The sequence below is a fragment of the Neopsephotus bourkii genome, unplaced genomic scaffold (assembly GCF_033783945.1).
Source record: "Neopsephotus bourkii isolate Nb327-2 ecotype Australia unplaced genomic scaffold, CSIRO-AGI_Nbou_v1 NB_787, whole genome shotgun sequence".
Lineage (NCBI taxonomy): Eukaryota > Metazoa > Chordata > Aves > Psittaciformes > Psittacidae > Neopsephotus > Neopsephotus bourkii.
In genome coordinates, this window is record NW_026901283.1 from 1755436 (window position 1) to 1827524 (window position 72089).

At 37.8% G+C, this 72089-nt stretch overlaps 1 long non-coding RNA gene across 1 annotated transcript; it reads right to left on the minus strand.

Annotated features, from left to right (window-relative positions):
* Window positions 1-7823: 7823 nt before the first annotated feature.
* Window positions 7824-42630, minus strand: LOC133213202 (uncharacterized). The gene is made up of 3 exons (XR_009725721.1): window positions 42549-42630; window positions 36363-36472; window positions 7824-8350 (listed from the first exon to the last, which is right to left on the minus strand). It is a non-coding gene; the product is annotated as an uncharacterized LOC133213202 (long non-coding RNA).
* Between the last annotated feature and the right edge of the window lie 29459 nt (window positions 42631-72089).

Consider the following 72089-nt stretch of genomic DNA (forward strand, 5'->3'; position numbering starts at 1 on the left):
CAGTAAGCAACAGACTGTGTCTTGTTGGAAATAAAAGGAGCTAGCCAACATACACAATTTCTCCATCATTTATTTGTTAGCATAGTAGGAAATGTTGCCTGGAGAAATCATTGCAGGAGATGTCATAATAGTGAGGAAGAACAGTTTTTCAGGCAAGTTATGGTCTGTAAGTGGAGAGAATATTGAACATATGAATGCCAATGTTTTTGATTATGATGGCTTAGTATCAGAGAAACAGAGTCGTTTGCTTTCTCTCTCTCTCTCTCTCTCTCTGGAAGTGGTAAGTTTTCTGAAGTGTAGGAGTCCTTGCCTGTCATCAAGGTAAGTTGTCAGTAACTTGCAGATGAGTATATGTCAGTATTCACCAGGCTATGGGTGCTCTTCCTGTCTCATTAGGATAACTATAAATACAGAATATAGTTCCGAGTAAAAAAGGGTTTACGTATGCACAAAGATGTTGCACCTGGCATCACTTGTATTGTTTTTTCCCAGCTACAATTAAGTGCCCAGAACTGTGGTGGTTTGTCCTGTTTTTTTGGAAGCCAACTCATAGTGTCCTGCTGTAGCTCCTGTTCTTGTCTAGACACGATGAAGAAATTGTCGAAAACATAAAGCAGTATGAAAGCTTAGTTTTACCTTTTATTACTGTTGAGTGTGAGAAGAGAAAGTCCCAGTGGTGTGATTGCTACTGCAGAGGCTCAGGGAAGTCAAATTATTAAACAAAATCTTCTGTGCCCCTTATTTGATCAATTTCTAAAATAATTCCTAAAATTAAGATGTAAATACTTTTCTTTGTGATTTGGCTTCCAGTGCCTGTTACAGTATCCAACAGAAGAGTAACAATTAAAGCCTTTTAAGAGCCAAATAAAATTATTACTTGTAAATTATTAAAAGCCTCCAACAAATGGCAAATACTTACTGAAAACTCCTTCCTAAATAATGTTCAAACTAAATTAAATAGTAGTATAAGGAATGCATTAAAGTTCATGAGTGAGATATTGGGAGTGTGCTCCCTTAACCTTAAAGCTACAATAGCTGGAGCACTTGCTACCCCTCTGAAACCTTGCAGCTCGAAGTCCTGGCTCACTCTGGGAAAGAAACATGTGGTGCTGCTGAAGATTGGAAAAAGAGCTCAAGGTCAGGGGTCGACACAGTAAGGGAGTTTGCTCTTTAAGAGGTTATCTGTGGATCTGCAAAGCCAAAGTGTAATTGGGTTCTGTGATGTGATTTTAGTGTGTAATTGTATATGATCTAGGTAGTTTCAAAGACAAGGTTGGAAGATTTTTCTAGCCTGCTTGTGATAGCAATTTTGGGGAACCTGTATAGCCTGAGATGGACAATGCAGCTTCTTCAGAAATTGTCATCAGAAGTGATACAGCTGATATCTGATTCATTTTAATTATAATTTTGGCAAACTGGTAACATGGTTTGTTCTCCCTCTGTAATGCTTTAGATCAGCAGTTTTGTGGGCTTGTACATTTTTTGCAACCAGTAAACTATTTGCTTCTGAGGTGGTACTGCCTCAGAGAAGATTTTATTAAGATAGTACATCTTTATTAAGATAGTACAAGTCACTGTAATTGATCTGCCCAGATCTGCTTTTTCTTTGGTCTTTGAGCAAATAGTTGACTTGTGGGTTATCAAGTTTTTTGATTCTTGATTATTCAAAACAATGTGAAACAAACATTTCCTATTGTTTTAGTTGTTTAGGGTTTCCTTGATTAAGCTGTCACCGCTGTCAGTTATGTTCTTATAAGCCTGCTTGGATCTATTTCATGTTAAGAAAAAGCTCAGATAAATCCAGGAAAGCTTAATGTTTATCCAATGTGAAAATAATTACTCAAAAGTGTTATTCTTAATCCAGATAATTAGAGTGAGGAAGGAGAGATCAGTGTCATTGTGAATTATGCCCTGGCAATTGACTCTTGGTCCTTGTAAGTTTCAGGTGAAGATGTGAATGGATAAAGGTTAGATTAACCATAATCCAAAATAGCTGCAACCTTAATCTGTTATGATACAAGGATGATCACTTAAAAAGAGCTGGATTGTGGGATTGTTTCTGGTTGGATAAAATGCCGTTCGACTGGGACTAGTCTTAAAACACGCTTAGCACCATGTCACTGCAGCTGTAAGCACTTGTGCACGGTTTCAGCTCAGAGGCAGGCTGCTGGGCTCTCGCTGCACGGTGTAACACTACACTGTACTGCAATATCTGTACTTTACATTAACACACTTTACCCTGTGCTTCATGGAAAATAGATGGTAATTGTTACGTGGAATGATTTGCTCAATGATTACTTCTCTGTGCTGTTAAACATATTTCTTTGTGTTCCCTGTTTGAAATGTTCAGTGTGTCTACAGGAATTCATAATGTGTACTGGTACAGGTACATAATTACAAAAATTGACCAGTCAAAAATCTAAAATTGAAACAATATTTACTTTACCTTGTTTAGTTTATACTGTTATTTTTTATAGTTGTTAGTTAAAAAAAAAAAAGCATACCTGTATATGCCTATATAAGGTTAAAATTTGCAGCTCTGTTTTTCTCTGAGGCTGCACATTCTTCAGAAGCCAGTTGTGAGTGAACAAAACAAATCAAAACAATTTAGAATGCAGGAGGAATGGCATTAAAAAGGAGATATGCATGTATTTGCACATACTACAGGCAGGCGTGCAGAAGTACTTGATGCTTCAGACTTTTGCCTGTTTATAGATATGGACATATGGACATAATAGTGACAGCTCAGGTGACAGTGTGTGTGGTAACTCTTTGTGAATACAGACTCATGAATGCTCATGGTTGCTTATTGGGAATAACACTGCTGAAAGAGGAAGAGAAAAGGGTGAAAGACAGGTCATTTCTTGAAAAATGGTACAGGAAATGTTTGGTCTCAGCAGATAATTTAATTGCATGGTCCAGTCTGTGTCGTTGTTTCAGGCCAAAAGGAAAATAAGGTAAAGGCATTTTTTCCCTCCTATTCAATTTTTGTAATAAATTACATGCATTTATTCTGCAGGGATATATATGTGCAGATCTCATCTTACTGGAAAACTGGAAGCAGCCTTCCTTGATGCATGGCTAAGGTGAGGAAATAGTTAAGAAGTAATTAATGGAATGCAAAAGCTAATAAGACCAAAGTACTTTAATACACACTTGAGCTAGAATCTTCTCTGTGAATAATTAAAATTCTTTAAAGTTCATTTCTGTATTCTTAATAAAGTATACCTCAGTAAGACTCATTCCTGGGTCTGAACCTTTCTAAACTTAACTCATTACCTCCTTTTTTCAACTATTGTTCTAATTGCATTAGTTTAAAGGAGTTTTAAGTAATGTTGTTTATGTTTGTTGGTGTATTAAAAGTAAATTCTACAAGAGGCATATAATTCACAAGTCTTGTATCTAAGAAAAAAATTATTCATTTAGAGCATCACATGAAAGTGTTACGTTATTTCTAATGCCACTTTATATGCTGTGGACCTATATGTATATAACTGTTGTGTTCTCCTCCATCCCAGAGTCTCCGCCTTCAAAATAATGCTTAGTGGAGATGTATGTCACTAATAAAAAAATTCTAGACTTATGTAAGAAAATATTTTAGGGCAGGGATTTCAGTCTTCAAGCTTTAGAATATGTCAACCTTTAATTAAAGTAGATGAGGAAGAAACCTCCCTACTTGATGACTCATTACAAGGGCGTATAACATAGAGTTTTCCCACTCTTTTCAGCTAAGGATTTTTGTGATTGATATTAAAGGGACCACCGGTCTCATGTAACATAGTGATTGTTACATTAGAGAAAGAAAAAAAGAAAGCAGGGGAAATTCCCTTAGTAGAGGCAATAAGGGCCATAAGAACCAAATGGTAGAATTACACTCCGAATGAAAACGTTAACAAGCAAAAAAAATGGTTAATAACCTAAAATGTATCTTCAGGGTTTAAGCTGCAAAGACATCACTTGGAGAGAATGGGGATTTGCAGTTTTCCTTCATGGAAAAGACGATTTAGGATGAAAATATAACTATAGACCTTATAGCTGGTCCCTTTGCATCTTACAAGAGTAGACTGGTAGACCAGTTGCCTGTCTCAACCATAGAATATCATGAAAATATCTTTATTGATACATGAGGAAAGTAAACAATAATAGTAGCCCGTGTTAGAAAAATGCAAGACTACTAAAACCTTTGAGTATTTCAGAAATTCAAAAGGTCACTGAAATAAAAAAAATAGTAGCACATTAAGTGTGTTGGATAAAAAGAGAAAATCCTGGGAGTGTATTTGTAGTGTCAAAGACCAAGTCAACTTTGCACCAATATCTATAACTTTGGTTTCTTTAAATAGCTTTAAGTTGCTTATATCTTTGTGATTAAAAAATGGTGAAAAGAGGAGATACTGTAACTTGACCTATCAAAAGAGAAATAATGGAGAAGTAATGAAATAATTTAAACATCAAGCTGCAAATAATCACAGAAGATTGAGGGTTTTACTCATAGGAAACTGAACTAAATGGCAAAAATGTTATATTTATCACTTTAAAGAAGCTTCAGTGTTGAATGATGACCAGACTCTGTCAGTCTTTTTGAGTAGTGATGATCCCAGGAACCTCAGGGAATAGGAAAGGAGTTTCTGATGAATCAGACTAAGTATTGCTACAGGGTGGACAGACTGCTTCCATGTTCAGCATCTCCAGTGTCTGGAAACCATACGTCAATGGAAAAAGCCTTGGCTGATTTCTCTAATTTTCCAGGATTAGTGGGTTTTTAAGCTAAAAATATGATCTTCTGTAACTTCCATTAGTGTACCAGAAAATGTAGTTCAAGAATAAAACAATTCTTGTAATGACTTTAAATCTTACCTACTTACTTGCATGTTCAACATACATCAAACAGCTACATTAGTGTTTTTGATTTTTATTAAGTATCATAGAATAATACAGAAATAAATGCCAGAATTTCATTTGTTCTGAGACATCACTGTAATTTACTGCCCATGGACAATTAAAAAAGAAGTAGGTACATAAGGACAACCATGAAACCAGTCCAGATTAGTCACAGCTAATCTATTCTTGTAACCCAACAGAGATTTCCAGTTTCAGAGAAAGGAATTTTACTTGTCTTTAAGACTAATTCAAAGTGAATTGAGCATTCATAGAATTTGCATTTAATATAATGCTAGTTTCTTAACTTGTATTAAACTGAGGTTTTTTAACCAAAAATTATGGAAAGGCATAAAATTTATTTTGAGCCAATATATGTTTTTGTAAGAGTTTTCTATTACCTAGTTCTGTCCCACTAGACAGTAACAATCTTGTTTCCTTGGAGTTTTGGTATAGAAATACAAAAGCGACTGCTGAATCACACCAGAAGTACATTTTGTCCATTAGCTGATTTCTGACAGCACCTGGCAAATTAGGGAAAGAGTACAACAACATGACAAATATAGAATATTTTCCATCTTCTTATGATCTCAGTTTGATAGATTTGTTTTTACAAACTTTACCTTATTGTTCTATTTTAGTGACCTTAATAGTCCTCTCTGCAATAAATTTGCCAGTTGTATTTTAATAATACACTAGTGGCATACTGTAGCAATGAGTTAGTTTAAACAACAAAGTTCATTATGAATTATCTGGAAAAAAAAAAAAAAGAATTTCTGGTAAAGTCCTTATTGGAAATGGACTGCCTAACAGTTTAATTTGATATTCCCTAGTTCTTCTGTTGTGAGACACAGTGGAAATTTTTACTTGAGAACATAAACAGTGAACAAATGCACTGCCACTTTTCATCATGTTGAAGAGTCCCAGCCTAATTAATTTCTCTGTCTACAGAGTGGCTCATGTATCTTTGTTCATTCTTGGTCATTCTGGGTACACTTTGTATCTTGAAAGCTCTGCTATGTTTTCATGGAAGTCAGAACAGCATCCAGTATTCAAGAAGCAGCTGTTACACCAGTGACTTACAGTAGCATAAGAATTTTTTTTTGTCCTCTATTATTTACATATCAATTCTGAACATTTAATTTTCTTTTTACTTTTTTCCTTTTGCTACACTTTGAGCTGGCACTAATTGCCTACAGTGTGCCCGCAGCTGCTTTCCTGAAACTTGACTTTAATACCCATCACTGTGTAATTCTTGTCTGCATTTTACTTCATAGTCGTTGACAATGATTTTTTTTCCCAGTCTCATTACTATGAGATCTTTGTACAGTCATATGTTTAACTTTTGTGGTGTCATTCATCTTTGCCATCTCAAAATGCATTCTTTTTTAAGGTCATTTATGAGGCAGTTGAGGCATGGGAATCCACTGACAATTGTCCTCTGTTGTGAAAGCTGGGTTTCTTTTAAAGTTGTTTTCCTATTTCAATTTTTTTTTTTTTTCCCAATGACATGACCTTATATCTTACTGTGCGGGATTACCTTAAAAACTGTTGGTGAGAACTTCGGCACCCCCTTATTTTTTTCCTAAATGGAGGTATTTCCAGCCAGTTTATCTGGCCAGAGATCCATTTCTACTGCTGCTCTAGCTGAGTCCACAGACACATTTCTCTAGAAAGGTTGGTCACTCTGCATGCAGCTTTACTTTGCAATAAAGTACTCATCTTGCTTAGATGAACTTTCATTGCTGCCTCATATCTTTGTGAAGACATGGGACAGCTTCTGAAGTTGGAGGATCAGACCTTACATTTGGTTTGAGTTGTAGGCAGCATGTCAACTTGGCTGCCTTTTTGTTTAGATGTTGCTTCAGCGAGGTTAATAAAATATGTGGGAATTTAATTCTTCAAAATTGGAAATCCTTGTCATTAAGAATGTTGAATAACACTGAGTTCTTCTTCAAGCTCTTTATCATTATTATTTCCTTTAAATGCAATTCAGTAGCCTTGGTTGAGAAACTGGGAGTAATATGGAAGTATTTATTTAACTGTTTTGGTTGCTATTTCTTCACTTCTGTGTTACTTAAACTCAGCCTCGCAAGATTGGTCAGTAAATACTTATTACTGGGATAGGTTTTTAAAAAATATGTCTATCAAAAGTTGTTATCCCAGAATGTTTTGTTTTTTTTTAATATTTCCTGCATTAGCTCTATGGAAACTGGAAATCCCTAGTCTAAACAAGAGGGTTAACAACATAAACATTAGTAGATAAGTACATATCTATATATATACGTATTTTTAAAATGGAGTATAAGCTTCTAAAAGTACTATTACTTAAGGTAAAAACTTCTCTGCTGTAACCAGTAAAATGACTGAAACTACATTTTATAGCTATTAACATATACATAAAATAGAAATTTCATGAAAGGAAACACAACCAGACATTGTCTGTAGTTTCAGTTAAAATTGTTCATATAGTTCTCTCCTGTTTCACTGTTCTGCATTAATACTGATGAGTTATAGCTTCTACCTTCCTCATGGTCCCTTCACACTGAGAGTTTTGCTGTTAAGCACAAGATGACAATGAACAAAGGAGTGTCAAGCAGATCTCTGTTAAAAACAGAAATGAAATTGTTATTTTGTAGAGTTAGTGAGTAAAAAAGTAAGTGAATGAATGCTTCTGATTCTGAAATAAATTCACCTAGAGGCACCTTGTAGTGAAACCAATAATTATGGTATTTAAAACAAATATCTTGATCGTGGTCTCTACTTTTGGATTTTTGCCCCAAAAATGGAAAATCTCCCATGTATAAGGTGTTTAAAGGAATTACTTTGAAGGTTCTTTTACTTCTCAGTCCCATTGTGGTTGCAGACTTGCAAGCCAAATAGGACACAGTCATTTATATAATATGAAGCTAATAATCTTCTGCCCCTACTCTATGTGAAATGTTTGAACTAATAAATGTTTGATGTCTGAAATAATAAATCCTATGATCTCTGCAGTGACCCTGTCAGGTGATTAATGTACATTTCAGACAAGCAAAGTCAAATAAGAAATTTTCTTTGGTTGGGACACCTGTCCCAGAACATGTACCCTACGGCATAGTATTTCTGGAGCTCATCCTATTCATTGTCATGCCCATAAAGAAAGCTCTTTTCCAAATTCCACAGGTCTTACGTATGGCAATAATAATCTAATACATAATGCAGAGAGAGTAGAAAGAAAATCTGTTTCTGGTTTTGCATGCTCTTCAAATGCAAGCCTTTCAAATACTGCAAGATACAAGGCTGTTCTCATTATTGCATTTCTCATGTACCTGCTTTAGCTTTGGTGTCTGGATGTTGTTTGCTCCAACAAAGATGGAGTTCCTCTCCTGAGAACAAGCTTTCTTGTAAGTTTTCTCATGCTTCCTTGTCCTGATTAAAGGATTATTGCTGTGAAAGTTGTTTCTTTTGGTGTTTTCCATCCCTGATTCCCATCCTAATAATAAAAACATGCAATAAAAAAATAAGGAATTGTAAAGCAAATTAGTTGGCTTGTTTCAAATCAGCGTTCAGGCTAGCTTTAGTTTGGAGTGTTGAGTGCTACTTTGGGTTATTTCCAGCAGTATCTGAAATGATTTACATATGGTAAGTATATTAGGAGTCTGATTCTCAGATAAAACTTGGGTACACCTTTTTTCCCTCAGCCTTTACAGAAAGGTTTTCAAACAGTGGAGATTACTCTTCCCTGAAACACGTCTGAGATGTGACCAGCACCATACACACACACTGTACTGCTTCCTTCTATGAATTTCTTCTTATTTCAAAGATCTAAAATATAAAAAATGCAGTTCTATTTTCTTTCTGTGGCTTTCTATGACTCCTTTCTTTTTTCCCTTTTTCTTTACACTGGGTCTTGGTTTGTTGCAGGTTACAGTGTTGCATAGGGTTCATAATCTGTAAACCCTTCTGAGCTATTTTATTGTGCAGTTGCCTTTGTGTGTGAAGGGAGGGACTCAGAGAAGTAGACAGTGCCCTGAAATCCTGTTCCTAGATCTCTGTGAAAAATACTGTGGGTCCACAGAGTAGTAATTTATATTACCAGTTAAACACCACACAGACGATAATACATCCCTAATTTTCTCTGCTCTGGAAATCTGAAGGATTTACTGCATGTGTGTATGCATAAGTAATGGCAACATTAGGCACTAGTAGGCAGAATTCTTATTTCAGGTGCAAGTGCTCTGAAACAGCTTGCACTGTATGGGTGAAATTCTGTAGTGCCAAACTTACTGGTAAAATATAAGAGGGAAGCATAACATAGGGGAAATTTGTTTTGTTCATCTACCCATAGGGCTGCAGTATAAGGTCTTGTTCTTGGTGTATGCCTAGTTTACCTGTTTATCCAAATCAGAAGTTGTCTAGGTACATGGGAAATTGACAAAAAAGCATTTCTGGTCTGTGGTTTGATACAGGTTGGAGCACATCTTGTGTGTCTGAAATAAAGTTAGGATTGTATTAATTAGTACCACTCCTTCTGATGTAGAACAGTTTCCAAAGGCAAAGAAACAAGGAAAGACAAGGAAAATGTATGTAATTGAGTTCCAGCAGGCCTGCAGTGAACTTCATTTAATTTTGTCATTTTTACATTTCTCAAACCTTTAGGGCTCCGGAATCAGAAAAGGGAAGCATTGTGACCATGTGAAGATTCCTGCTCAACTGTGCTTAGCAGAAGTGTAGAGGAGTATAGCAAAACCCAAGTACAGTATATGATCCTTTTCTTCTGCAGAGCTGGATATGGTTTAAGTGTGGCTTTGCTAAAACAGAAATAAAAAAAACCTAGAGATTTCTTGATTTGCTTCTTTAAATGCTGATACTTCATTCTTTCACACAAGAAGCCACTAAGTCATCATCATATAAGAAAATGGCATTTTTAGGATGCATGTCTTCTTGTATGACCAATTCCTAGAATTTATCAGATGAACCATCCTGCAGATCTGCCTATTTCATTCTTTTGAATAAAAAGAGGTGACCAATATGAAGGTCTATATTTTACCATCTAAGGTAGAAGGGATGGATACTGCCCATTGCAATTGAATAACTAAGGAAGATTTAAGGAGAAAGAACTACAGCTGCAGTGTCTCTTAACTACCTACTGTGTTTATCTGCCCAGTCAGAAGGTAGGTGAAGTGTGATATGTTGTTAGTTTTTTCTGTTTTCCCTTTAGGGAAGAGAAAGCAACTAGAGAAATAGTGTAAGAGAGTAGCCAAAAGCTGTAAAATAAGGTGTGTGTGTATATATATATATATAAAATAATGTGTGTGTATATATATAAGGGGTGTGTATATATAAGGGGTGTATGTATATATACTACATATATATAAAATAAGGTGTATATATATGTAGTAGGTTGAGACTGTTTTGTTGGAGTTTTTTTGTGGGTTTTTAAATTGTTTTATTTTTAGGAGTACAATTTGCTTAGCAAAAACAATATAATATGCTGGTTTTGGCAAGCCTCTCTTAATGTCACACTCTCATCCTTTGCCTTTCTTTTACATCCCCCCCTCTCTTTCTTCCTTTGCTAATGTATAAACCACCTGCGCAACTCCTGACTAAGTTTCTCTTAGAGGAGAATCCAGTGTTTGGTTAAGTCACGGGAGACGTGGGGATTTGTGCAGTCCTCTCTCTTACGCGCTGCGGAAGTGATGACAGAATAGTCCCGACAGTCACTAGAGAAACTGACATATCACACCCAATTATGTGGCCTCCCTGGCCCCTCGCACCATTCTTCCCTGAAATATAAGCTTTCTGTCTCACGCTCTTTTTTATTTCTTAAAGAAATTTGTTATTTAAAATAAAAGGAAAAGTAGTGTGTGTGGGGGAAGGAGTTAGTGTATCATTCCTAAAGAAAACTATTATAAAAATAGTCTTCAGGGACATTAAATATATCAGATTAAACATAAATTACGCATTTGGAAATTTTTTTTAAACCTCACACAGGAAAAAACACCAAATTTAAACTGATGGTAATAGAGGAATCAAGCCTTGTCATTTACTGTGACACTGCCCATCAGTTGTCTTGATCTATTGGGAGTTATTTGTCAGTAATTACAAAGTACATATATATACACTAATCTATATCTGCTCAGTATCCCACACAGCATTTAGTCAGCTGTAAAAAAAAGCAGATTATTTTTCATGTTAGTTCCATAGATGCTATCAAATACAACCATGTTTTTAGGTTTTTATTCCTTGAAGGGTCCAGCCCTTGAAAGTGAGATTGTGTGAGTGTCACAGCTTCCTTCCCCTTGTACTACAATGGCTGATACACAGAAGAAAAAAAGCAAAGCTGAGTCTCAACCATTTGACTGTATTTGTAAAAAGAGGAGTAATTAAAAATACATGTTGCTCTTGTAATGAGGTGCATTCGTCCTCCAATTGGTTTCCAGGTTATAGATATGGAGCACTGATTACCAATTTTATAAAACTACCTGAGCAGAAACTCTCCTGAACTTGCACAGAAAACTTTTGTATTACTAAATCAGCTGTAACTAAAGTTTTTCTCTAATAGCTAGTACTTAAGGTGCACAAAGGACTATGGGTTTCTTTTCTGTTCATTGCTAAGTTGGTTTCCCTTCTTTAAGTTTTGACAGCTATCCTAAGACAGCAGGAATACAACATTCACAGTGTAATTATTTGGCAATAACATACACATCTTTGCTGTGAACCGCATAATAAGAACTTGAGAAGTTTCCAAGCAACAAAGACTTTTCTGCTACTCTTTCCATTTTGAGACAGGGAATATCCAAAATATACAGAATAGTGAAAGAGGGGAAAGGCCAAGCCCAAGAACATGGAAAATGAGTGGTTACAGACATCACATGGGAAAACAAACTAAGAAGTAAGGAATGCATGGTACAGGAGTTACACTGTATGCACATTTTCTGGCTTTCAGTTTTTCAGCTATAGAAGTAAAAAATGATGGAACAGCAGTGAACTGTCTTCCCAGGAGATCTTGGGAGGTGCGCCCCCCCATCCCCTCTGCTAAGGCTCAACCAGGAGCTGACAGAAGGAACCAGCATTCTCTCCTGGCTCCCATAGCACTCCAAGGGAAGCTCACACTATCTCAGCACCCTGGTGTCCTGAGGAGCCACCTTACAACCCCAAACTCCTCCTTTTCTTCCTTTTCAATCTTTGTTGATTTGAAACAGAGAGAAACAGATTCGTGCTCCTCCAATAAGCGATGCAAAATCAGGTGGAGTGTGGTACCAACTTCTTTTTGACTTCAGCTCTTTGACAGAAGTTCTGGGTCCAGTGCCACAAACCTTTGCATCTTTCTCTAGTGACTGCCACCAGCACTTGTTTCTCCTCCCTCCACCCTTGATTGCCTTTCCGCATATCACAAACATTGTCATTTTAAAACATCTGACTTGAGAAGTTTTACAGTCCCTTTAACACTCAGACAGTTAAAATACAAAAGGTGCCATGTGCCTTGCAGAAAATGACAATGTATTTGTTGTCATCTGCTTGAGCAAGATATCTTCATCTAGTTGAAATTCCAGGAAAACCTCAGAAATTCTACATGGTCTGGAAGCCCTGCACACATAGCAATTGCTAATAGAGAGCAAATTTCAAACCTGTGAGCCATGTTGGATGTGGTATCAATCAGATTCATCATAGTTGTAGAGCCAGCTCCTCTCTTCTTCAGAGATGACTGTCAAGTATCATTAAATATCCTTCATGCCTGAACAGAGAGGGTGCAAATTTTTAGTGAAGGTGCTGTGAATCTAACATGTGAATCAGTCTTGACCTGAAGCTATTTGGCCTCCTGCTGATGGCAGTTGTGCCAGCTCCTCCCTTCTCCCTCTGCACTAGGTGCGCTGATTCACCCAGTCAGTCTACCTGGACCTAGCACAGAAGATGGACCATGAAGAATAACCTCCTATTGTAAAGAAAGTGACTGAAGCCATTCCCCAGTCCACTGTAGGTTCAAGCTGAGTCTATAATACAAGCCCATGAGAAATAATCAGGTGAGAATTTATTTTGTGTCTTTCTCTATGTAAAAGCAGGGGAGAAAATATTAATGTTTTCTAAATTAACCATTTATTATGTATGGCTATAAAGTATATGTTTATTTCCAAAACTTTGGTTAAATCAGTGGTTTTAGTCATGAGATGCTAACACTGATGCATGTTTGGAAGCTGAATACTGAATACTGAGGCACAATTAAATCCTTATTCATACCCATTAGTCTACTTCTGTATGAATAATGGTATTGACTCAGTCTTTTATTAGTACAGGACTACTTACCATATGGAAGGATCTATTTAGTGTGGAGATCCAGTAGATACCATACTATTTTTTTAGTACTGTAGGTTATTATCAACTGCTTTTTAACAGGAGTCCTTTTAAAATCCTTTACATTTGCGTGGTTGTCAAGTTCACAGAGGCACATTGTACTCTCTGGGATAGTTAGAAAGACAGAAATATTTTCTGAACATCTTTTAATGTTTAGACAAAAACTGTAAAATACTCCCTGTCCAATTTGCATTCTCTGGCCAATGTTATTTTGCCAGGTGAAATAGCAAATGTTTGTGACATTGTGAGCCTTAAATCTGGCGATTCACTGTGTACATCAGTGAAGCCTCAGTGAACTGGAGTGTGATGATCTGTGCTCAAAATGCAATGATATTTTCACTGTAGCCTGATAGCTAAGGAATAACTACTGGTAAGATTATCAGAGTATCACAGAGGGGACCTGTCCTGGGAAAAAAAACAAGAAAAAACCCTGAAGATTCAAAGTGTTGTGTTAGAACTAGATGAGAAAAAAAAAAAATTATAATTTTAAGTTAATTTCTGCAGCAGGGTAGAGTCAAACTAGGAGTGAGGGATTTCAGAAAGGAGTTGTAGTGTTGCAAGCATAGTTTTACATACTTCTTTGCTAAATAGATGATGAGGTGATGAAAATGTTAAATTGTATAGCCCATGTGTGGTGTACATTGAGTAGGGAGCAATGGGGTCTATGCATGTGCCTATGTGAAGGATAGCATTAGAAAGGCAATGTTTAGATACAGAGTGGGGATATGACTGTAGTGCATGCAAAAGGTTATCTAAGAATTTGAGGTGAAGCATGGTTTAAGTTACAGGGATTGTCCATTTGAGAGCTAATATATATTTCTTTTCTTATGGGAACAGGTTACCTTTCCAATGTGAAACCACATATTACAAATGCACTACATATTCTGCAGAATTACAATCTTAGTTTGTGTTCTTTTCAGAAGCCTCTTTAAAACTGGCTGCCTGAAGTCTAAAAATATATTCCTTGGAAGGAGAGAAAAACATGGAATATATTTAGAAATACATAAATATGACTTCAAAGAGTTTTCCCATTCATTAAAAGTTTGCTTGACCCAAAATGTCAGGACCCACCAGTGTGAAAAACAAGACAGGAATATCTCTTGTATCACCTTTCCACTGGTATAAGCCCCGACTTCGAGCCTGCTGGAGCAGGAGGTGTCTGGAGTTAATCCTGTAACTGCAACTGCTTCTTGCAACCCAGCCTCAGTGTATTTTGAGATTTAAATCCACAATTGAGGAGGATGAAGGAAACATTCATGATGATTTTTTTCCATAGCAGCTGTTTGAAACTGTTAACATGCTTGTACCTTTACAAGTAAATCCAGGGGGAAAGAGAGACTGAGAGGCAGTTCGAGTGCTGAGACGCACACAGTAAATGTAGCTAAATTCAGAGGTTTATTAGATAAATATGTCATTGATAATTGAAAGAAGAGGGAAAACTCTGTAAGGAGATTTGCACGCACGTTTTAGCTCTCTCTGGAATACATGGTGCACCTGCTGAACATAGGTAAAACAAACTTGTGTGCAAAAGACTGTTATCTACCCATCAATAAAAAAGCAAAGTTGTGCCTGCACATACTCTTATAAAGGAAAATCAGTATTTTCCCATTGAAGAACACACCTTTGATTAATCAGACATATTTAGCAATTCTAATTTAGAAAACTGTCTGAAAATATAGATCTGTGTTTGAAATCAAGTTAAAAACAATGGGTTAAAATCACATATTTAATTTATTAGAAACATTATGAATGCTGCACATAACCTTTGCAATTTTTCTGTTCGCTAGGATTGATGAGATATGTCTACGACACAACGCTGTTTGTGATCTAGCTTATCAGTGGGAAAAGTTTATTTTCATTTCTTATCTTCAGTGTCGTGAAGAGTAAATTTTGAAGGATGTGCCCAAAACTCTAAAGAGAAAACACCTAGACAGACTGCACATTGATTTTTTTTACTGATTGCTTTTATTTTTATCAAAAGTTTTATACATAAGGTTCTTATTGTCCATGTAGAAAAGGGGAGGTAGAATTAATTTCCTCTTTAACATATTGATAAACAACTCCAGATATAGTGGTAGGGGGAGTAGGAAACTACATTTACCTTTGTGTGACCTATATAGGAATGCTGGAAAAATTAATTCCAGAATATTATGGTGACATTCCTTTAAGTTGTGGGTATGATTTACATAGTAGGTCTTCTTGAGCCGACCAGCTTCTTTCATCTTGATACTGTAAATTGCTTTCATTCCCTTCCCCCCCATCTGTATGCTTGAGGTATTGTTGTGATAAATTATGGAGGTACAGAACTGAAAATGGTGTGTAGATTGTCTAAGAAATTGAGTGCAGTCAGCCTTCAAAGTGGTGGATGATGTGCTAAAACAGCTACCTTCCCTAGTCAGGTCTCACATGTCGTCAATGAGCAGCTGCTTTTAACTTTGCCTTTTGCCCAGAACACTGAGAGCAGCTGGATTTATTGAATTAATAACTGCTCAATTTGGGGTGTTTTGTTTTCCCATGACCATGAAATCTGGCTATAATGTTAGCAAAGTGTAAGACCGATCTCATTCACCAAACAAGGTGGTGTCTTTTTTGATATTATATAGTGTTTAATGTGTAATGCAGGAAATAAATGGAAAACTGTACCTGTGGGGGAATGAAATGTTTCTTGGTAAATAAAGTTAGGTAAAAGGAGAGAAGCAGATAAAAATGATGCACCCATTCTGAGTGTGATTTTGAAGACACTTGTACCAGCCCTCAAATTAATCCCTTTGATTGCGACGCTTAGTAGTGGCCTCATTATACCACCTGATGTGCTCTAAACAGTGTTAGAATGTTAGCAGTAGTGGTCAAACAAACAGTTACGGTATTTTGAACCAATTTTTTCTTCTCAAGGCTCTGGATTTCACAAAGCTGGAGGAGAAACGATGGCAGCGTGTTATGCACGTGGAGAAGGGTGAAGCAATGGCCTCTGTTCCCTTTGACAACACAGGCATGAAGGATGTGTCCTACCACAGAGCTTTGGGCCAATCCACTTAATAGACTTTTCTTTGGGTTTCTGTAGGTAAGGCTCACTCATTTTCTGGAAACAATACGTGAGGTAATGCCTTCAGGTTTTATCATTTATAGCACATATTAATCATTCTCATGTTACGGTTAGTTTGCCATGCTGAAAGTGTTGGAGTTACCTCATTGCTAATGCAAAAATAATGTAATACCCATGGGGGGACTTGTTCAGCTGTTCTTTTTGGATAGAAAAAGAAAAGAGAAAGGAGGAGTTATTCGGAATACATATCTGCATGTGAAATCTTCTGTGTGCTCTAGTTACCTTGAGTGGAGCCTGGTAAGCCAGTGTCTTCCTCAGCGTGTAAAAAGGGAAGTCCTAAAGCACTTTAGGCCTTGCTGACTTGGCTTCCTGCAAAAGATAAATCAAGAAATAGGATTGATCTCCAAGATACCATTTCTAACCACCATGAATACAATTCTAGCCATACTTACTAGCTAAGTATAAACTGTGTCCACTGAAGAGGTGTGTGGCTGCTGTATCCCTGGCAGAAACAGTTTACAGATACCTCCTAAAGACTTTGGGAAAAGGTGGAAGTGATTTGACCTGCTAGAGCTAAAGAGCTACATCCCATTTTCAAAAGCTTGCCAGTCCTCATCGTATCAATCCTCCTGAGGGCTTGCACTGATATGTGCCAGCCTGCTGCTGCATCTTCTAATTCTGAAGACCCTCTCTTGATGAAATCGAAGGTTTTAACAAAACTGCAATCTCCTTCTAGCATGGTGAAATTAGCCAGGTTTTAGATTTTACTTTACTCATGTTTCTTATGTGGGTTTTATGTCTCTGGGTTTTCAGAGTTCTGCAAATAGACCTAAAAATAATTATTTTGATTTATATTATTTGTTTAGATTTATGCCTTTATTATGTAAATTACTGCCCTAGTAATTTCTACTTGTAGAAGTAAAAAAGGTAATTGTTACCCAACCGATTCCCAGATTGCTGCAGAGGTAGTAAAAAAAGTCTCAAGAGTCTAGCTTCTATGTTTAGATATTTTCAGAAATGAGGCATAGCACAAATGTTATGATGTGCCAAGTATTTCCTTCAGCTGCTTTTAATTGTGATAGAATATCAGAATGATTCAGGGTTTTCCTCCAGGAAGTCAGAGAGTTCAAATTCCAAATGGGAAGAAAGGCAATTTGTTCACAAAGCAGCTATCCAGTCTGCAAAACAATTACCAAGAAACTTGAGAGGGGTTAGGATGAGAAAACACAATAACTTCTCTCCTTGTTTTGTGTGTACTTCTTTGTAAGCAAACATTTCTGTCATCAGCTCTTGCTTCTTATGGAAACAAACTTTTATTTAAGCTTGACATTTTGGGGTTAAAGAAGTCCTCCTTTGCCTCCTCATCCAGAGCTTGTTTTACTCTTTTCTTTTGCTTTGGAATATATGGTATGTACTTAAAATACACAAGGCACGCTCATGAGTGGTGTATTCTGCAGATCAGTATCTTCAGCTTGTGTTCAGGTGCCTAGGTAGAAGTGCCTTGTTAGTGAGAATCTGAGAGAGAAAGGTTTTCTTTTAGAGATGCATATTTCTGAAGAAGCTAATTCTCGAGTGAGAACTGCTCTGATGATGAGATGACCTCATGTCATATTCTCTGGTGGTCAGATTTCTTTTCTGCAGACTTGGTAACCTTTCTGATGGATGAAATAAGAGTGTAGTTGTTTCCTTCAAAGTCTATATATCCATCTCCAGAGAAGCTTGGTTCTGTACACTGAGTGAGAAGATGGAGATTATAAGACTATAATAGTCTTGTAATTCAGTTCTTAATGATGTCTTGCCTTGTTTTTTCATGAGAGGTGGAGGAATAGGGAACTAGATTAAGTGAGGGATTTTGCATGTAGGTATTTTCTAATTGAAGAGCAGTTAGTTGTGTAGAAATATTCGAAGAAATCAACCAATACCCTGGCTATTAGGATATTCCTGTGGAAAGTGGGAAGCTAGGGTTCAAGTCCAGGTCTGAATTAGGCCTATGAAGGGAGTCCCATAGTGCTTAGGCAAACATTTGAAGCACTGAGCTATTCTGGGATAAGTTTTCTCTTCCCTTCTCTCCCCCCAGACTTTTCTCCTTCCAAAATTTCCATTCAGGAGGTGAGAACCCTTTCCTGAATGATGTGTAACTGGAAAACTGTAATTTCTGAGGAAAGGTACAAGCTTGGTAAATTAGTGTTTCCTAAAAACAAAACAAAACAAAACCATTTATCTTGAAATTTCTCATGAAATCTTATCTATCCTCCCTTTATCCCATTCTTTATAAAATACTCATCACAGTTTTTCTCTCTGTTCTCTGCTTGCATGGGCACTGGGCTCCTTTTCACAACCCTGTCTCCCTCATAGTTTTCCATCATGTTGGTTTCCAGCTCTAGCGCCTTCTCTTCATGTGCACAGGGAGCAGTAGCAAGGAGCACAAGAAACGCTGGTGATGCCCTGCTCCTAGCTACAGTACCTCTCAGCAGCCCTGGAGAGGAGCGGTCCTTTGAGAGATTTGAGAAATGCTTGCAGGTCACCCTTGCTCTGGGTCAGCACCCATCTCTGTCTGTGGGGTTCAGAGTGAGTTCAGTAAGGTGAAACCTTGAGTTTTTACGTTTAAAAAACCTTAAAAGTGGAAGCCATTTTTACTGAGATGCTACTGAAGTGTGGTTTTCTTTATTTCTTTTCTATTTTTCCTCATGAAGTTTTGCAATTTGGCCAACTGACGGCATTTTTGAATAAGTACTAACAAGCCATACTGCTTTGAATATAGAGGCATTCAAGACAAGAGGCAAGATCTCAAGATACACTTCAGAGTAACTCTGTCAGTGTGGAAAATGTTATCCTTGGGAGTTAATTCTGCAAAACCAGTGTGAAAGGAAGGTCTTGTAACAAGAAAGATGTGGCAGCTTTGGGAACAGGCTGAACTGCTTGCCCTGCCTGTAAGAACTTCTGTCATTTATCATAAGTGTATTGGGCAAAAGCTCCACAGTGGAAGTCCAACAAAAAGAAATGTAAGATATATATATTACTTTAAAAACAACAAAAAAGCACATCTGTGTGCTAGATCAAAATCGGTAGTAATAATAATAAACAGCAATAGGTACATCTCAGCAGATGCAGGAATTTACTTTGTTAAACCCTGAGAACTTTGAAAACACTCTCACAGCTTCTTCTGCTTTACCTACATAAAACAATCTGCCCTGAAGAACAAGTTTTAAATTTAAATAATCTCTCCCTCTAAATTTCTAATAATTCCTGGACCCAATCTGCTCAGCTAATTTTGGTTTCTTCTTTGATCTCAGTCAACATATGCAATCCAGAAAAATCATCCATTAGAATAACTAGAAATGTGCACCATTAGCTTCAGGATTGACATTCTAAGGGGATTTTTACATTGCTTTTAATTTTATGTGCTCAATTTGCCCTTTTCTGCAGACTTCAAACCTCAATTTATTTTGACTGAATGGCAAAAATATTTGCCATTTCACTTCTGCAGCCAAGCTGACAAGCAGAGATACTGAAATCCTACAAGGACTCTGCACCTTTCTGTGCTCTCATCCTTCTGGACTGGGAGGAAAGAGAAATCTCACAAAAAAAGCTTTTCTTCTGACTTACTGAGACAGTACAACCAAGGGAAAGCAGTGGTGGTGGTTTTGGTATGCCTCTTATTATGAGACTGAGAGTCAGAATCAGCACTGACTAGTCCTGACATGATTAATAGACATCACAGGACTCTTGCTCATTTGGGACTGAGCAAGTTGTTCGACTATTAAATCAAATGTGATCTAATTCTGGACTTTAAGTCAAACTATAATTGAGCCCTAAAATTGCTGTGGACTTTTAAACTCTGATAGCATTGATGGAGTTTGAGGGAGCTCAACTCCTTCAGTAGTGGTGTTCTGTGTCTTGCCAGTACTTTATTTGAATAAATTGTTAACGTGAGCAGAAGCCAAGAAAGTGATTTAAGTCAAAATTGCTGACCCTACCTCTTTCATAGATTTAGCTTCAAATACTTCCATAATAGCGCTTGATACTTTTTTTCTCCAAATTTAATGTAATTTTTGGACTAGGTAGGATGCTTTGCATGGTAATTAACACTGCCTTTCATGGCATAAGGTGGATGATTTTTAACTACATTATTTTCACTGAAATAAATTCAAACAGCATCATTCGATGGTCATTTTGTGCAAGGGAGTGTGCATTCACCTGGTCTGCTTATATTCTCCCTAGTTTGATGCTTGGTAGGAAAAAAGGCACCTAAAATTCTTTAATCCTTTACAGTTACATTAAAATGATGTGGCTGTCCAGTTGATAAATTGACTCTATTGTGCCTGTTCTAAATTTATATAGATAGCAAAGTTCTGCACGATCATAAGTGATTTATCTTTTGTATTTGGAGTACAGTCATAATCATTCACTCTTTTTCAAGACTAGTTTGGCAACTTTATCTCACTTGCAGTTTGCATTTCTGAAAGTGGAAATATATTCTGCAGCTTTTGATGTGTTGATTGGTAAGAAGGTAAAGACAGCTGCACACATGTCTCCAGAGACTCAGCTCAATGGCTAAATGAAGACCTCTAGTGCTTTCTTGTTAGCCAAGATAGATCTACATCCAGATGAACCACAATTAGTCAATAGTGAAGGCTATAGGTTCATGTGATCAGAAGCCACAAATCAGTTTTCCCTAGGACTTAGTTATTGGCAGATAGTGCCTTAGGCTATGCCTAGCTGCTGCTTGCCTGACTGTAATTTTTTCCCCTAGTGAAGTTTTTAAAGTCATATACTGAGACTGGAGCCATGATCTCCCGACAACAAGGATGTCACTGGCCTGTCAAATATCAATTGCTTATCAAACAAATTGTCTGCTACTTTAATGTACGTGGCCCCTAGCTATTAACAAAGCTTAAAATGCTGCTGTTTACTCTGTTGGTACCTATATTTTTACCTGCACACCCCATTATTTGATGCGGCATGGGCCAGATCCTTCCTTCTTGAGATACTTACGGAAATACACCCAAATGATTTATAGCCAAAGTCACTGCATGTCATTGTGAACTTGCAAAACCATGTGAGTAAACAAGAAAGGAGCCCTAATTCCTGCTGGAATCTAAACCCTGATCCAAAATGGTTTTATTTCAGAAGGTTTGGTTAATGTATTTCTTTACTTAGCTAGCCTCACATTGTACACAACTTTGGTTTTGGCTAAAATTAGAAATGAAAATATATTTCATTTGAGGTTTTTCAGAGAGCTTGTATAGGGTGGGGTAAAGCAACAGGGTGCTCACAGGTGACAGATAAATATGATTCCCCAAAATTATAGGGAGATAAAACAAGTCTCAAAGAAGCTATGATGCTTCCTCACCTAGTAAATGAGTTTTAGGGATGCTGATGGAGGTCAAACGTTTTATCATATGTCCCTATTTCTAGTTAACAGCCAGTCTGTCTTCTCCGAGGGTGATTTACATGCCAAAATGGCATCTGTCATAGCTTCCGAGCAGCACACTAGTTGAATCAAATCACACCTTTCTCATTGCTGCTCTGCAAATAAAGGAAAAATTAAGGCCAGTAGAAGTAAAAGTAATTCTTCAATGAACTGAGCATATAAAATGTGCTTTAAAATTTCCAGCACCCTGCAGTGATGGTGATTAGTTAAAGAAACATCACAGCCTTGTTACTATCACATCTTTTAAAACCTTTTTATGTTACACAAAGATGGTCTAAGAAATTAATTAGAATGTTGGACAATAACATAATCAGGGATATCTATATTTGCAGTCTTTTCTCTGTGCTTGCATACATCTTTTATCTGTCAAGTACAGCAAATAGCTAATTAGCCTCCTTTTAAGTGCTTCACTGCTTATATTTGAGCTATAGTCATGCCCTAGTGGGATGGTTTCCAGGAAACCTGATACACGTACTTGGCTGAAAGAACATATGTCTATTCAGGCTGTTAAAAAACTGATTTAAATGATTTAAAAATGCTCTTTTAAAAATTCAGTTGGTTTTGGTTCTCAAAACACATCCGATCTGTTGGCATTTTGCAAACCGAGCAGGCAAAAATCTGGAGTCTCTGTGTGGCTCCTAAACAGCAAAATTCTTGCCAATGTCAATCAGAGAGTTACTAAATATGGGCTGCAGGGTATCACCTAATGTGTTCCCTAAAAGGTAAATTTTCAGTATGATTGCTATGACTCATCATGTTAAATTCTGGTTTTTATTCGCTCATTTTCTGCTTGGGCAAAAGCCCAGCATAGTCGGAGCTGAACTAATGTGCACTTATTTTGACAAACTGCCTTAAAAATATTAGCTAGTTAATGTGTTACACCACTGTGCATTAGTAAATCTGTCAAATAATTAAATCACCTTAATTTTACATAATGATCAAGAATTGCAGATTAAAGTGATGTTTGAAGATTCCATACCATCGTCTTTCTGCATTAACATCTTTATGAGAGAAAGGCCTCATTGAGGCTTAATATAACGTATAATGTCACATGCCACCTCATGCTGACCACAAAAATAACTCAAGGCGCCACTGTGCTGCAATTAGCAGCTGTAAGATTATGATGTTTTGACACAGGTGAGGCAAAAACTTCTAAGCACAAAGTGAATGTATGAGTTACACAATTTCCTCACAAAAATACCACATATTATTTATATACAAAACACAAAAAAGAAGGACTTTTTCTCAGAAAACTGAAACTAAGTTCTGTCACCAATTAATTTGCAATGTAACAGCAGAATTTGACCACTGAGTAAATAGTCTTGTGTCTGCTGCTCTGCCTCATCAGAAGGTATCAATTATGGTATAAGAAGATAAAATACCAGTGCTTGCTTTTGTGCCGCTATATTTTATAATTATGAGGTAGACTTCTTCCCCCATTATTCCCCAAGTAGCATTTTACTCTGAGGGGTGTGGCTGAAGATACACTGGACTACTTAGGAAGTAGAATACTGTATATTTGAAAATAATAATCACGGAGCTCTATGTTTTATTTACCTGGTAAAAGGGCATTATATAGATATCAAGAAATTATTTTCTATGATAGCTGTTTGAGAAGTGACTAGTATATAGACTGTACAGCTTTTGAAATGTAATTTGGGAGCAGATCATTGTGTTAAAGTATAAAATGGCATTAGATAGTAGTCTCATTCTTCCTTCCTGTTCATGTCTGTTTTGCAAGATTTTTCATTTACCTCTTCCCTAACATTTCTTGGTTTTTAAAAAAGCTGGAATTTTTATGGCTATAGTAAATAGTACATAGGGCTAATACTGCAGAAGTGTTACTTCTATAGTAAAAGCCTCTACACACATCTAGGAGACTTTCCATGGTGCACAAAATTAAATGCAATTTCAGCTTGTCCTGCTCTACAGACTTCCACAAGATGTTTTCCACCTGAGTTCTGCCGGAAGAGAAATGCCCCTGCTAGAGATGTGTTTCCCTGGAGGTGATGCCTGGATATGGGGGCTCTGTCCCCCATGTGCTACACTTGATGTTCAGGAGGCCTGGGCCTGGCCTGACCCTTCTGTTGTGCAGTTTTCTTGGCCAAAAGAAAGGGAGGCATCACAGTCCTGTAGTCTTAGTCTCAGAGGAGGTTCACAGGAGGGAGGGCATCTGCATTGTGCTCCTCAATGTGAAATAACCCAAGCTCTCGCTGGGAGCAGGGGATGAAGCTGGGACATTAAAGCCTCTCCTCAGCACTGCTACCAATGAATTGAGTTGCCCTAAATGATCTTGTTTGATTTGAAAGTTTTGCTGAACTTTTCTGTTATGCAGGAAAGGCTGCAAAAGTGAAACCTGGAGGCCAAGAGCTCTGCTGTTGGGCAGCAAAATGGGAGATGCTGACCTGGATGGATGGATCCAGGCTGAATTTTTGGTTTCTAAAAAAGGAGTAATAAGAGTTCTTTGTCTCACAGAAGTATAATGAGCTTAGATATGCTAATAATTTTGAGGTGCTTGTATTATGTGGGGGGAGAGAGGGTAAAACTGTAATGTGACCTCTATCCTCCTTCTCTTCCTGATCTCATCTACATACATGAGCACATACATAACCACACAGATATACGTATCCAGATAAAAGTCTGCATCAGCTTTGGTCATGTTTAATTCTCTAAAATATTTTAGAGTTTTGGGGGGGTTATTTTGCACATGAGAGGGGTTTCCATTAAAGTGAATGAATGAATGAATGAATGAAACTCTATACTTCAGTGGCATTGATAGGAGGGGTGTTAGAGAAAGGTAAAGTGCACATAAAACTGGATAATGTCACCTGCTGCTCCCCATCATGCAACTTAAGATATGTACAGGAATTTACAAGGTACAAATGTTCTGCTTTGTAACTACTGAATTTCACGGTTGCATATTTGCCACTTGTGAATTTGTAACTGGATATTAGTAATTTCCAAATGGCTGGGATGTTTGTGCACATGAAGTATTTGAAAAAAGTGTAGTAAATATGAGATAACCCATGCATTCACTGTAGAGAGCACAAAAGGAAACACAAATGCTAAGAAATGTCATAGAGTAAGCTACTAAACTAGAATAACAACATTAAATATGTAAGCATGAGCTGATATGATCCTGAAATTATTTCCAGATAGATAGAATACAATAGAATAGAAACAGTTATATATTAGAGGTTTGTGGACAAGATGGTTTAAGTGCAATTGCCATTAGAAGCTATTGCTAGGGTAAAACACAACTTTTATTTGATCCCTTCATGTTACTTCATGCAAAAAGGGATGATATCCAACCTGTCAGTAGTACTGGGTTTATATAGCAACACGTGAGAAGTAAAGGCTGCAGAACTAAAATAACTCCCAATTTTATTAATCTCTTCTGAAACGTCTCAAGTGTCACTTTTATAGGAGACATTTTCTTCCAAAAATATAAAACTTTACCCTGGTACTAAGTATTAGCTGATCAGAACATACCATATCACAGTTTTCATGTCATATAGTGTCATGCAGTGACTGTAGCACTTCCCCTCCCTAACCTCCCTTTACTATGAAAGTGTTAGAAACTTTTTTATTTCATGTTTTCTTAACATGTAACACATTAAGGTTCGTGCATCTGCCTGGATATACCTAAGCCTATTATCCAATCTTGTCCTAATTTTCCTATTTTAATATTGTATTATGTCATCTCTTATTATAATATTCTTGATCATATCTTGTAAATGGAAGGATAGAAAAAAGGCAAAATTGAAAATTATGTAAAGTTTTAACCAACATTAAAAAACAGCTATTAAAATGTCTAAAATTAAGGTTTCTCTAAGACATACTTTTCTAGAACAGATATAATTGTTTTGCTTAGCAATATTATGGGATTAAAAAAAAAATCCCAATTCAGAAGGAAAATTAATTTGCCTGTTAAAGAAAAGTTCCATTAAAAATTAACTATAAAAATATGTGTACAGTACAATATATTCATGATGTATGGCAAAAGTATATAATTATCTGCTTCTGGTGATGTTTGTATATAATGATTGAACCAATGATTAGCAGAGGGAGGTGTTAATTTCCCCTTTCCTTTATTGTTACCAAACTTTGCACCTTTGCACCTTTGGGTTAGGAAGTTTACCCTTTTTCATTAAGGCCTTTTGTTTGTGATCTGCTGCCAAATTCATCTGTATGCATTGTTTTCAGTAATATTGAGAGTTGTACCTTCCAGGAGTCTTTGGCACTGCATGATGAAGCGCTCTATTTATATTAAAATGAAGACGTTCCTAAGGGAGACATAGACCAGAATGAAACAACGAACAGAGCTTTAGAGACTAGATATGTGAAGTGACAGTGACAGCAAAATGGTAGCTCTTGTTGCGAAGTGGCCCAAAGGACTGCGGAAAGACTTATAGCATGCGCCATAGTGGCTTGAACTTGGCAGCTCTTACAGGCTTAAGCACTTGCCATGAGAAGATGTTTTACAAGATGGAAACTAATCAAACAATTTCTCAAGATTGCACCTCTTGGTTTGGGATGTCATTGACATAACAAGTTGTGTGAGGCTTTGCTATATATAAATGAGAGGAATTATTTTAACACTGAAGCATATTTCTTCATTTAAATCAGCGCACAACTATATTGCTGTTGTTTTGATTTACTTAGTCCAGATAATAGAAAAAACAAGACATAGATGTTACATTATATGGCAACTAATGCCCTACTGTTTTCAACTCGAGGGAAGGGAGAAAGTGAATTAAGCTGCTACTGAAATGTGCCCTGCAGGTCAATTTGAATCGGATAAGAGTGCTATAAAGTGGTTTACTGTGGTGGGAGACAGCCGTTGTTAAATTGGCTAGAGGACTGTCTCAGACTGATCATGATAAGGGAAGCAGTGAGGCTGCTATACCCTCCCTTCTGACGATACAAGCCATCCACCTGGCCATCCTGAGGTACTGGGTGTGGGAAGAGCAAAAGTGTGGGAATTATTAAAGGTGAATTTCAAAGAAAAATAATAATTCACAATACATTTGAAGAGTGGGGATTAAAGATCAGGTATGATTTTTTGAAGGGAAAATAATGAGATAGAGAAGGCAGGAGAGGGCACTGCAAATTGCTGTTTTCTTTGCACCTCAAGCCCCTGTCTGGGCCAAAAGAACATTGGAGGTGGGGGATGTGGCACTACCAAGAGGGGAGAGTTCAGTCTGAATATCTGCAAAGGGAATGGCCTTTTATCTGTTTATGTTTTCATCATGTGATATTTGACTTCAATGTATAATTCATGTTTTATATAAAGGAAATATTTGCTGAATAACCTGTCCTTTCTCAGGTCACCAATTAGCGAATTACAACTTCCCACTGGGTACCAGAGGGAGAGCCTGAGCTTCATACTTCTTGCAGTGCAAATGGGAGGCAGGCTACACTTTGACATTCCCCAGTCATTATCGCATATGTTTAAGGACCTTATTTTCAGTTTCAACATCTGCTACAAAAAGAGGGCACCATCTATTGGAAATAAATAAAGTGGTAGTCAGGTACCTTAATGAGCAAGCTTGTTCAGGAAAAAAATAATTGTTCCCTGCGGATAAGACCTGCAGATGCTGATAGCACTGGTAAGGAGGAGAGATCACCTTTTACAATGCAAAACCATAATTTATCCTACTCCTAGCCCACAGGAAGTTAAATCCAGAGCATATCCTTCACATCTTCAGTTTTTGAAAATCATTTCTATAAAAACCAATTTAAACAAAAGGTTTAAACATTTGAAAAACTTTTCATCTTTTAAATTGATTTTTAACTTTTTTTTTTTTAATATATAAAAATAAATACTGGGAAGGGAAAATACAATGAGAGTGGAGAGGAAGATTTGGGTATTCATTTCCAAATAAGAGAGTATGGGAGATTTTTATTTGCTTTGCTATCAAGAACAGGAGATTTAAAAAGAGATTCAGGACTGTATGAACTCTGTGCATGGGTAGCTCTGCAAATTTTCCATGAATGGCAGAGTTTGAAGGAAATCACATTCTCCATAAAGGGATTCTCTCCATATGGATTTTGAGCTCTGGGTATGGAATATGCACACAATTTTTAAAAAGTGCTTTATTTCATCATGATTTCCAAAACTTTATAATAAACCATTAGCCTTTCTGTCTTGATCCCACTCTTCACCCAAAATTTGACTGCATTTAATGTTAATGTGCTGCTATTTGTTAACAGATCACATGTGAGAGGCTTGAGGTTTTTTTCATATATCAGCAAGTCCAGAGTATGTATTTGTCTCCACTCCTTAAGATATCTGCTAAGTCACCTGAGCTGCATTTGTCACGCCAGGCTGTCTTTGAAACATCTATCTTCAACATACGTGGGGACAGTGAAAGTAAAAATTCGGAGAATGGCAGTGCTGTCGGACTTTTCCTTCTGGCAAAGCATTGTGGAAGAGGTAATCGTTTATTTTCACGTATTTACAGATTTTTGTCCACACAACTACATTTGATACTTTGTACATAAGCTACTTTGGATGTCTTGTAACATGCCCTTGTGTGCTTAACCTGTTTTGGCTGCAGTACAAGTTTAACTTCTCTGGCATCCATTTCTGCGGTTTTTTTGATAGAACTAACAACTCTGTCAATGAAACACATCAAGTATAAAATGCTTATTTCAGAAGAGATTAGGGAAGATAATTTATCAATGAGGTTACTGACTATGTAGAGTCAGACAGATGTAGAAATTACAGGGGAAAAAAGAATTAATGTGTTATTCTGGTTACAATGACTTCTCAAGGATGGTTACAAGGCTTTAAAACATGAAGTCTTAAAAAGCAGAATATCACATCCTTGTTGATGCAATCTTGACTTAATTCTTCAGAGTTCACGGTGTGGCTAATTCAGCCAAAATTCAGGAAAAATACTGTGGGATGTGCCTTTTGTGAGCTGTGTCTGTGAACTGGACCAGAACTTAGCACCAGACTCCCACCACTCCAGAATACCCATATTGAACAAACAAACCTCCCCCTTTTAAATTTCAGCTAACCTGCTCTGTTCTGCGAGCTTATCGTCATGCCAGGGACAATGGTTTAGAGACTTTTGGAGGTTTAATCAAGGAGTTTGTAAAAATCAGTTGGAAATTGAATGCTTCATCATGATTAGAATGCTTGAGACAGTGGCATGAAGTGTAAATGACACTGTGTAACAACAGTTACATATTATTGGTTGGATCTTTTGCTAATGTAAATTCAAATAACTGGGTTTGAGGCCATGTTTCTCTAAGTCACTCTGTAAAGATTTCAAGTAAGAGAGATCAATTTTAATTAAGCACATGTTTTAGAGATCATATAAAAGTGGAAAGAAAAAATAACATTTTTTTTAATCAGCAGGTTATTGAATATATTGCAGAAGATTAATGTCCTGCATTTGTTAAATAAGCTATTTTAATGATGTTACAGAATTTGGAATTAACAAAGATCAGGAAAAAGCTAATTTTTATCTGAGAAAAATTACAAGAATAAAAAAAATCAAAGGTATATATTAAATTCAGAACCAGAGATAAAGCTATGTTTTTAACTAAACTATATTTTCAGTAGACAGTAGAAATATGCAGATGTCAAAACAGTAGTTTCTTCCAGACTGGCTCCACAGTTTAGTATAACTGTGAGTTTTTATATATCCTTTTATCATTTTTTATCTCCTGTAGTTATTCCACCAATAAAAATGATTTTTCTTTTCCTGAATAGAGTATAGCACGACACAAAAAATCACTGAGAATAAAAAAAAAAAAAAGATACTCCCATTGTGTAAAATGCATTTTCAAAGAAAGAGAGAAAGGACAAATAAACCCAATAGGAACCATAAATTAGCCACATACAGCTTGAAAAGGGCAACAGGTTGAACAGTCACTTCTGTTTCTGTATAGCCGCATGCTTGAATACTTCATTACTGTGTGTCCATGGAAATGGATCATCCCAGGTTTCTCTCTCTGTGGGTTTATTAATGACTTTGGTGCCTCAGTGGTCTTGGAAGTGGATGATGGAACATGTCTTCTAGCATGTGGACACCAGCTGTCCTTGTCCTTCCTTCTCAGTTGAAGTGCCTTATGTCAGCTTACTGCAACTGCCCTACAAAGCTCAGGTCAGAATTCCTTGAGCATCTTCCTTTTGCTTTCTGGATCATGTCTATAGTCAAAGTTTTTTGTGGGTAATAACTGAAGTGTAGAGCAGGGTCCTTGCTTGAGGAAGGAGAACCTTTCATTATTCTTCTTCTGTACTACTTTGCAAAATATGCAGTTAGTAAATATCAAAAGCAAGACAGTTTTTAGCATGGAAAAAGTTTCAAGAATGGAAAAAAATCCATGACATACAAGGTTAACACACTTCCTCTGGAAAGAAGTGGAAGAGCAATTTCAACACACTTTGATTCATCTGTTTTTTTATTGCTGCTGTAATAATTGGACCTTATATATATGGCTATACTGAGCAATATGGTTACTAAGGGTCACTAGGTTAAGGCAATGTTTCTTACTATGCTTTGAGGAAGCTGTGTTTATTTTAGTGTTAGTAGATATGCTCATGTAACTATATTTTTATTAAAGATTTATCACACCCTTTTCTCAGAAGATCTGAAACAGAGATAGAGAGACACTGTATGTGATGACAGGCCAAACTTGCCTCTTCACTCTAAATAATCACTGTAAGAAAATTAAGGTGCAAAACCATGCCTGCTGTAATTGTTGCATACTTATTAGAAGCTTTCCCTTTCCAGATTCTCTGGGTATTTGTTGCCCATGATAATGTGAATACTTAAGGGGAAACTGTAATTAGTGACTGTGTAGTTCATTCAGTAAACATTTCTGAGCTGTTTGATGTGACTGAACTGAGCGTCACATATAATTTTACACTTTTATCTTACCAGGCAACTGACAGGTCTCTAATCTCAGTCTCAGAGCTTTCACTCTGCTTGAACTTTGCTTCATAGAGGTCATTTTCCAGCCACTTGGGAGCAGAAGCCACGTCCATTAAATCCCACAGAGTCGATAGATGCGATAATAGCTTTAGGCACATTTTCTTAGAACTAGAGGGGGGAAAGACAATTTCAATAAATGTAAAGCTATACTATCTCCAATCCACAGAATATGTAAGCAATTCTCATAGGAGCACATCTTTCTTTTACCTCCTGGCAAGAATCTCTTTAATAATAACATGTATTTGTTTGTTTTCATTACAACACTTATAACAGCAGAAAAGTCATTCATGATGCTTTAAGAAGACAATAAAGAGGAGAAGAATGCACAAGGTGAAATGACCAGCAAAATATTCCCTCAGGTTTGGATTTGCAGACTATTAAATAATCTAATGCATATTTCCTCCCTCAGAGAAAGGTAGATGGTAACAGGGTGTGCGCATGATGGTCTGACCATCATATTGGAAATACAAAGGCAAGTATTAACCCAACATACAAACTATGGGTAGACACTGCAAATAGAGACACTGTAAACAGAGACAAAACATCTATAAATACATGCTGCTAGCATGCTAACAGGCTTGTATGCATTATTCTTTGATATATTTTACAGTATATAGATCACAACTAATTGAAACAAGATTTCAGGTTGTGTCTGTCAAGATAATTAGCAATTTCTCTGTAGCAGATGTCTGAGAAGGAAGGACAGTTCTTCCCTTGACATTGCATCAGAAGAAAAATTACTATTATTAAAATAAAATAATGTTTGTTATTTCAGTTTGATCGTAGCTGCCTAACATAAAATTTACCCCCCCATGATAAAACAAAAAATCCCTGTTTGACTGTCAAACTCTCATGCAGAGATAGAAAATAAACTTTCTAATTCTTTCGACATTTTTACTATTGTCTTTGATTTTTTTTTTCTCCTTGCTATATTTGTGGTGCAAAGGAATAAATCTTGAAAGTAAAGTATCCCCTCCAGCAAAATATTTTACTCCATTTGCCTTGGAGAATTCCACTGCAGGGGAGAGAAAAGGAAGCAAGAAAAGAGCCTTGCAGAGTAGCTGGAACAGCTTCAAATTCAATAGCCTATGAGATTTTCCTTTCTAAATATAACAGTTCAATAGATCAGTGGTCAATATGAATGTTATCTGCAAGCTGAAGCTATTAATTGCTGCACCACTGTTCCAGATGCCAAATGATAGCCTAATGTTTTATATGCCAGCATTCTCACACATACATTCAAAAAAACATTAGGCAAAAAAAATTCAGCAAGTGGTGCTGGTGCTCCTATGTTAAAACCAGCTGCTAGATCACAGTACAGAATGTTTAATTTTTTTTGCTTTTCTTTATTTAAAAGGTCTTTTGACAAATGGTCACCCTGAATGGAAGAATGTTTCTGACATTGAGGTGAGAATTTCTACAGCTTCTTCACAAAGGCTGGAGAAACAAGACAGAAAATAATGCCTTAGAATAACTCAACTCCATTCAAAACTCATAGTAAGACATGGCACATGTACTGAGATAGCAAAAAGTTGAAAGCTTACAGCAAATAAAATTTGAAATGGAAAGTGTATTAGGCCCTGGGAGAAGACCAGAAATTAACATCTGACCCTGGCTCCAGTGGCTGCTCCAGCAGAGGCAGTGCTGGGAGAAGCTGTACTCCATTCCAGGCTCCCAGGGTCAGGCTGGGGCTGGTGCAGGGGATGCAGCAGAGCTGTGACCTGGCATGCAGCATGGCTGCCTGAGACCTGCCAGTAGCAGAAAAGGGAGGTGAGCTCCTTTGCTGACTCTCAGAGGTGACAGGCATGCGGGAAGAAATAGTGCACAGCATTTACAAGTCTGAAATGTGCGCCCCTGTCCTCATCTGTGAACCCTTATTTTGGAAAGTAGCAGCCTGCATGTGTTGCAGCATCTGCAAGTGACAAGGCTGACTCATCGACCGCATCACATTTTCCCACGGTTGGTGTTTAGGCTGTGGGCTGCTGCCCTGCTAGGTCCTGGCTTAAAATACATTTTAAAATACTTGACCTCCCTTCTTATTTCTGGTCACCATTCTGAATAACCTTTCCTATGCACAGTTCACATTCCTTAGGAAGAGTTATCCGCATCCTAGTGCTAGCATTTGCTCTTGGGAGTTCATTTATGGCTGTCCAATAACTAAAGGGCACCGAGAGTTGTGTCACATGTTTCAGACTTGATCATAACACAGAAAGTCTAAACACAGCAGTCAGTGTGTACAGCCCACCATGTCACTGGGTCATTTTGCACCTTCAGATGTATTGCATAAAAATCTGCAGAAGCAGGTCTGCAATTTTTTTCTTGTAAACAATACAAAGAGACATTTTTACCCCACATCTCTAAGCAAGAAAAGTCAATCACATCCTCCAGAAATCCACTGAGTTGAGGTTATCTGAGTGCAAGGTGCTAACCTGTTGGGCCATGTGCTTGAAATTAGTACTTCCTTGGGGAACCAAGGCTGGACAACTAGTTCTGAGATGTGATTTGGCTCGATACTCTTACTTTATGTGTTTCAGCGGTGCTTCAAGAACCCGGAGAAAACTTCTGGGAGAAAACATCAGAGAATTGCCGTGGGTAGAGGGAAAACACTGTTAAGGAAACCAATTAAGGAGAGGAAAAGAGCTCAAAAGGTTTGCTCCCAGTTGTACTGAAGCTGGTTATTCTGTTTCGAATCACGGCTGCTGAGCTGGTTTTTTCTATTACAATATTTGTGGTTGCAGTCAGGCCAGAAGTGCATATTAGCACTCAGAGGACCTTATTCTTGTCTTTATTTCTATCTTTTGAGTGACGACTTTATTTAAGCAAACTGACACCTCTACGCCATTACCCTGGATCTGTTTTCTTCTACTCAGGTTAGTATCTCTGCCAGTTTCTTTACCATTTTCTCTCACACATTTTATTGTCAACTCTGGTTCAAAGGTTTATTTATTTATTTCCTCTTGCCAGTGCCTCCCGTTTCAGTCACTTTAGGCAAGTCAGGTCAACCTGAGCTGCCTATAGCAGCCTATCATTCTGGTGTATTCATTCCACCCAGCTTTGACAAGGCTTTTCTCTAGGTCCTCTCACCCCAAATTAGTCTTAACCTTGAAGATTATATTGTGATTTTATAAGATGGGTTTTTTCTTTCACTCATTCATCTACCTAGATCTAGTTCTTGTTGGGATTCTCTCCATCTACCTAGATCTAGTTCTTGTTTGGATTCTCTCCATCTACCTAGATCTAGTTCTTGTTGGGATTCTCTCCATCTACCTAGATCTAGTTCTTGTTGGGATTCTCTCCATTTACCAGTTTGATGGCCTTCTTTTCTAGGTACATGTGCTCCTACTTTTAAATATACAAACCTGGACAGCTCTGTCATAGAAATGCCTTCGCCTTACACACCAGGTTTTGATGTGCTGTATAGAATAGTGCAAGCCACTCAAAAGATGATTTTCAAAGTTTATTGTTTACTTAAACAATTCTCATGTCCTGGAAACTCGGTGTGGGTGATTTATTTATTAATATCACTTTGCTGATTTAGATTTAGAATTTATATTTCTCACAATATATCCCATGTATGAATAATAAATATAACTGAAATAATAACAGATTTACTATTTTTATGATCGGTTTATGTCCCCATGTGATTCTAATAAGAACCACCCAGGTTGGGAAAGAAGCCATGAAGTTTTAGAATGTCTGTACTCTAATCCTAATCCTCCATTGCAGAGCAAAATCCACCTATATGAAAATATCATATGGAAACCAGAGACCTTTAAGTTTTTACTGATGCTGTCCCAAATGGAGGTATGTATGTGAACACTGCTGAGCTCAGAATTACGGTCCATGACTAGAAGTAACATATGCAGTGCCAGAGGACCTTGTCCATTACAGAGGCAGTTTTAACATATTTATGCTTTACTCAAATGTATGGCTAATGATGATTCCCAAGCATTGCCCTGGCACTCAGGGACTGCTGGAAAGCAAAACTCTTTTATTTTAGCCAAATTATTTCGAGCAGAGAAACAGTGAAGAAGGATGTTTTGTTGGTCCTGTGCTCCTCATCATTTCTCCCAGGGATTTTTAATTTACAGAGCCTGTTGAGTTTCTGGTAACATGCTTTTGTGGATTGCTACAAAAAGGGCTCTGTATAACTTGGAGTCTGGCAGAAAAGTTTTCTTTTTAGAGTTTCAACATTCTTTAAAGACATGCTACTTATTTCTGTATTACAGTTTAAGAGCTTTTTTTGATTTGTTGCACTGCATTAGATAAGCAGTCTGGCATAAAAGAGTGTCTAAAAAGTAATTTATGTAATAGAATATGTTGATGGTCTAAAAGAATCTGTTTCCAAAATATGTTTAAAGAAAATCCTTATTTAGTATGAAACCAGAAATAAAACTGAAGCGTTGGATGCAATTAGTAAATTCTCTGAAATGGCCACAGACACGCTTTTGTATCTGTGAGTCTAAAATGACTTCAGGGAAAAATCGTTTTCTCTCTTAAAAGCTAGACAGAAAAAAGGAGTTGAAAAATGTAAAAATGGTTTCTGTAGCATAAAAGCTGAAAGTCAAATCTACAAATGGGATCAATCTGCCTCACTCCTACTGCCTTAATCCAGCACCTCAAGAATCAATGTCTCAAGTCAATCCTTTCAGATGAGGTGCTGATTGAGTTCCAGGCACTTCCAGTGGTAGGAGGAAGGTTGCTTTTGAAAATAAAGGGCCAATATCCTCAGAGGAGTAGCTTTGTTTTATGCAAAATGCTAAAAAAGCCATTTTCTGCCACAGCAGAATGTGGAAGACTGGATGCCTGTTTGTAGAGCAGGACAGAGCTCAACATCATCATCTCCTTTGCCAAATCTTCCTGCTTTTAGTCATGCAAAATTGTTGATGATTTCATGAGAGAATTGTGAATGAAGGGCAGAGTTGAGCAGCATGTCTCTGTTCTCTGTCCTGTCATTTCTGGTTAATCTGACTCTCTCATAAAGTAAACATTACAGAATACTTACTTTTAGAGATCCAATGGGGATATTAGTAAAGCTGGTCACCTAGTCAGAAAGACATAAAAAAAAGATGCAAAAAAAAGAGAAATCTATCTGGTGCACTTCTGAGATATCCAAGTCAAGAATTTAACAAGTGGGAACACTGAGCTTTGTCTTTCTGGCCATAAAAAGCCATATATTTCTGGTAAACAGCCCTTTGGAAAGTACATGATCATCCTGCAGGGCTTTTTTTCTGCAGGTTGTGAGGATCCATCCTGTGCTAAAGTACATTTCCTAGGGACAGTGGACTCTGAATATCATCTGAAAAATATTTGCATCTACAGTGAAGTTACTGGGGCCACAGAAACGCTGTGGTCCTGTTATAGTACCTATCTGTCATCACTTTTGCAAGAAAAGCTGTATGCAAAAATGCTTCCTTAAGAGAAGTTTGGAAAGCCAGTAGTCATATTTTCTAATGGAACTAAAACCAGATTTAGCTTAAGTATTTTGAGCTGTCTCTAGGTTGGGGCAGGCTTGCACTGGAGAATGAATCATTAAAACTGTGTTTCATCTTGAGAATAATCTTCAGGTATCTTGAGATGTGAATTGGTATGATTTCTGTGGAAAGGGCAGGTAGATGACATTTGTGTAGAGACTACACAAAATATTGTGGGTTTACTATTTTAACTATTATTCTTTCTTTTTCACACAGGAATAAGAATTAAATTTATCCTCTGCCCTTACCTGTGTGTTGCTTTCTAGTGTAGACAAGGTATGGTGAATCTCAGCACAGCTCATGAAGCCTTTGGATGTCCTTATGAAGATACACAGAGCAATTTCTTTCATTAGCATGCCTGGAAGTAAAACAAAATATCCATCCAGAGTTTCTCCCAGTCCAGCTTTCAAAAACCCCTGTGGTTGAAAAAATGTTATGGTGGTTGCCAAGTCAGGCACTAAGAAGTTTGTAAATATTAAAATGGAGTCTTCTTTAATACAGCCCTTTCATGTAACTTGGGACTTAGCTTTCAACTGAATAAACATCAACTGAGAATGCAAAATATTGTTGTTATCATTATCTCATTATAGTAGTATATTGCTCAAGAACTTTCCATCATGCAATGTGTGGGATACACATAGAAAATGTGACAAGGGGAATCTTAGCCAGAGGTCCCTTGGCTCACTTCAGGCAGAAGTTGTCCCACTGCACTGAAACTGTCTGATGTTACAGGAATGCTCACTGCAGAAAAGCCAGGGAGAAAATTAAGAAAACATTCTCCAGAGCAAGGTTTGAATGGTTTTCAGTGATTACTTAATATTATATAGTGCTTTATAATAGTTCTGTAATGTTTCTGTATGATGTGAATCAGGTGCCTGAACCTTGTTTCGATCTAGATAGTGCAACTGGAGAGAAGATGACCCAAGATGGATGTGAGATCTGAGCCCTTCTGGAACAGCTGGACAAAAGGGATGCCCCAGGTAGCCAAAGTGACACAATATGTTTATGCACCTCGCTGTTGCTCTGACGATTATTGTTTTGTTTAATGAAAGGAATATGTGAATGAAAGAAGTTACGATGAACAGATAGATTTATTATTTTTTTTTAAGAACAACAATGATGGGTTTTTTCTGAGGAAAGAACTGACTTAATCAGTCTTAAACCAAACCCTTAAATATGGGCTGCTCTTGTGAACTGTAAACAAAATTGACACAATGTCTTCATCTCACTTTTTTTGCCTTCATTATAATCCAAGACACAGTTTCAATTTGGTAACTTGTAGTTACATACCCAGTCTACCAATCTGTCCCTACAGACTGGTCACCGTGTCAGAAGAAATTATACCCACTTTGCCTTGCTCTTGGTTTTGGTGATCCGTGGGTAACATTAGAATTTTCTGTTCTCCTTTTAAAGGTGATAATTTATGCTAACATGGACAGCAAAACAATGAAATGTGGGCTTTCACACATTTACTAAGATGCATTAAAATTCATATTTGATTTAAATTTTGCAAGCTTACTAGCTGTAGGTTTTAACTAACTTTAAAACCTAGAAAAAGGTATTTTAAGCTTTCTTGGATGTTAGGATTTGCTTTTTCTTTTTTGAGGTAACAGCTTTCCATCATAGTTGTACACTTCCAGACTACCCAAAATATTGGAAAATAGGATGCAAGACAGGAGGATGATTCCCCACTTTTCCAGTAACAAAACTGAGGAAATAATTGCATTTTTTCCATGCTGATGCCCATGTTTTCACATGAACTCCTTCATTAAGTTTCTGTTTTTTCTTCAAGCAAAGAATTTAATGTGGTCCAAATAAAATCCAACATATTTAAATGAGCCACATAGCATTTCTAGTTGTTTCATTTTGCTTTGAGTCAGGTTTCAGATCAATATCACTATCACCAGGCAATGCTGGGAAGAGCATATCCATTGAGAACTGGAAAACATTGATTTATTTTACATGTCCAATTAGTTCCATAAATTAAACAACTGTATTCAGGTATGTAACACAGCACTGCCCCTTTCAAAGCTGAGGCACCTGTGAAGAGCTTTCATTTAAAAAGGGGAGCCTCATTTAAAGTGATTAAAGTGATTGATGTTGGGGCAAGTTTGTTGGAAATAAATGCATATTTATTGTTCAACAAAAATTAATCTGTTATTTTAGTTTCTTGGGGGGGGTTGGATTTCTTAGTTCTTTTGGTGCATATTTGGTTTTTTGGGTGGGGGGCTTGTTGGTTTTTTTTTGTTAGTCTGTTCATTTTAAATTAAGCTGTGACTTAACTCTGCCTTGTTAAATGGCTGAAAGACATCAATGTCAAACAATAATGCTGTAATGAGAGGCAATGTCCAAGGTGCAGAAACGTACAGCATCTGAAACATTTGTTTTTTCCTCTGGGGATAACTTGTAGGGTTTTGTCAATGCACAAATATTCACCCAGATGCAGATCAAGCCAATCAGCCTCCTCCTCACAAGGGTGAAGGTTGCCAGGCCAAGCACAAGCAATTAGCTGCGCGATGCTTGCGCAGCCAGCAGCCCTGTCTCTGGCTGATTGCCCTGAGCTCCACTGCTGCTCGTAATGCAAATTGTATCCGGTCCCCCGGTAATCGGGATCAGCGCTGCCTTGTCCGTCCACCCGCTGTTCATGCCCTCTCCACACTGCAATAATGGTTTTGGTGGGCAATCAGGGAAGATGCCTTCTTGACTCATCTCTCATAATAGGTTGTCCTCCTCAGGCAAAATTGAATAACCCCCGACATGGCCTGGAGGCAAGCAGTATGAATTCAATAAGTCTGCAGGGTCAATGTCCTCTCATTTTTGGCAAGCAAGTAATTATTCTGCACTAACATTCAGTAATGGGAGTAGGAAACTGCTGGAGACACCTTCCTCCATAGCCAGAATAACCACCTTAATAGGATATTTCTCTAATAAGTAATTCTTCATCATTCTGATGCCCCTTGCCTTCAGGTTTGCTTTTTATGCACTTTTCACGTATGTATTCTGCAGAGGCTTGTTACCAACAGCATCTGTGGGAAAGTTTAACAACTTCACTGTCTGTTGTTTAATATTTTCCACTTTTATGGGTTGCAGTTGTGCTGTCTATTTGCTTTTACTGATTTGTGAAAGATTTATTATAAACCAAATACAGCTGTTCTCTCCTTTCATAAACTGAAACTATTTTGGCAAAACCTATTTTCCACTATGAAAATAAATTTTAAATTGCTTCCCTCACACAGCTTTCCAAGCATGAGCATCCAGTTGTTATTTAGTGGTGCAGAATAGGTGCCAGGGTGGTTGTAGGCTTACTTAAGAGAAAGAAAATGCCTATGTTTCAAAAATAAACAGCAGAAAAGCTTTTTCTCCTTCCACCCCCATTTTCCAGGGGATTTAATGTTATTATCTGCAGATTTCAAGAGTTATGAATTATAAAGAACTTCTGCAGATTCAAACCATTATTGCACTCTGATTTTGAATTTATGCAGAAGGTTTGTTTAGATACATACTTTATTTTAGATATTTTAGATTTATACTGTATTTAGACCCCATATTTTGTTTAGATACTTGACCTTTACCTTAAACTAATATTGTAAACCTTCTAATATTATTCATTATTTTTTCCATGGAGCTTAAAATAGCCCTCTGCTTACTCTGAAAGCGCACACATTTCATTAAATCAGTTTCCACTGTCAAAATTTGGACCAGTGCACTTTTCCCTGTCATTTTGAAAGGGAATAAAAAAAAAGTTGGGTGTTTTGTGGTTTTGTTTGTTTGTTTGTTTGTTTGTTTTTTTTCTGTTTGTTTGCTTTGGTTTTGGGGTTTTGTTTGTTTGGGTTTTGGGGGGGGGCTGTTGGATTTTTTTTTTTTAAGTTCTAAATTCTTAGGAATATTTTGCTGTGGATTAAAATATCATTTCCCTTTTCCTAAATGGGAAAAGTTATAATTTTGCAATTTTTAAATGAAGTAAGAAATAGAAGGATAGGGCTCCTTCAATAATGCTATTCCTTCAGTCTGTGTTGTCTGATATTTTTCTCTGAAATTGTTTGTGTTTGTATTTTCCTAGAACTGTGTTCTACTGCATATAAACTATTGCTTTAGTCATTGAAAGAAACCATTACCTCTTCTCTCTTGAGAACAGTGTACATATAGTAACGATGATCTTTGTATAATGGCAGAATAGGCACTTTCTATAACTGATTGATGATTGATTATTGTAGGGCTGTCTCCCTGTAGCTGCTTATCAGCTTTTTGATGAGAAGCTTTTATTCCCAACATGAAAAATCTGTTTTGAACTGTCTGTTTACTAGCTGGGACCAACTTAGGCTGACATTCTTCATGTCCAGATGCCAGGGTTGATTTAGACTGCAAGTATAAGAAAATCCTGTGCTAGACCCAATTTTTTGTGCAATGTTTGTCACCATTGGTGCGGCTTTACCATCTTGCACCAATAGCAATTGTTTTTTTCTTTATTCCATACTTTTAATATGCTATTTGCAATACAGCTTCAATATGATTTAATTTACCATTGGAATGTTCTCCTCGTTAGCATGTTGACAGCCCTGTGTAAGATTCATCTCCACTTGTTCATTTGCCAGCTTGGCTCTGTAACGCCTGCTGCTTCAGGCTTTGGCTCACAGAGGGATTTTTCTTCAATAGTACAAAGTTACCTTTTCTAGTCCTTCAGTCAAAGCGCCCAAGATTCACGGTGCTTGCACTAAAAGCTTACAAACGCATATATTTGGACTAGAAAAAGGTTTCTTTGTGTGTGTCACTCCATTGCAAAAGAGGAATGGCTTTCTGTACAGATCTGGACTATTGGGAACCTCAACAAAGGAGGGACATAATTCATGGAAATAGTCATGGAATTGTTCTGGGCTGCTGCAATGACTCTTTTAGATGCAGCTCCATGTGTGTGTCTTGGACCCCTCTGTAGTATGTAACACAAAAACCATCAATTTTTTAAGCAGGGAAAATCATTGATTTCAACTTCTGCTCAAAAAATGTTGGCACAAGAAGACCTAAAGAAAGAAATACGCTTTCCTTAGTACAGAGGTTCTAAGAAAGACTGTCCTCATTGCCTGTGGCCAGAACAGCTATGTTTATAAATGTGCATTTCTGAACATCTCAGGTTTTACCTAATGATGCAACTAAGCTCTTATCTATGGCTTGTGATTTCAATGAAATTATATCAAGCTCTCCACCTTGACTAGAAATACCCTTTTTAAAAAATTCATTGTAAATACTGATGTACTTGTGCACATACATCTATGTCAGTGTTTTATTTTAAAGTGCATTTTAGAATAAGAGAAAGCTGGAAAAGGTTTGGCAGTTGTAAAACATATGGATGCCGAACCCAAAGGTTATAAAGAGGCACTGAACTTCCTGTTCTTACCTTGTTAAGTTTATCTTCTGTGCTTTCTACAGCCTCTTTAACTCATAAGTATATGTACTGTATTTTACCTCAGGCTTTCGAAGGTATTTAGTTTTAAATCAGTTTAAATATGACAGATAAAAATTAGGACCTGATCCTGTAAATCCTTTTTTTGCTGGACTTGTCTTTATAAGCCTAAATTTTCCTGTTGATAAATGAATGCTTGTGCAGTGCTTTGAAATATCTGCATGGTTATTATTGACCTGAAGTGACTACTCATGTGCAGAAAGGTTTCAAGGTCAACTTCTTATTTTTTTTTTTTTTAAATAGAAACTTAAATTTGAACACAACACATTGGGTTGGTTTGGGTTTTTTTTTTTTTTTTTTGCATGTATTTTACACATGTTGTGCTGACTAAAACTACTTAAAATTCCCACCACCAGCATGTTTTTAGCTTTAGTCAGTGCATAAACGTTACTGACAGTAGCAAAATGTTTCTTTAATTTGGATAGAGAATAAAGAAAGTAGGCTTATAAAAACTGTACTTTATCATTTGCTGGCACAAGATTTCGAGTCTTCTTCTTCCCCTCTCCCAGCTGTCTCTCCTTACTTCTGCTTTTATTTAGTCCAAATTTCCTGCTGTTTCTTAAAAGTTTGTACATCAACTATTAATGTCCTTTGAATTGCTTGGGTTTGCCTTTGTTTGTCATATCAATGCTACTGTGAAGCATTCCAGTTTTAAACCTAAAGACAACACATTACTCCAGAGATCTGCTAGTGAGCCTGACTTTTTTTTTTTTAATATTACTTTCATCTTTTCCTAGCTTTTTAAGTAATAGCCAAGTGTACAAAAACCCCATCAGAAGAACAAAGCCCCAAACTTCAGAATTCTTGCATTCAAAAATGAGTAAAGATTCCATAGACTTTGTCACAAGGAATCTCTTACCATATGCTCCAAGACAGATATAAGGGAGGCAACAAGCTGCAACGTAAGTACCAGAGACAAAGGTGCCAGCAAAGCCAAAGGAGCCCCATGGAAGTCAAGCATTCAAAGCCAGGTTCTCACCTCTGACCCTCTAGTGTGGGCACAAGAGAAGAGGGACAGAGATGTCTGCGTCACTTAACTTCCTTGCTTAAGGGGATGTTAGGAGTGTAATATTATTTCCTGGCATAGATTTTTTCCCACAGATGTATTTGGGTAGTTACACAGATGGTTATTTCCCACTGATGTCAGAAATGAGGAGGTGAAAGGCAATAAAAGTGAGGTAGTTCTGTACTCAGCATTCATCTTTAAAAAAGTAATTGTGGAAAGATGTGTTTTCCTTAAGCTCTGCAAGTGGAGTTCACATAAGAATGAGTAAACATAAATATAAAACCTAACATTATAGCATGCATTACAGTGAACTATTGATATTGGAAGGTGGCTTAAGTAGTGCTATGCATGACTGTGGGCCAAACTCAGCACTAGGGGTAACAATTTCCTGACTTTGTATTACTACTTTTGTCTGACATTTCTGTGTGCCATCTGCATTTCTCCTGTTCGTTTCCTGTGATTCTCTCTTTTCCTCCTGGTTTTTATCTCTTTCTTATTTATTAGGATTGTGGGGGGTTTGGTTTGTTGTTTGGGTTGTTTTTTTTTGTGTTTTGTTTGTTTGTGTGTTGGTTGGTTTTGGTTTTGGGGTTTTGTTTTGTTTTATTTGAATTAATTAAAAAGAAAGCATAAAATATCATATTAATACATGATTTTTATTTCACCTGGCTTTGTTCCTCCAACCCTACCCATCATTCTTCCTTGCTCTTGCCAGTGCTTCTGTATGTCATGCTCTAGAAAACTGCAATGAAGTGTATTTCGTATTAAATACCTACAGCTTTCTTTGTTTCTTTTATTATTGTTGTTCCTGTTATTGTTTCTTACTGTTATTGTTATTTCCTTTTACTATCATTATGAATCAGAGACCAGTCATGGGACAGGAACTTGTTTGACTACTTGCTGTACCAGTAGAGAGAAAGAGATGAGTCCCTAGAGTCAAGCATTTCCAATACCTGAGTATCAGATGAGAGAAATGGGTGGATGCAGGCAGTGGAGGGAACACTGGAAAACAATGGTCAGCACCCCAAGCAGTGGCAGAGCATATCCCCAAAGCAGTTGTTGTCAAGGAGAGCTTTAAAGATGAACTGGAATAGGTTAAGGAAGTAATTTCACAGGTATCTATGGGTATAAACTTTATCTGCAGCATAGTAGAAAGTATGCAGATAACATATTTCTATGCCTAAGAGGAATATGAGAGAGATTGAAGACCCAAGGCATAAGTCAATCATTTGATAATGTATGAACACGGGTGGTGAAGAGCTCTGAAAGAGAAGACAAACAGGTTATGCACTGCAGAGAATGTGAATGCACAGGGGAAGCAGCCATTGGCGAAGCAATGAAAATTATTTTAGCATGCTATTTGGGGCAAATATATGTTCCTCAAACTGGCATTTCCCTTGTCCAAGGATAAGGGAGATACCCAAATGTCATTGGACAGGCAGATAGGTAAGTCTGCATTCTAACCATGTGTTGTAGAAAGCAGAGACAAGACTTGAATGTAAAGAAAATATATCTAGTAAAAAATTTCCTGCTCAAATTTAAGAGGTGGGAGAAAAAATAGAAAGTTCTTTGTTTTAGCCATTCTGAGATGATGATTTGTCAGAACAGCGAAGTTGAATTCCAGTTTGGCTGGCAGCTCTGAAGCGGAAAGTTAACTGTGTGTGTCAACAGCCTGAAGACATTACCTGCATTTAAATTTTTTTTGGTGGAAGATCAGCCAGTGATAAAGTGTAAAATAAAGAGAAAGGAGATTCAAGAATAGCTTTTATTAGGCTCTCCACAGAAACCTTAGAAAAGGGATGAGAAAGCTCCTGCCAAAGAGGACAACCAAAGGAAAAAAAGTGAAGAGATAAATGAAGAATCAGGTGTAGAGGAGCCACAAAAACTAAAGGGCAGAAGAACTGCCCAGGATCAACTGAGTCGGAAAGCAGAAAAATTGGTGACATTCAGTTGAGTTCAAGATTGGGCTGGGAAACGCTGACAGCTGCAATACACACATTTCACAACATGTGTAGGAAACCCCTTACCTGACCTTGTTTATGAATCTTCAAGTATATTCATACACTGACAAGCAGCCAAGTTGTGTGAACAGGTGACACCAAACTCCTTGCTGTTTATGGTGTCTAAGGTCCATACTGCAGGGACCTGCGTTAACCAGTTTAAATGATATTTAGTAATCTCTCTGATGCTCTCAACTTCTATGATTATAATGTCCTATGGCTTCCAAATAAGATTGTCGAAGAGGTCAGGTAGAGGTAGGTGGTTTCAATTTACCATAAGGCACAAGAAATGATCCTGAGAAGGGTAGAGTACTGTCTCCTCTATTTTGTCCCAAAAAAAATAATACTAAACCAAAACTATTTAATACCACAAGAGGTTATTATTTTTTTAATATTTGGAATCCTCCCTTTTAATTTCATATCTGTACAACCGCCATCTATTTCACCGTTATTTCCTCTTCTCCAGAAGTGACTTATCAGCAACTCATTTCGTCAGCCTGTTTTCACCCTGTCTTTCCACATACTGGTCTTGAACTGAGTCTAGAAATTTTACATGAGGTAAGGATGAAAATGAAATGCTCTGAAGGTAATTTTGGTGCTTATTTAGGCTCCTAACTATCATTTGGCAATTAGATGGGCATTTTAGAATTTAGATTAGAGATGAATGGAGAAGAAGAGTATAAAACTTGATGGCAAGAACTACAAAGACACAGTCTGTTCTCTGTGTCTTTGCAATGCTTTGCAGCTCTGGCCACTGCCTCCTGTTGCAGAGAATTGATTTCAGTTGAAATGAGCGTGATGTAGTGACTCAGACATCTGATCCACCACAACAGGTGAAGTAACTCATTTTTATTCCCAAATTGAACGTTTCCAAGTGAGAAGAAGAAAAACACTGTTGTGAAACTTATTCTTAAAAGAGTTAGCTGGCTTCCTTTTGGATGAAAAGTGGAGTACGCATGAGCAATATCATAAATCTCATAGGAGGTTTTATTTTTAAAACCACACTCAGTGGCACACAATAACTTTCCATTGATAGATTTGCCCACTAATTTCTTAGAAAATACTTCAATGTGTTTTTTTAGACATTGTGTGCATTCTTGTTTCTACTTTAAAAATAAAAATGTAGCAACACTAATGGTGAAAAATAAGAGGAAAACCTGACATTACAGCCACATGTCTAAGATATGAGTCCCCTATGCAAATACATAGTAATTACAGACTTAGCTTGTGGGAAAAGGGGATGGTTACTATATACAACACTGTGATTAAAGCATCTGTTACTAGTCTGTTAATTTTATTTTTTTTAATGTAACTGTGGTGTACATGATCTGCATGATTTCTACTTCTCTTATATTCTCAGGAAGTCTAAAATGGATATGATGTGTTTTGAGTCTCAGCTGGAATGCAGATTCAGCAACATCAAGCTGGAAAAGAAATAAATAGTATTTAATACAGATATTGGAAAAGGGCTAATTTAGAACCTACATGGTGACAGTGGGTGCATATAGGGCTGGGTAAAGCTTACTGAGCTGAATTCTTTGCTGCTGTAAACAGTGTGGGCTGGACTTCACAATTCTGACTTTCAGTGATTTAATCATGTCAGATTACTCTCTCTCAGGTTCTGACCTAAAATAAGAATAAGTTGTCCTCCAGCAATGTAAAACTCCCTGGCTTCTTAAAATTTAGAAAAGTGAAGCCAGTGTAACATAAGTGGTTTAGTTGTCACAAGTGGTGCAGGGTTGTAGCACTGGCTGAAATGGTCAATTTTGTTTTGTTTTTATAAAGAGGAACAAAAAATATTTAGTTTTGTTCCTCTTTATAAAGAGTGTGGTTATCCCTCCTGAAGGGATGAAAAAACAAAAGTAATATTCAGCTGGCTATTGATGGCGAGGGTTTTCCATGGATGGAATAGGCTCAGCATTTACAAATCAATGGAACTGATTGCCACCTTTTTTAATTTGCACTCAGATTAATTTCAGAAAGGTGAAACCCTGTTTGCTGAATGGTTATGCATGGCTCCAACACAGAAATAGCAAAAAACTTCCATCACCAAACTTTTACAGGCAGGAAAGGGGGCTTTTTGTCTGTTCTCCTGTGTATTTCCAGGCCCTACACTATAAATATATATTTGTTCCTTTGCTGTTTTTAAAAACATACTTCTTATTGCTTCTATTTTGTGGCTACAGAGAGGGAGTCAGAGCCTCTCTCAGCTGTTCTGCCTGCCCCTCCATAGCCTGATCCCTTGCAAGAAAGTACATTTGCTATTCTGGTTCATATGTCTCATTCTGATGGCACAGATCTCTGTTTTCCTACTTTACATGCTAGTGTGGTTTTTACTAGCTTGTTTGGCTTGTTTATGTGACAGCTTATTCATTGGTTTGATATTTTGCTGTGTGCTTTATTTATGCAGTTGCCTGTTGGGGTCTGGAAAGGATTTCTCATAATGGTAGATTGGCTGGTCAGACTGGATTTTTCAGATTCCTCATAGCGGTGGTACTAAATGTTAGTGATTAAGTATAACCTTATGTCAGATATCAATAACAGTAACCAAGGCTGGTTCAATAATATGTCTAGGGGACCCTTCCTAAAATAAATAAAACATATGGCTCAAACTCATACCTAAAGCTCCCAGGCTTTAGGGACTTAAAATTTAAGCCCTGTAGTCACCTTTACAGGTATTTCTTCCCCAGTCTCACTCTTGGGAATATGAAACCACAAGCACAGAGCGTAACACAGATATTTATATTAAAAATGAAATGAAGCATACCTTGAATAATGCAGTGGAGGCAATACCAGCTTCTGATTCACAATTATTATTTGCCCCTCTGGCTGAGACCTAGTCAGCATTTTTCATATCCACAGGACATTTGCGCTCTCTCAGCTCATCCACCTCTCCTTTCAGTGTGAATTTTAACAGGCATTGGGACGTATGGCAAGTCTTTAAGGGCTATCCTATAGTCCATGGGGTCTGTGGACACCTGGGAGTGTGCCCCATCAACCAGTGCAGTGTCCCAAGTTTGACTTCACAGTTTGCCTGCTGCATTAGCTGACCCTGCAGCATCTCTTTGTGGGGATGCTGCTCTACCACCACCCTGACTGACAGCATGGGGTGCGGAGTTAGTCCCATCAGGAACACCCAGGAAATGATTTTGTCCACATCAGTTCTGCACAAGATACAATCCTTATCCGGAGTAAAAGAGGGGATCAGTTGACAGAAGTAATTTCTTGCCATGTCTGGGTGGGCAGCTTTCTACAGGTATGTCTTCTAAAAATTACTGTCTCTTCCCTGCAGCTACTGTACCATACTGTGCTTCCTCAGTGGTTACAGGACACAGAAAACATGTAAATATAGGTATGCTCTGCTTTGTTTGCAAAGACAACACTCAAGATATAGCAAACACATTAAGTTTTTAAGAATTAAATTTTCCTATTGTGCCACAAGAAAAGTAATTAAAAGGAGTTTTTGCAATGCTTCCTATTGAAGATATAATAACTTCTGCTACTATAAATTGTACAAGGAAAGGCAACTGATAGAACAGCCACTTAAAGCATGTTCTAATTGATGGCAAAATAGTAAGCAGGATAGTTATAAAATAAGAATTAGAATGTTAGAATTAATGTTATTTATCGTCATGGATATCAGCCTTATTCCTTCATTTCAACATTTACAGATGCATAGCAGGAAGACTGCAAAGCTATACAACACATCTTTACCCTTGAATTTATGATGCTGTATGTACAGTTTCTGACAGTATACCATATAACTAATGCACTGTTAATTGCAGTTAAAATCCTGTCTGAAAGATTTCCTAAGCTTATTTATTACTTAGCCGATAAGCAAATATATTGAAGGTATGTTGTGTTATGTGTATAGCTAACTTATTTTAAAATAAAGCTATTGTTATGGTTGCATAAAATCTAAATTGCAGACATATGCAAACATATAACATAGCTCTTGAAAATGTATTAACTGTATTGGATGCTTGAACAAGTAGTTTGAAGTTATTTCTCCACATTACTTGAGGTGCGGTATAGAGTCGGTAAAAGGAAAAAAGAAATCTTACCTTCAGGTATCTCAAAATTACATTTTTCACTTTTCAAACACAAATCTTGCTAGTATTCAGTACTGCAAAAAGACATTTTTTAGAAAATAGCTGTATCATTCAGCATTTTCAGAAAGAACTGAACGTGTGCTGTAGCAAAGTCAGATGCAGCAAAGTTGCAATTATTTTTACCAAATACACAACCATACAAAACGTTTGTAAGTGCACCATTACCACGATGTCAGCCAATAACTTTTAAAGCAAGTGAAGAAAAGATGTATTTATTTCTTTTTGTTCTCCATCAGAATCTTGAGATTTTAGATGCGTCTGCCCACTTACTGTTTTAATTCTCTGAGTTAACTAATTTGCAGTGAGCCTCCAGACCTTTCCTGAGGAGCTGATGTGTAAACTTATTTATATGTGTTGGCAGCATCACCCTCATAAATTGCTTGAGCCATTGAAAAACAATAAACTGAACATGCTTTAAGAGGAACTAGTGCCTCTCATTGGTATTATCTCTTTCAAGATGACAGGAGACCTCAAGAGGCCTGAAAGTTCTTGGTTGTATGAGTTTGTGACTAATAGGTAGTTTGATAGGACGAGTGCTCACCACCTAGGGAAACTGAAGTGTCTTTGAGCTCGATACCCTTTGTGTCTCATTCTTTTGTAGGTTATTGTTGTGAGGCCTGCAGGGACTCTTTTACAGTTTGCATCCACAGACAATACACCATCAGCAAAATCTTTTTAATGTTACTGTTGGCATTGATCACTGCTATTCTGTGCTGTGGCTAATTTGCTTGTTAGCAGTGATTTGAAAAGGTAATTACAGTTTTATAGTCTGCCCAACTCTCAATTATTTATTTCTTGCCTAATTAAAAGTTACAATCTTAGCAGAGAAAGGCATGCTTTTCAGTGAATGAGGGACAGTTTATTTCCTGATTTTTCATTTCCCTCTCAGTCTGAAGATTACTCTGAGGATAGATGGAGACAACTGCATAGTTTACTAAGACATTTGCATTTGGAAACACAAGTTGTAGAAGGTTTGAAATAACATAGTGACTTACCAAAAGTACTGAAGAAACTTTTGTGTGTGATAAGCAGTAATAGCTTGGGAGAGATTTTATACTAGCAGAGACCACAGACTGAGGAGCACATCATCAGAGTCTGCCTATGTGTCATGTAAATTTTTCTTGACATCATATAAGCATGAGATAAAATCAGGAAGAAGTATGATTCCCAAATTATAGGCATTTTAAGTTGAATTAAACTCATCTGAATGTCTGAAATATATCTAAATCCCTAGTCTTAAAACTGAGCTGGGTTTCTCACTGAATTTGCCTTTCTAATGGAGCTAAAGAGCTGTTTGATTTTAGTATGACTAGAAATATACAGAAGGGAAACATATTTCAGAAAGGACCCAGGGGTGGGAGGGGTGACATGAGGTTTCATAGAGATTTAACACTTCTCTGAGCCTCAGCCAACCCCAGTGTAAATGAGCAGCTGCACTTTTGGGCTGGAAGGTCAAAAGCAGCTTTCTTTGTTCACAAGCAATGTAGGAAGAGTTTAATTATTCTGTAATTTCTGTAATAATATTTCATGAAATTCCAATTCCAGTGTCTACCAGAGCCCTCCAATTTTAAAAGTTAATCATGTTTATTATTTAAAATAAAAAATCAATCCAAGTTGCACCTGGGATTTGGGAGCATCTGCATATCACTATGTTTGCCCAATCCCTTAGCTAATACCCTACCCTTGAGGAGTTTCACAGTCTATGCCTCTGTCTCGAAAGGTACCACTTCAGGTAAGTGGTAGATTATTGGCACAGTACCTAGCAAACCAGTGCACTAATGGTTTGAAACAATACCACCCATTATTCTTATTTTGCTGCATCCACTCCAAGATTTACAAACCTCCTGTCTTACTCATCAAAACAGTGATCCCAGGAAACTCCTGTGACTGCATGCACTGGTCACCCTGGAAAGCTGTGGGCTTCAGCTGGAAAGCTCTGGTGTTGATAACCTCCTGCAAGTGACCCACACATTTGTCTTAGCCCTTCCTGTTAACAGCTCCCCAAATTGCTGTGTTTGTCCTGAATGCAGTCCTCCACAGGTTTACCATGAACTGTTAAATTTTACTGGCTGAGATGCCTGTCACAAAACATTTTGCTGGGTAGGGTGGCTAAAGCCCTAGGTGGGAAAAGAGTGATGATCTGAGCGATCTGCCTAAGCACTGTTTTACATGGCACTTGTATAACCATGTATTCAATAACTTGAATACTAGTGAGACTTGAGTTACCCACAAAAATGCCAGATTATTTTATCATGTATTTACAGCTCTGTTAACATCACTGTCAGACTGAGGATCCTTGTGAGAAAAGCAAAAAGCCTCCAAAAGTGGCTTCCATTTGATGAAACTGACTATTGGATATCCTTTCGTGGGAAGCTAGCAATCCAGCACAGCAACTGGGACTTGCATTCTGCTGCTGCGACTTCCCTGGAACTGCCAAAGAGCTGCAGGGTACAGGTGAGGTAAATGCGTTTTCATGGCATTAAGACAGCACATTAGGAACAACCACAAGCCCCTGTGAGCACAGCAGGAGCTAAATTAGTCTGAATTAATCCTTGAGGGTTAGGTGACAACCTTACAACCTTCTGAGGGTAAGGGTCAGGGCGTTTTTGCTTTCCTCCTGAAGCAACGTGGGAGGGAGATGGGAGCTTGGGGAGGCTGGTTCCCCCCACGGGAGGGATGTGTTGCTCATGCCACATATGGATGTACTCTTTAAGCGGTAGCTCACTCACAGATCCAGGTCTTTAGTTTATGTTTCCTGAGAAGTTGCCTTTTATAGCAGATTTTCATTAGTAGCAAAATGCAGATAACTCAGTAGTGAAATAAGTATGGGTTAAAACAAATCTTGGAAAATGTACAGGCACATGAAGACCTCTGACTAGTCAGACCTTTTCAGTCAGCCTGGCCGATTTCCTGCTTCTAGAATATGTGTTTTTACAACAAAAGTAGTGATAAAGTTTAAAAATAGTCATCCACAACAAACAAGTGGACAACAAATCCTAGCTAGCCATTTTTAATTACTCACTGTAGCAGTGTTATTTGTTTTCAGTCCTTATCAGTCCACTGGGGCTATTAAGCCTATAACCAGAAATTGCTAGAAGTAACTGGCAGGCAAGAGAGAATTCGAAGTGTCTTCCCTGCCCCCTTTTTTAAATAATTAAAGAGGAAAGAATAGTGGAGATCTATCTGTCCAGTACTATTTTTCTTCTTATTTTTACATTATAATTTAGAGTTATGTCTTCCTTTCACATTCCTCTGATGATACTCCCAGTTTCTTTACACCTCCTTCTTGATTAGGTCTTACATCTGTTAGAGCCTGAAATCACTGGAAACACAAACTCTTTCAAATAAATGTTATCCAGGAAGCATGATATATCCATTGGTGAGACTTTAACAATTGTTAAAGTGAGATCTTGAGGACCTTTGGATTTGGGTCCTCTGAAAATTCTGAATTTCATCAATGTTTCATTCCTGTGTCAGTTTCTGTCTTGGCAGCCACTGGTCAAATGTGATGATAGTTGAACAGCTTTGACTGTTCCTGTGAACTTTTGCTGCAGCCATAAAAAACCTTTTCACCAGTCTTCCTGTGGTTTAGCATTGTCTTGATGAATTAGTAATTAAAATGCATGCAATACTGTGCTTTCATTGATTACAGACGTATTTCCCATGATCCCAAATTTCTAAGCAGTACATAAAGATTCAGCCACTCAGATCTCATCAAAGTAAATGAGTCAAAGGACATGTAATATTTTGGCAATCTTATCCCAAATAGCTCCAGGATAAATTTCATGCATGGAACCTGGTCAGGTGTTTTTGATACCAGGATAATCTTTGTCTAAAAAAAAATAATTAAAAAAAATCATTCTTTGCTTCATATCTGATTTAATGAGATACTGTACAGGTTGATTTAATTGCATATCTGACAGCTAATTGACTCTTCAACATAACAAAGCACGATTTCAAGTAATAGATGTTAGAACAACCTTTGATTGCCTTTTGGCCTGACTCACATCCCAAAGGACCCCTGAGCTCTAATAGGTAGGGTGAAGACTTCTGGGTGAAACATTTATAGAGGACATGGGTCTACTGAGGAAAGCTCCTTGGAGAGTGGAAACAAGAGGAGGATGTGAGATCTATAAGAAACCACCAGGAGTATAATCCAGCATCTGTAAATGTTCAAAGTCTAATACCACCTCAGTGAAATCAATAGGATTTTCTTGGGATGAAGAATAGTCAGTCCAATGATATTACTATGTTGATTAAGGGAATTGTCCTAGGAAACAGAGTCAAAATTATTGCTTACATCAGTGTATTAACACTGACATTTTCAAATACAACAGTTATGCAAATTTCCAGTGAAGCTGATTGCATCAGCATCTTGTTAATTCAGATTATGATACACTGAAAATCTCAGAGAAGGTTTTGATTAAAAAGAAAGTACAAGATATCTAAAAAGCTTTCTCACACCTGCTTGTAAGGCTTGCATGCACTCTGCCCTGTATAAACCACACACTGGCTTGCTTGTGTAATTGTAAACATTTTTTCTTTACTTTTGGGATGGTGTTTTCTAATTTTCAAGTCCTTCAGTGAACTTCAATAAGCCACTTGTTGAGCCTTAGTCACTTACTGCCTCCATGAAGTTCAGAGGTAGAACTGAGAATGGAGCAACTCCAGTTTCTGAGGAAATTGATTTTGATATTCTGGTTTTGTGAAACCTTGTGGAGATGAACCAAAGCCACAAATGTCAACCCGCATCTAATTCCCCTAAAGTTCAAACAGATTCAGATCTGCTGCCTAGATCGCATCTGCTCAAAATCCAGGCTGCTCTTTCATTCATATCACACCCCATAAAGGTAAGTTACAGCAGCAATTCCAATGTGCTTAATTTATATATAATTGGTGCCTAAAGCTGCCTGCCACTGAAAACAAGCATATTAAATTCAGACTTACAAAATTCCTTATGTCCGATCCTCATTTAGGTGGAGGGTTTTTTAGTTTCTCCCTTAGAAGCAGTGCTGATGTTGGTTTCCTTTACAGCATAGCTAATAAAGAAAAAACATTTCTAGAAGTCTAGGTCATTAAGCTGTCAGGAAATCTATAAGAGACATCTCTTCTTGTAGACCAGATTTAAGAAGAATTAAAACTGAAACCTTCATAATGACTCTTTAAGTCTCTGAATAGTTAAAGAATAATAATAGTAATAATAATAATAATAAAGACAAGAAAAAAGAGAGAGTGCAGGGATGCAATTTTTCAGGCATCAGCATGAAAAGTAACATTTTTACACCACTGTGAGGAATGCTTCAGTTATTAAAAAAATAATAAAAATCAAGTAGTGGAGGACATTAAAAGCACCAGAAAACCTTATCAGAACAAATGCTCTGCATGTTTTGTAAAAACATGTACTAATCTCATCTCACGGAGCTGTCACTGTTACAACTAACCCTGGAGCTGTAAAACAAGCTGTAAAATGGATTTGATTCCAGAATATTACAAGTTCTGTCATTATGGGTAAGATTAACAGCATAGCCTCATGGAGGTTTACTGCTCTTAGTGATGCAAGGATGGCTAGGACAAGAAGCGGCCTCATAATTATAGCTGTCTTAATGGAAATAAAAGGGCAAAAAGGAGCACATTTAAATAATTATGGACAGTAGAGAGCTGAATGCTCTGAGCAAGGCAGTAGTGAAATAGTTTCATGGGGACAGGTTATAGAAAGGGCTATATCCAAAGTAAGTTAGCAGCTTTAATGCTGTAATGAAGTTATATTTCTGTGCAGCTGAGCATTATGCTAGAGCATTGCTTGATATGAGACATTTCAGAGTTTTTAGCATGATTATTTCACAGGCTGCTGTATATATTCTGTTGTCATCCATGTCTTTGGGATGTAAACACCAAAAGCACTCACAAAAGGAAGTGCATGACATGCTGTGATTTTCTGTCAGTTTCTTTGCAGGCTGAAGCCTATTGCCTACGTTGCATATACAGCTCTTCTTGACATTTGAATTGGTTTTATATACATCACATTCTTCTTTATTATTCATCTATTTTTGTAAGTCTGCTATGGGTAACTTTCAGCCAAGTGTCTGAGTACATATATCTTCCTTCATTTACAGTGGTGTAAATTGGGAGCACAGGTCTAGAAAAGTTTCCCCAGTCCCACAGTTCTGCTTCCAGTTACGCACCTCTGCAGCACAGTGTCTGCTATTGGTGTGTTCAGCACTATCATGAGAAAGCCCTGTGCAACTGAAATGTAACAAGGGTATGCTTCAAAGTGCCAGTTTCCATTCAGCTACTCACAGCAAGGACCAGGACAGGCAGGAAGGGTCTGGGATGAAATACTTTTGGGAGGAAAGAGGCTGTTAAGGGGTTGGATTAGACACGGTGTGAAGGAAGGAGAGGGACCTGGAACCGCACAAGGTAAAATGTGGGATCAAGAACTGGAGGCAGAGAATCTCAGAACTGGGTTTTGTATGTGCTGGCACTGAGGAAAGCTGCAAACCAAGGAAAGCATGGAAAATACTTCCTCCACCCCCCTCGAGTGTCTTGAAAGTACAAGCCAAAATTCAGTCTGAGTTGTCATTGTATTTCTTTAACCTTATTTCTTCAGCTTCTATTAGGGAGACCCATTACAAACCTTGAAGAAGAGAGAGCAGACAATGACGCAACTTAGAAATCTACTATTAATTAAACAGTGCTGCAACTTAATGAAGCTTGTGGATGTTTTACCAAAGTTTCAATTTCTCATTTGCACTGTACCAGGAAGACAGGGTAGGAGTAGGATTAAATACAGAATACTATGTTATCTCTGCTTAACCATGCAAATGACATTCATATGTTAGGCCTTTTTCTTTAATTGCATTTTTGCTTCTTCCTTCAGAAACAAAAATGTCTTGGTAAAATAAAACTGGTGCTTAAGAAACAGTATATTCCTAAGAAATACAGTGTTCTTTTCACCTTGATGGCTTTTTCCTCTTGACAGCTTGTGTTCATCTGGGGTTAGGTCAGCGTGTTTGGTGTGATAATGTGGTTCATTTGTCTGTATACACTTGTGTACTTAGACATAAGTTACGACTGCAGAAGCCACAAGCGTGTGGTGAGATAGAAGTTTATTTTTGCTTTTGAAGATGAAGAGATGATAGTACATGTGAGAACACAGACACATTCCTGCTCTGAGGTGTCCAAATAAAAAAGGGGGAATCCTAGAGAAAAGTTCCTCTAGGACACAGCCACAAGTCATGGGTCTTTGAAAGAGCAATTCTCATCTAAGCAGATGAGAAAAAAACACAGTAAGGTTTCTTGAATATAGGACAGGTCTAGACCTCATTGGCTTCAGTGGCGTCTGGATTAGTCTTTAAACAGCAAGTTCATTAATAAGAAAAGTTTGTTATTTTAAAATGACTCCTATGGGGACCGCATTTGATTTTTAGTTTTTTTTTAGACCAGCCAACACTAGAAATAGTTGATGAAATATGGGAATGTCAGGAGTAAAACAGAGCAAGAAAAGTTAACAGCAGGCAAAAATCTGCAGCTGGAGAGAAAGGATAATTATTCTCATGCATGTTGTTTTATCACAAAGGGACAGAGAAGAGAGAGTGCATATTGAAGTGTATCTGTGGTGAATCTGTATCTCAAAGCAGTGACTATTGGGAACAGTTAATAACATTCTTGCTGTCACTTGTTTCTGCAGTTCATTCAGTTTGGTGTCTACTAACAGGGCTATGATCTCTAAGATCCAGCAATCATTACATCTGAGTTCAGCTTCACAATCTGTATCAGTGTTAACAGGGATCATACAGCTTAAGAACCAAGGCAGCATTTTAGAAATGAAGGAGTGTCAGACCACTGAGCACATCCCTTGCCAGTTCTCAACAGTAAGTTGTTATGTTTTTAATTGTCAGCTGTGACACCACTGCTGCTGGATGCTTGTCCTGGCACTGGAATTAGGATGGACTACAGACTCGGTAATATTTGTTGATTTGCCAGACTCAAGGAAAGAAATCAAGCATGGCATCCAAATACTAAGAAAACATGGGAATTGAGGAGAACCCTAGAAGTTCTTCATGCATAGTATGTAATACAACATAGGGTTACATTATGTAGTGAAATAAATCCTTCTGTAATCTCAAGTTCATAATTCTTTATGTTAATGTAAATAATTGTTATTAATAGATTGGGGTTATGTTTGGGTCTTTTTTTTTGTGGAAGTATACTTCTCTTTGAGTGCAAGAAATGCATAATGCCTCCTGACATGAGATGTGGATAAAAGACAGAAAAAATAAATTTAGTTAAATTCTAGTACCATAGGTCTTACACTGCTACTACTGCTAGGTCCCTTCATTGCATGAGAAGCTCCAGCAAGTACTAGTATGCACCAAGGGGTTTTTATATATACTGAAAACACTGGTGTGATAATTTACACACAGAATATGGTGTAACAGACTTTGATTATGAATACACCTAATTCCCTCCCTGTGATGGACTGTGATCTGATCTACATTCATAATCCTTTTGTAATGCAGTGTGTGGTTGCTGAAGGCTAATTGATAGCAATTGACTAATAAGGTATTTTGCTATTGGAAACAGGTGTCACTCATTTGGAACAAAGATGGTATAGAAGAATGTGAAAACATGGTTTATAATTGGAGATATATGATTTAAAGTACATCCTCGAGGCAATTTGTTATTGTAAGGAGGGACATGACATCTTCAGAAATCTAGATGGCTTGATTTTTTCTGCAGACCTTTCCAAGGCACAGGTTGTAAAAATGACAGTATTGTCTGAGAAACACCACTTGTGACCACAGAAATGCAGAAAAGTAGTGGGGGCTAACTTAAATTGCTATTAATGAAATGTACCCAAGGTATGTATAAATGACATCAATTAATTGTTCTGTTTCTTTCTTCCTCTGCTACACTGTTGGCATGTTGTGTGTGCAAATTGTGGTATTATGAGGAAAAAAAAGTATATGTCCAATGAACATGCTCAGCCTGACCCTTGGATTGCTGTAGACCAAGCTAGCACGGATGTGTGAAACAACCCTATCTAAAACACAATGAACATATAATTGTATCCTATCGCCTTCAGCAACAGTGTCTTAACCCTGTGCTTAACGTTTTAAGTTGTGAGGTTTATTTTAGAATCAGGTGCACAATTAGTCTGAGCATGTGATTACTGTAGAAAAGTGATTTGTGTGTGCTAGCCAAATTACTTTAAACCATTAGTGCTTTTACTCACTGGATTAATGTTTGGTGTTGAATAATTATGTGGATATACTTCTCTTTTTTATATCATGCCCTCAAACTCTTTAGATTTATATTTTCATGATACTTTGTATCTTTGGCTTTCTTAGTGTGTACTGTTTAGATGACTTCAATTTAGTTAGTAATTTCCTAATTATTAGAAGCATTGATAGAAACCCAATATTACATATATGTTTATGAGGGATTTGTTCATATATTCTGACTAAACAAATTTTGATTTTTACACCCAAATAATAGTATTTTGAATAGTTTTAAATCTTAATCTTATTTACTGAAGACTCAGGGGACCATGTCTCTATCCATGACAAAAAAGATAAAAATCAAAGAAGGGAGACCAGTAAAAAATTATTCATACTTGTGAGCATTTTATAAGTCCTTTATAGGACCTCACAGAATTGCTTTTTGAAAATAATATCTGTAAAACATTTTAAACCTTCCATGTCAGGGATTACAATTTTCCTTGTAGCATACAAGGTCTAACATTCATAGGAAAGTAATCAGTCACTCTTCAGCTGTGGTGCAAAGATGGACATTTATGCTGGAAATGATTTTGTGTTTACATGTTGGAAAAGAACTATCTAAAATCACTTAGGGATCAGCATCTATGGGTAGGCACGCAACGCAGATTGGCTGAGATTCTTAAGAGAGTGCTTTGGGGAGATGGGAGTTTAATGCAGATCATGCTATGGCTGGTTCTCATCTCACCCCATCACTGGCAAAGGATTTCCAAAGGCTGCTGTGCTTTTCCTAGGACCAGCGTGGTCTTCCACTGCCCAGAATAGAGATACAGGAAATGATTCTTGAATTAAACCTCCAACACAAAAGCAATCACATCACAAATAGAGATCCCTCAAATATATTATGCATGGGCTAATTAAACTGTGACCTGGAATTAACATGCAGAGGACTGGAGTATATCACATGCTGTATACTATCCATGAGTGGTATACAAGGGCAAATATTACTAGAGTAGCACCGTGTTAATCTTATTAATTTGTACCTTGTTTAATTAAGGGAAAGGCCTCCACTCCAGAAGCAGGTGCACCTCTATCAAAATGCATGAGTATAACCGGTAAAGTATCTTATTGTGACTGGGATATTAAAATGTTGGCAGCTCATTTTACATTTCTTTTATCATAACTGGCACCTGAGCAATTGATATTTAAGGTTTTAATAATGGGACAATTAAAGCATCCCCTGTCTTAAGGATGTTTTGTATACCAGTTTGTATATCAGATTTAGAGTTCTCCACAGGACTATCCACAACCCTCTGGTACAACAATGTTATTGTAATACTATTGCTGTTGTGCCAAAGGGTTTTTGGCTAGGATCCAACCTGGAGAGGTGATCAGGATCTACCGTGCTAGCACAGACCCTGTTGTGTACATGCAGTCCCTGCAAGCACAGAGCTTTGTTCTGTCTGAAGAAACAGAGCCTCATCTGGAAGGGCACATGATTTTTCTCCCAGCAGATCTGGATGTCAGGATGGAGGGAGTCTATGCATAGGAAAAGAAGGGTGATCTTGTTTGTCTACCTGTTGCTGACCTCTGCAGATGCCTCAGCAATGCTCTTCGGGTGAAGCTGCGTGACTGCTGCAGTTCTGAGTGAAACCAATTCCTCTCCAGTAAGTGAGGAGCAGCACTGACATTTAGAAAATTTGCTGTTGATAACTTGGCTTTAGCTCATCCATCCTAGGCATCCTGATTTTTTTTTATTGCAAGCGTTGCTTCCATCATGCTTTAATCTGGGTTTTGGGTTGCAAGAAATGTCTGTAATACTCAAAGACTCTTTAAAGCAGAAAGTTGCAGACAAACTCTGAATGGTTCCTAACACCATGGGCGTCTGTAAGTAACTGAACACCTAATCACTCCAAATGAAACTAATTGCTGCTAAGCAATACTATACTGACACATCACACTGTCATAAATTGATATGTAAACTTTGGTAATGCCAACAACAGCTGCTTCATCAGAGTTATTGTGACTGCCTATCAAGGCTCAGTGTCTGAACCCCCCCTCATGGATCATTTTTCCCTGGTCAATCCAGTCAAAAATCTGTGTCTCTGCATGCAGCAAGTGCTTTATTTTTTAAAAAAACTTATGAGCATTTTAATTCCTTTTCCACATGTCCAGATTTCTTTAGGGAAAGGTTTTAAGGATAGATTGTTTCCATACCTCTCTGGCCTCCCTGGTTCAGGTGGGGTAGACAAAATGAACAAATAGCATCTTGATAAACTATTGGTTATTTCCAACTCTAGAAAAAACAAGCATGCTTTAGTGAAAATTAACTCCTTTTGAAACATAGAAAAGATGGAAGGTTTTGATTGACACATCTGATGTCTCAATTTGTAACTGCTCATTTTGCATAAAAGCCTGATGTCTGATAGATGCCCTGTTTTGTCTTCAATATGCTTCAATCATGCCTGCCTCCGGTGCTTTCGTTACTCAAATCCCTCTGTGTGAATTGTCAGGTTTCTGATTTTCAAGTTCCTACTTCTCTTCTCAGGACTTCTCAGGCAGACCTGGCCAGTTGGGATTTTTTTATATTTCCAATCCTGTTTTTTTTTCATGCAAAGATTAAGAATATCTTCTTGTTGTGGCTTAACCTGGCAGAAAGCTACACAACACACAGCCATTCACTCACTCCCCCTCCACCCTTAGCAGGAGGGGTAAGAGGGTCAGAAAAAAGGTAAAAACTCATGATCTGAGATAAAGGCAATTTAATAGGACTGAAAGGAAAGTCAAAATAGCAAGAATCATAAAATAATATACAAAACAATTGCTCACCACCTGCACTGACACCCAGCTAGTACATGAGCAGTGGACCTCCATTCCCTGGCTAACTCCCCCCAGTTTTATTGCTGAGCATGACGTTATATGGTAAGGAATGTCTCTTTGGTCAGTTGGGGTCAGCTGTCCTGGCTGTGTCCCCTCCCAGCTCTTTGTGCGCCTCCAGCCTACTTGCTAACAGAGAGCTGTAAGAAGTTGGAAGATCCTTGACTTAGCAAAAGCACTGCTTAGCAACTAGAACTTCCATGTATTATCAATATTATTCTTTATCTAAATCAAAAACAGGACACTATACCAAATACTAGGAAGCAAGTTGACCTAATCAAAACGAGGACACTTATCCGTTTGATTTTACTGTACTATGGCTTTTTTTTTCCTTCTAACAGAAAGAGCATGAAAAAGAAAGTTCACTGCCTCTAACACTCTTAGAAACTCTTTGAAAGAGACATTGATGACTCTGTTTTAGGTCAGTTTATTCAAATTCTCCATTAGGACATTATTTTTAGAACGTACCTGTCTGATTTCTGACTTGTAGCTGCAGTGGGGGCTGCTGCTGGTGAGCACAAAGCCAAGGCAGACTTCGGGCAAATTCAGCAAGGAAATTAATTACCTAGGCTGAATTCTGTGACCTGGAAATGGTGTTAATCCACACTTTAGTAATAAACTCTGCACAAAACCTGATTTCCTTTGCCTTTGTTCTCTGCTGTTGTGGTGCAAGTCACATAAGCATTGAAAGGCAGGAGCTAATGTTCCGGGTCTGCACTGACTTGGCCACGTGAAGTTGGATATGTGAGCTGTGAACCAGGACCACTGTGTCTACCATGCTGACTGTATCGTGATGTTGAATGAGTTCTCACTGCCTTCATCTCCTGCTTCAGTTTGTTTGACAGCCTCAGACCGGTGGGTTTATTTGTTTGTTTGTTTGTTCTTGCTTTTTAGCAATGTGCTTCTTCTAGTGAGGTAAATAACAGGGAGGCCTATGATAAATTTCACATATCTCCAGTGTGATTGCAGAGGTGTGTGGTCAATGCTCCATCTTAAGGTATTTATTGGCACTTATTCTTGGGTAAACCAGATGTCGCTCTTAAGTGTCAGCATAACCTTTCCTCAAAAAAAAAATAAACCAACCTCATTTTCCATCCATATTTTTTCTGCTCTATTGGAAGTCCCAGCTCCTCAAAAATCAGTTCACCAACTTGCAGTGGTTTGGTGAATTTTGTTTAAATTTGCTGTGTTCTATAATATCACCCTGTTTCTGTCCTGGGTGCTTCAGGTCTTTTAGGATCTTGTAAAGAGAGAAAATGCAGAGGAGGATGTCGGTTTAAGCAATTAAAACCTGTGCTTTCATAAGATCAGTGGATACTGAGTTATCCTTTTACAAGGTATTTTCAGGGGGCTTATAGAGTAACATTGAGATAATGTTGGTGGAAATAATGTAGTTGTCAAGAACTGCAGATATGCCTGACTCCGCTCATGTTATTAGGAGATTCTTTCCTTTTATCTCTTCTCTTTTTTTCACCCATCTTCCCCCCTGAAATATTCTTATCCAACGAATGCCCAAACATGTAATTTTAGACTGTGGGCTTTTGGTATGTGAGCATGCACTGTTGGTAGGGTTTCTGTATAATGACTTGATAAACCTGTCAGGATTTTACTAGCAATGCATAATAAATGTGGTTATTATAGAAGATATCCCTTTTCCAACAGTGGCTATTGGATCTTTAGCAGGTTAGGAATCTTAATTCTCCTGTAATTCTCTTTCTCTCTTTTCTCCTCACCCTTTCTCTTCCTCTTGATTGATTAAAGACTTCAGTATACTGTAGTATCATATCTTTCAGACTTTGGGTAGGAAAAAACACTGATAGTAGATGTGCAGTTTCTTGTAAATGTTGATTTTATTTCTATTTTTGATAAAATTATTTAAACTATGCACATTGTGAGCTGCTTAGAATGCAGCTCATTAATTTAAAATGCCTGTTGATTAATCCAGTTTGTTGTTATATTACACCACCTCCTCTAAAGCATCAGTCCAAACCTGTACCTCCCTCATCAGCCGCTGTCATTTCCTAGCGAAAATGCAGTGCTGTAGAAGACTCCTGAAAGCTGCTTGTGCATTCTTCCAAACATCTCTAGTGATGTGGTGGGGTGAAGGGGTAGAAAACCACAAGCGATTTATGCCAAAGACCTTCAATAACATAAGAACACACATTTCCTGAAAGCTTCTGCTACAGTAATCTTCTAAAGTGGATTATGTATTTTAAACAGCCAATTAGGTGTGATTAGGAAGAAAGCCTCGAACCATCCCAATAATGGGAGCGAAGGAATGCAGGCAAACTGACAGCTGTCCAATGGATGAACGAAGTACCATAAATGGTCAAGAAGTTACAAACAAAGAGAAAAAAATAGGCCTGCAAAGGGAGATGACTGGTTTAAGGTCACAGCTTTGACCCAGAAGCAGAACCCCACTAACCTGGGTCCCAGCCTCAGAGCTTTAAACTCTCCTGCCTCTCTGAAAGACGGAAAAATGCCTGCCTTGCAGGGAGGAAGGAATTATTTACTACTGGGTGCTATGTGAATGTTTTAGGTAACAGATGAGCAGTCACAAAATACTTCTAAAAAATCCTTCTGCCTTTTCAACTGTGACTTTTGTGCTGTTTCTTTGAAGTGTTTCCTTCATGCAGCTATATGAAGGCTGCCAAGGGAGCAATATTTGCCGCTCTCATATCTTCCTTTTATGAGTTTACAGCAACCCACATACAAATGGAGATTTTTGCTTGCCTTGTATAGCTATGACTTATCATTTGAATGTTCAAATGGCAACTTGTAAGTCTATTTATCAAATGCTACTTGTTTTCTTGTTAAAAGGGGAAGTTTCCTTTTTTCCTGATTATTTCTGGATAGAGAACACACCTTCAAGTGGTCCTTTCAATAATTTAACTGAGTATCTAAAGAATGGCACAGTCTTTGTGATGGGATATTTACGGTCTTCTTAATATTGTTTGAGCAGCATGTGGCGTTTGTGTTTGATTTTGTTTGGTTCTTTCTTCCTTTTTTTTTAATGGAAGCTAATGAGAGGTTGGGCTAGAGGAGTAATTCTTCCTATTGCTGTTTGCCTGCTCTGCAAGCAGTGGAGACAATGTCTTTCACTTTGTCTCTGAGAATTTGGATGTTCCAGTTACATGCTGTACCTGTTCTGTGGCATTCCAACTAACCCTGATTTTATTTTCTTATTACAAGAAAGCAAGCAAAACAATAACAAAAAAATAATCACAAACCGAAACCAACCAAGCAACCAGAAAAAAAAACAAAAAAAACCAAAAAAAACCCAAAACCCCACAGAAAAAGCCCAAGCAAACAAACAAATAAATCAAACCCTAAAAATCTGATTTCAGGAATTTGCACTGAAGTTCATGGTCTTGTCCTGATATGCAGTTTCTTAGAATCAGGTTTCTGGTGGAATCCAGGGACACAGCTGCTTCTTTTGCAACTTGCTTTGGTGTATTTTTTTTGGGGGGGAAGTGGGAGAGTGGGTGGGTTTTTTTTATTTTAGACAATTCATGCATCCACAATGTTTGGTGAATTTATGGCTCCTAATTATTACCTGTATTTTGCCATTCCATAAAGGAAGGTCCTGAAAACTATGGTAACTGCAAACAAACAGACCAAGCAAATGGAGCTAAGCAAAAATGTACTATCAGCAGATTTTTCAGTGAATCATACTGAAATGCACAAAGGAACAAACTGAGCAAGCTCATGTGTCATAAATAATGTCTTTAATCATCAAATCTTAATTTTCAGAACATGCTGTACTGTTTACCTTTCCATTGAGAAAACTGTAAGTTAAATCTGGGTCTCTGCTGAAGTCCTGGTTGGCAGAAGTGATCCTCTGAAATTCAGGTAAGACACTTTTCTTCTTTTTCTGAGTGAATGTAAGCTTGATTGCTAATGCAGACTTCAAAGTCAAACAACTTTATATAAATAAGTCTGACACTGGATTTCTGTACCTCTCCTTTCTGGCTACATTTCAACTTACATGATTTTTTATGAGTGGCAGGTGTATTGTAAACTGCTAGGATGCAAGTCTAATAGCTGAGATTCTTCAGCACAGACTATCGCATCCTAGAGCACTACTGGGCTAACATTCAGTGTAGCAAATGCTGTCTGTATTGCTTATGTATTTCTGAGTGTTCTTTAAACAAGGGAGATACAAGAAAGATTGCTTTTTTTTTCCTCCTTTGCTTTTGCCATCTTGATTTTTTTATTTTTGAGTTTAGAGGGCTTCTGCTTGTGCTATAGCCATGTGAACTTCTCAGTGTCATCTCTGAACAGGTCACTTTGGTCTGCTGATTCACTACACCCTCCTCAGTACTGTTTTGCCATTATGCTGTAGATTTGGCCAAAAAGAAATCAAGGGAGAGTTTGCCAGCTTCTGATTTCCATTAACCTGTTGTAAATCAGAAGAAATTCCGTCGAACTGAAAACAGTCATTCTACTTCAACCACCAAGTGGGATTCAAATCTCACCCATTCTGCCACTATGAGTCAGCCAAGACCTAACATCGCAAGCAAAAGGCATGAAACTGAATAACCTTTGCATGATTGGGAAATAGTCATGAACTGATCATCTTATTTTACAAATTATTATATTACTTGTTAATCAGTACATCAAATTGTTATTAATGTGATTAAATCTTGCAAGCATAAGGAATTTTCTGTTCATCATAAAACTGGGGTAACAGATACTTGATTTTTGGCATTTGTCATTGTTATGATGAGTTCGCTCTTTTTCTGCGTACAACAAAACTAATACATGTTGCACATTACCTTACAGCATTAGTTTTCCACAGCACAGCAAAGAAAGTATTTATGATCTTTTACCAAACAAATGTGCAAGGAAAATGAGTTGAAAAATGTGTGTCAAGAAAAAAAAAAAGCAAAATATAGTTGACAGACTTCTGCACTATGCAGCAGCTATTATTTGAGTTATACATAAATAACAATTGTAATCTTGAATGAAATATTACTGACTTCTGTTTCATTCCTGGCCAATAGATGAGCTCAATATGTACACAAGTGTGGTGAACCCAAGGGATTTACAGAGCATCATAAAAGCATTTTATTGTGCACTCCAATGCTGTCATCCACAGATAGCTAACAAATAAGATGGGTTTTTAATATAATCCACCATGTCCCTACCAGTGCTCCTCTCCTGTTACGTCATCTTGCTTTGGGCCAAGCGTTTGTTTTCCCCAGATGGCCATCGCAAAGCTGCTGACAGCTCTCTTGACTGAGAAGCTGTAGCACAGCAATCTTCCAATTCATTTAGCACTACTGACAAAGGAAAAGCTGTTGATGTCCCGATGCGAAAGCACTCTATCAGGCATTACATAGTGTCTGTGTTCTCAGCATGTTTGAGGCGTGATAAGTCATAGCACATGCTTTTTGACATCTTCCTGCCTTTCACTGGAGTGTAAGATTTCTCGGAGTTAGAATTCAGGTGGCAGAAAAGATGTAAAAAGCCAAGTGTGACATCATCAGCAACTGGTAGTGGTCTTGGAATCATAAATAATACATTGTAGACTTGGGTGAAAAATAAATCCTCTGAAAGATGTGCACTGCGGCTCTGCTTGCCTCAACTTTTGCCCTCTTCAGCAGCCTGAGTTGTATGGACTTTTGAAACTGATATCTAGCAGAGCTATTAACATCTAAAGAAGCCATTCTCTGAGTGCATAAAAAGGAGGCTTGCATTAGTCATTCATTATTTCCTATCCTATCCTATTGTATCCATGCAGTATGGGTGAATGAAAAAGAAGTGTCCTTTTTCTGTCACAGCCTCACTCCCAAGCTAGTGGGAAGGGAGAATGAAAATGCCAGATTACCACCCCACGCAAGAGAGGCTCACTAGACTGTGGGATGTGGTGTGAGGCTGCTGTCTTGTGCGTGGGATGCCTGGGGCAGCGGCAGCCGTGCCTTCTAGGATACACCCTGGGCCTCACCTCCCTATGGGGGGCAGCTGAAGCAATCTGCTCCCTTTTATGAAAATTAAATGCAGCTGTCAGGCTCCTGGCAGCTTGTTAATGCAGCTTTTGCTTACAGAGAGTCTGGATGCCTCCACTTCAGCATTTTGCTGCCAATATTATTTTATAACATAATTGGAGTTTTTTAAAACAATATATGTGTTAAATAATTTTATTTAGGGCACCAGAATCAACTCTTTAAAAAGTTGAAACAAGTTTATGGAGGTTGTTTTTTTTTTCTCTAATTTGTTTGGATACATGAATATACTGATGGGGATTGTAATGAATTTAAAATTATTCTATTTGTCCTCTGTTACTGGCTGACTGAGCAGGAAATATGCGAGGCTGCTCAGGTGCTGCACAAAAGGTCAAAGAGTCACTCTGGCACAAGCAGTGAGTGGTCCTCCCCCTGGTAATCTGCCCACCACAGTCATTAGGAAGTTTAAATTGTGGCCATCAGTGCCTGTAGAAGCTCCAAGTAAGCATAATTATTTCAACTGTGTTATTTCAAGTGGGATGAATCTCAGTGCCTGAGTTCAAATTGGGTTTAAAAAATAAAACAAAAATGTAAAAATCAAGTAACCCTTCCACTTCCAGATTCTTCAGCTTCCGTAATGCTCCCTGTTTCTCCCGTTCTCCAGCTAACACTTCCATGGCTGAAAAACCCTTGAAAATGACTTTATTTAACCCTAGAAACTGTTTGTGGTGGGGCAGGCAAGTCTTCTAGTTGTCAGGTAAAAGGGCTGGTAAACCTGTAGTATAAGAAGCAGCCCCAGATCTTTCTTCTAACGCTGCTTTTTGCTCTGCTTTTCCAGGAATAGGGCTTTTGCATTATAGTTTGTCTTTTTTAAGGAGAATGGCTAGGATGATGATAGGAAGAAATAAAATAAAACGTGATGTAGTAAATAGGAGATGCTGGATCCACACATAACTACAGTCAGACCATTACAGTAGGATCCAAAAGATTAAGTAACAAAAACCTCTGGCTTTGTCAGTGATGAAGCACAAAATGTAACCCTGCATATTTCACTCTAGGTCTGTCTGTATCTGCTAAGTACCCCATTTATTCCCTCTTTTTTTTTTTTTCATTCTGTTCTATTCTTATAATTTGGGTGTTGGGGCTGTCTTGTGTATTCATTACTAAGATTTACCTTAAAAGTCAGGGCAAGTCATTCCTAGAAGCATTTATTTGTCAATGTATTCTTGCTTTTCTCCCAGCTGTCTCTTGTGGGGAAGTCAATAGGAGAACATTTTGCCATACTGATTTTATGAAATGGGAGCTTCAACATAGCTACCCAAAGAAAGCTCACGGAATAGTTTTAGGCAGGCAAATTGTAAAGGGGCTGTGGGGGGAAATATCAAGTTCTGAAATGAAAGAGTTCAGCTGAAAATAAAATATGTGGGGTTTTTTTCTTTTTGCTTCCAAATTTGATTCATGGAAATGTATGAGCAAATTACTTGCACAAACAGAACTGCTTCATGTTGAAGACATTAAGCTTTTAGACTGTGTTTCTAAAGAAATATGTTTGTTCCTGAAATGCACACGCCAGCCAGCAATCAGTGTGCACAGCATTAAGCAATGGAGAGCTCTTCCTTACAGTTGAGGGGCTGTTGCAGAAGTTTTTCAGGAAAATAAGGAAAGACATATGCGTGTTTTTTATTATAATGAAGCTTCCAATTTAGAATAGCAACCCGTACTTGATTATTAATTCCTCTCACATGATATACAGTGCAGTGTGGCATCTTGGCTAAAAAAGTGTGGGCTCGAGATGTTACTTTGCAAAGCTGCTACTAATGTAAGATTGAAAATGTTTCTATTCATAGCATATCTTATTAAAAGTGGGATTGTTTTGGAAGTGCAACCCTCTGGGATATAAAGGTTAGATTGTTTGTAATGTAAACCCTTTTATTTTACCTGATGGCTTATATAAATGCATTGCAGGGAAGAGCTGAATTGTTATGCATAGCATCTGGTTTCCAAGATTGGCAGATACTACCTGAAATGCACAACGTTACATGAACATCATCTTTTGTTTGTACGGTTTGAATTTTGAAAAGTTCGTTGTTCCTGGGTGGTCACTGTGGAGATAGCTTCAAGCATACAAAATATAAAAAGTATGCATGAAATATGCCAGTATATTAAATTAACATCCTGCAAAAGCTCCCTTTTTAAAATCCAGATGCTTATATTGCTTTTGACAGACTCTAGGCGGTAAAGTTTTAACTTTAAAGAAGGGGCTTTCTGTTTCTGTTTTCAAGTTAAAAATAATGAAAGGAAAACACACTGAAATTCCCACATTATTAAATAAAACATTTAAGTGGCATGGGGCCAATCATTGTCACGCCATGAACAAATGCCTTACGGTAATATGTTCCATAACTGTTTGCTAAAAACTACCAATTTTAGCACATTTGCACATGATTAGACACAATAAAAAATTACTTATTGAAGTCAGTGCCACAGTAGTGTTACTTAGGCCCAAGGGGAAGGAAATCTGAAGGAGAGGGGTGGTGTGAAATGGGTTCCATGCTGGGAAAACAGACCTTCAGGAGAGTGCCCTTGTGACAAACTTGGCTCCCGTGTCCAGGAGTTCACAGGGCTGCCCCTTCACCACGAGCAGGGCTGGGCAGACATGTAAGGGGGATGACTTAGAGACACAACTGGTGGGCTCAAGCAGCAGCTACCCAAGAACCACTGTTAAAATGTCATTTTGAAATGCCCCTCGTTACCCAGGGACAGGTCCGACAAAAAGCAGCAGCTCAAAATAGTTGGGCTGTAATGTTTTTTCTTGCGAGATTTCCAGGCGTGTTCCTCTTTTTCTTAACAATCAAGGAAAGACACTCACAGGTTTATAGCTGCCAACACATTAGCATGTGTTTATCTCACCGAACCTGATTACCCAGAATGCCACCAATAAGAAATGGGTCTCAGCTGTAATGAAAAAGGTTTGGTTTTGCTCCGCTTATGCTTTGCTGACTGAAGTAATGGAAAAGCATTTTCATTATTTCAGAGTAGTTCATTTAAAGTGTAATTCTACATAAACATTCATTTCAATTTCAAATATTTTTTGCTGAAGGAAATAGCAAAATTTCGGCCATGTGATTCTTTTCTGACGGCCACACAGACCACTTCAGTTCTGATTTCATTTTAATCTTTCAGGGCCTTTGGATGAGGAACTGACTGATATGCTCCAGTTTGTCAGAAAGCGTGGCACTTCATGTCCTTCACATTCATGTGAGAAGAATTATCAAAACTAGGCTGAATTAATTAAAAGTAGGTGGAATCTCCACAAACATGTGGGAGACAGGGAAAAAAGAAAAAAAAAAGAGAAAAATCTGCAGGGGAAAACTCTGAGTACAAGTTAATGGTAACATTAGCAGAGATAATTTCTTCTTTGCGGCATCTGCACATTTGGATTCACAAGGGAGTTTCTGGCTACTTGGGATTTTACACATCTATCAGCTATTGTGAATCTGAGAAGCCCGTGGAAACATTATATGACTCTCAGATGCACCCTTGAGGGTATTGGACCCATAAAGTAATTTATGCATTGCAATCAGGGATAAACATTTGCTTTTGAGGGAGAACACCCCCCCTGCCCTGAATCTTCCCCTCCCGTGGGGACTGAGCCAAATTCAGAATATAACCAGGGTTATGAAATATTTCACTGTGACCTTCTTATCTCCAGAAGGTGACCGGGATCTCCATCCCAGCTGCCTGTCCCTAGCATGCATGTTATTTAAAGCAGTCAAAACACTGCACTGAAAAAGCTCCCGGGGAGCAGAGGTGGGCACGACGCCTGCAGACTGTGGCATGAAAGAGCACAAGGTAAATTGTACTGCATGTTGCTTGTGCCGTCCACTAAAATGAATCACCTGCAGAGTGCTATTTGCATGCTCCCCCTCCTCACCGTATGTGCTGACAGGACTGTGGGCTGGCAGTTTCTCCAGCACTCCCGTGGTGTTTAGGACAAGGTGCCCCTGTCAACAAAATCCTCTTGCCAGGCCTTGGGGAGTGATAGCAAGAGTGCTGCTACTGATCATTCTTACTGCACAGGGGAATTATGTGTTCAGCAGGGATGCTTTCCTGGCCTGAGCACACATAACAAAACAAAACCCTCAAACAACAAAAAGTAAACAGAACATTAAGGTAAAGAAAGGTTAAATAAAGCAGCCCTTCGCAGTGCTTCAGAGTTTCCTGTACTGTGACAAATACTGATGGTAAGGCAGGAGATGAGCAGCCAACCTGTGCTCAGTCTCTTAAAAATGTGGTAAGGGCAAGGCAGGTCTTTATACGGCTTTCCGTACAACCCCCCCCTTGCTTTACACTACTGTTTTATTTAAACGTAGGAAAAATGATGGTTTTGGCTTCATCTCTTTCTTAGGTGGCAGAGGGGCTGAGGAATCAATGTTTGATGTCAGATGTATGAATAGCAGGTATCTGCTTTCATGTCACAGGAGCCAGATTTCATGCAAAGCACCTGTGTCCTGGTGCCCTGCATGGGGCTGCAGTATACCATCCACCAGAACTGCACAGTGGGCTTCCACAGGGCACATTGCTTATAGCTAGCCACAGAGGGTTTATCCAGGGGGCTTGATGTTGAAGAGGAAAGGAGTGGATACTTTCCAAAACTGAGTGTATGCACAGTCTTTCTCAGCGCTAACCTTCCCCTACTTTTGTTTTTGTTTAAGTTGGCAGCAGCGAGGACTAGAAGGAGGCATAAAAAACCCAGCTCCTTCCCAGCTCCTACTTGCTTCAGTACTGCACATATTTCAGAGTGGATCACTTAAAATGAAAAGGTACCTCGTCCCCCATCGCTCCTGTAACTTTATTCTCTCAAGAAGGCTTTCAGAGAAGGATAGCAGCATGATCCTCATCTGACAGAAGGGGAGTAGGAGGCAGAAGAAGAAAAATTGTTGCCTTGAAATCTTGACAGTCTTTCTGTTACAGTCTGAGCATGGCAATGGGTGCTAAGGCACGGATTCAGTGCTATAAGACCCTTACCTGGTAAATACCTTATTCAGTTATTTACCAAAGGTATGTATGGACAACGAAAATTTGAAAGTTCAAAAATGAAAACTTCAAAACTAGAAACCACAAAATGTATCTGTACATGATGCTAACGGCTGGGGGTGCTTTGAAGAAGTGAGTTTCACCAAAAGGAGTTAACCAACAAAAGTGATCCCATGTCTTTTCTGGTGGTGCCAGAAAGAAGAGAGAACTGGGTGTATTTTATCCACAGCCCTACCCAGTGACTGGACAATGTGTTGGAAATGAAAGATTATGCTACTGGATTTGAAGCTGCTTACAAGAAATGTCTGTCTTTGTGTGAAAGTAC